This window comes from Juglans microcarpa x Juglans regia, chromosome 1D, assembly GCF_004785595.1.
Source record: "Juglans microcarpa x Juglans regia isolate MS1-56 chromosome 1D, Jm3101_v1.0, whole genome shotgun sequence".
NCBI lineage: Eukaryota > Viridiplantae > Streptophyta > Magnoliopsida > Fagales > Juglandaceae > Juglans > Juglans microcarpa x Juglans regia.
Window position 1 is genome coordinate 4,747,542 of NC_054594.1, and position 72,089 is coordinate 4,819,630.

The following is a 72,089-nucleotide window of genomic DNA, read 5'->3' on the forward strand; positions in this document are numbered from 1 at the left end:
CGGGTTATTACCAGGCCCGTTAAACTTAATCTATGAAGACTCCATTTATGTACTGGAACATCAGGGGACTTGGTACCTCGCGTAGGCGTCTAAAAACGTTGATTGGTAAGCGGAGTCCGAAAGTGCTGGCTATTGCTGAGCCCATGGTAAGTCAGTCCAAAATCTTATTGTGGCGATATAGATGTAGATTTGAGAATTGTTGTTCAAATGAAAATTTAGGTGGCAAGTTTTGGATTTTTTGGTCTGGGACACTGATGTTACAATTGAGGCTATGGGTTATCAGTTTGTGACTGTTCAGATAAAGGAAAATATGAAGGAATTTTGGGTTACTTTTGTTTATGCTAAATGCTATTATGTTGAGCGTCGTCAACTTTGGGAGTCTTTACTGGTTGGTTATACTCAGAATTTCCCCTAGTTAGTTAAGGTTGATTTCAATATAATTCGATCTGACTAGGGGTAGGCCGAGATCAGATATTGCTATAGAGGAATTTAACAGCTGGGTGGATGCTTGTGGCTTGTTTGACATGTAGGCGAGTGGAAAGATTTTATCACGGTGTAATGGTGTGGCATACCAGTTTTGATTTTAGGGTATATAAGTAATTTTCTTCCTAGTAAACTTTTATTTTAGAAATTATATTTTTATGATTATAGTTTTATCAGAATTTATATTTACTTTATCTTTATATTTTCTATTATAGTTGCTATTTATGATTTGTTAGAGTTTTGTTTTAATAAGGATTTCTAAAGTGTATCAGATTATGGTTACTACGGTTTTGTTTTGAAATTTAAAGTTTAATTTTTGTTCTAGTCACCGAACCTCATCACATTGTTAGCCTCTGTTTGAAAACTTCAAACCATCAAACCCGTATTTTTCTCAGTGATTTTCGCTAGCATCCTAGTGGAAAATCCAACTCTGTTGCCCAGTATCTTCTATACATGCACGTCTCCACTCTCTTGCACGTGCACGTCTATGCTCTTCTAAGGTTTCTCTAATTCTCTATCACCTACCATTATAAAACGTGCTTACCTGTACATGAGAAGACAAACTTGTGAGTCGCGAAAAAAACCCCTGTTGCTGAACCAGTGCCGTCGCCCCTTCTCCTCGGTGGCCACCTCAGGAGGCGCCGAACCTCTCCTCGATGACACAGAAGCCACCGACCCACAACCCCCGTCTAGCCACTCATTTCTCCGGTAAGGCCTCGGCCGCCACAGCTCTCTCTCTCTCTTGGTTTCGGTTTAGTAGTTCCTCTCTCTAAACTCTCTCTCTCTTTCTCTCACTAGGTGCCGCACCACCATAGGAACCCCCAGTCGCGCCGCCGGCCACTCCCAACCACCCAGGGCCGTCGCCGAGTCAGCCCCTCCCTCTTGGTGAGTTTCGGACCATCGCAGACCCTTTCTCTCTACTCTTTGTGTTATTTGGTTGCCGTGTACTCGGGTTCTTGAAGAACCCGTGGGTTTCTTTTTGATGGGCCTTGGGCCTTAGGCCCGTATGAGGTTGGGATGGGCTTATTTTTCCTGTTTGGGCTCTTGTAGTACAGTATTATATTTATGGGCCAGAGTTTTGAATTTTTGCAGATTATAATAATGTTTAATTGAATTTGATCTTATTTTATTTCAATAATTATTTTAGTGAATTTTATTGAGTTTAATATTACTAGTTGAGTTATTAAATAAATATAGTTAATTAAAGGTTCATTTTTAATAAAAATGTTTAAAAATTTAGAAATATGTTTTTAAAGAATAATGTTAAGTCTAATATTTGAGTTAAATTTCCTTTGTCAATTTAGTAAGATTTTAATAAAATTTCTATGTTAAGAATTTAGTGGAATTTGTTAAGTTTCTTATAAGATTTAATAATTATGTTGAGAAATGAAACTTAGTTTAAGAATTTAAGTTTTTGTGAATTATTTTAAAATAGCTCGAGTATTTCTACTAAATTATAAATTAGTATTTTAAGTAATTTAAATACTATGAATTATTGATTTTAGTGTTAAACAAATATTGGTTTGACTATATTTTAGAATTTCGAAATTAGTTAAGTAAGATATTAGCATTTATTTATTTCCAAACAATTTAGTGATAGTTATTTATTGAATATAGGTCTCAAGTTACGAAGTATTATTCAAGAAGACACGCAGCGAGGTAAGTAAATTTGATCATAAATTAGGTCATCACAGTTAGCTTATATGTAGGTATTATCCAAGCCAGTTCATTGATAGCCACTATTTATGAACCGCTCATGTCATATGCAAGCATGTCATCTAGCATAGCATACGACCATGTCATTCAGCATCATGTTTAAATTCAGAATTTATGATTATGTATGTAGTATGTCATGCATCTCATGTGTATAAGATACGTAAGCCATCTTAATTTCAAGTGTAAGATAAGTTCAGATCAGTTAATAAGATGGCCATTCAGATGCATGGTACCAATGCAGTTCAGTTTCAGGGTGGTGTGCAAGCCACGAACTCAGTCGTGGTCCACCATAGTATGTTAGAATACTATCAGCGGTTCCCCTTGCTGCAGTGGGATGTGGGGCCGGTGCACAACCTTGCACACAGGGTTAAGTGTGTTGGCCAGTCAGATAAATCAGTTAAATCAGTCAGATCAGTCAATTAATTCAGTTAAAACAGTCATACATAGCATATGCATCAGTATGAACAGTCATGAATTTTTTTAAGCTCAGCATGAAAGTTGTTATGAAAATCTTATGTTTATTACGTTTACGTTGTGATAGATTTCTTACTGAGTCATCGACTCATTTTAGTTTATTTTCATGTTTTTAACCACCCAGGTGAAGATGATGGTTACGAGCAGGCAGGCCAGGAGTAGAAGGAGCATTTATTTTTAGTTCAGACTTTCTAAAATAAACATGTTTTTATGACATGGATTTATTTCAGTTTATTTTATTTAATGTTTTGGAAGACAGTTTTATTAGACATTTTTCCGCATAATAAAAGTTCAGTTTTTTTTTTTATGAAATTATGGGATCTATTACCGGGTTTATTTTATGAAAAACACGTGACACACCTAACCTACGGGAAGGGGGTGTTACAAATGGGCATGCTGGCCGTGCTAGAAGCTAGGCACGTTTAGACCGATGTTTTCTTAATGTTGTTGCTCTTGATGTCTTTCCAGATGCTCATTTGATTTATCTACGGCGTACATCTTCAGATCACTCTCCAATGTAGGTTATGTTGGAAAAGGAGGTGGTTCTTTATAGGTACCCTTCTTTCAAATTTCAACAAATGTGGGTGTCCCATCCGACTTTCCTTGATTGTGTTTCACAAGCTTGCAATGGTGAGTTGTCGGGATCAAGGTTAAATAACCTTGTAGTGAAGCTTAAACGTTTAAAAGGGGCTCTTAGATTATGGAATAAAAAGTGTTTGGCTGGACTGAGACTAATATTGCTATGCTAGAAGATAGAATCAAAAGACTGGAGGAGAGTCTACAAGTTCAGTTCTCGGAGGAGGTGGAGTTGGATTTAACTACTTCTCAAATTGAACTTTCAATTTGGTAGGAAAGAGAAGAGCAACGTCTAGCACAACAGGCGAAACACAGATGGATTAAAGTAGGGGAAGGAAGTAGTGCATTTTTTCGTGAAGTGAGTCATCGAAATCAGAAAATTGTGAAGGAAATTATTCTAGATGACGGATCTAGACTCTCTACACCTAAGCAGATTCATGATGGGGCCATAAGTTTTTGTACTAATTTTTTGAAAGCTTTTGGCATGGCCGGTTTGGTTCAAGAGGTGATAATGTAAGAGGAGAATGAGTTGTTGAGTCGACGGCCAAGTTCGCAGGAAGTTTTCAAAGCATTTTGTTCCATTCCAATTGATAGTAGCCTGGGTCCTGACAATTTTGGTTTGGGATTCTATCGAGCCTGCTGGCAAATTGTGGGTGAAGAGGTTGTTGAAGCAGTGACATAATTTTTCATAGGTATGGAGCTTCCACGTTTTTTCAATGCTACTTTTTTGGTTCTTATTCCGAAAGTAGAGAATCCAACAAGTTTTGACAAATATCGACCTATAAGTTTATGTTCGGTGTTCTATAAGGTGTGTTCTAAAATTTTGGTTAATAGCTTTCTCCGTTGTTAACCAAAATAATATCTCCGGAACAAGGGGCATTTCTTCCAGGTAGAAGCATTTTGACATAAGCTTGACTCAAGAATTGATACATTCCATTAACAAGCCTTCGTTTGGGGTGAATGTGGTTATAAAGATTGATATAGCGAAGGCGTATGTTAGTGTTGATTGGGGTTTTCTCTTGGATATTTTGAGAGTGTTTGCTTTTTCCGAATTTTTTTGCTCTCTTATTAGGCAATGCATCTCCTCTTCATGGTTCTCTGTGGTTATGAATGAGATTCCTAAGGGTTTCTTTAAAGGCGGGAGAGGGTTGAGACATCTCCCTATACTTATTTATTCTAGTTGTTGGAATATAGAAAACCATATCAAGGAATTGGAAAGGAAATCCCGAGAAGCCAAACAAGGGACTTTATTAATTCCTAATCCAGTTTGACAGTTAAGTTAGTTAGCCTCACCCAATTTGACAATTAAGTTAGTTAGCCTCAGAATAACCTACTTGATTGTACCTCAAGTTGTATAAATAGGTTACTTTGTATAGTTTAAAATGATCAAGTCATTTTTTCATTCGTCTAATGAGAAGAAGCAAAGTTCTCTCTTCCATATCTTCTATTTTCCAATTCTTTTTCTATTTTTCAATTCACAATTCCTAGTAATTTTACATGGTATCATCGTGTATAAAGTTTCCGCTGCAACTTTGATTCATCTGTCTGCTTTTATGGCAGAATCTAATTCTAATTCTGATCCTCCTATCCAAAATTCTTCAAGTTCTTCTACTCCAAGAATTAATCGTTTTGATGATTCTTCAAGCTTTTATTTCTTGCATCCATCTGATAATCCAGGTGCTTTGTTGGTCTCTGAAATCTTCACTGGAGAGAATTATGTAGCATGGAGTCGCTCTGTTTCCATTGCACTTACAGGGAAGAACAAGATTGCATTTATTGATAGTAGCTTATCTCAACCATCTTCTGAGAATCAAACACTTCGAGTTGTTGGGCTTAGGGAAAACAACCTGGTTTTGTCCTAGCTAATGAATTCGATCTCTAAAGAAATTCGTGGAAGCCTTCTTTACTTCACAAGTGCCTTCGAGATTTGGGAGGAACTCAAGATTCGATATATTCGTAGTGATGGTCCTAGAGTTTTCACGTTGGAAAAATCACTTAGCTGTATTTTTCAAGCATCAAAGTCTATCATTGAATATTTCAGTGAGTTCAAAACCCTATAGGATGAATACATCAGCTACCGCCCAATTCCAGTTTGTCTTTGTGGAAATCTTGAAAGATGTTCATGTGAAATTTTGAAGAATCTATCCGAGCGCCAACAAGCTGATTATGTAATGAAATTCTTTGTTGGTCTGCATGATTCTTATTCAGCATTGCGAAGTCAACTGCTGCTTCAATCTCCATTACCTTCAATGAGCAATGTCTTTTCTCCGTTACTGCAAGAAGAAAGCCGAAGATCATTATCAAATACTGTTGCTATTTCTCTTGACTCACATGCCATGTTTGCTACACAACCTCAGAGGCAAAATTCAACAAATCTTACCAAGTTTTAGAAACCAAGAGGCAAAACAGATGCAATATGTTCCCACTACGGATATTCTAGTCACTTAGTAGATAAGTGCTTCCAACTCATTGGCTATCCCCCTGGCAGGAAGGGTCTTTGAGGCAAAAGATCCATTTCTGCTCAGTCTGGAAATGGAACTTCACGATTACCTATTGCAAACAATGTTTCATATTTGCTTGTCCAATTCAAACATCAACTCACTCCAGTTGCTAATATTGCAACAACTTCAGGTATTTATCCAATCTGTAATACAGCATCTAATTCAAAGAATGCCTTTACTTGGATTTTAGATACCGGGGCAACAGATCATATGATCTGCTGTCCTAATCTTTTTACCTCCATAAAAATGCCCACTGAACCTTACAAAGTCCACCTTCCAAATGACCAATCTGTTCTAGTTATTTTTACTGGAAATGTCATTTTTTCACCTGATATAACACTGTATAATGCACTTTATGTTCCTGCATTCAATATCAATCTTATTTCTTCTTCAAGATTGACAAAAGATAACCCACTTGGTTTGTTCTTCTTCGAATCCAAATGTGTTTTGCAGGATCTCAACAAATGGAAGAGATTGGGCTTGCTGAAGTCAAGTCAGGTTTCTACCACTTACAACACATACCTGTTGCTACAAAAATTGAGAAGTCTAATCCAATCAGTTTACCTTCTATTTCAAATTCTGCTAAAGCTTGTAATGCCATTTATGAGATATGGCATCTTAGGTTAGGACATCTTCCAAATTCTAGAATAAAAGTCATCAATTCATTTGATTCTTCTGTAACATCTTCAAAGAATCATATATGTGAAGTATGTCCATTAGCCAAGCAAAAGAAACTTCCCTTTTCTATATCAACTACTCAATCAAATAAAGCCTTTTAGTTGGTGCAGTTTGTCAATTGGGGCCCCCTTTTCCACAATATCTTATTCTGGATATTCTAATTTCCTTACTGTTGTGGATGATTATTCAAGATTTACTTGGTTATATCTTATGAAATCTAAATCAGATACTCGAGTTCTAATTAACAATTTCATTTCCTATGTTCAAAATCAATTTAATACACAAGGTCAAACCATTCGGACTGACAATGGTCAAGAGTTCAATATGCCAGATTTCTATTAAAAATATGGCATCATACACCAATCATTTTGTGTAGAAACTCCTCAACAAAATGGTAGAGTTGAAAGAAAGCATCAACATCTACTCAATGTTGCAAGAGCTCTCTTATTTTAGTCAAAATTACCCTTAACATACTGGTCTGACTGTGTGTTAACTACCACACATATAATCAATAGAACTCCTTCCTTGATTCTTAATAATCAAACACCATACTTTCTGCTATTTCAAAATTTACCAAACTACAATTACTTCAAAGTATTTGGTTGCTTATGCTTTGCAAATACTCTTACCAATCATTGAAGTAAATTCCATCCTAGAGCTGTCAAATGTGTTTTCCTAGGCTATCCACCTAACATTAAAGGATACAAAGTTCTAGACTTAAACACTCTAAAAACATTTGTATCCAGAAATGTTACTTTCTATGAATTAGTTTTTCCATCTATTCCTAATATTGATCATACACCTTATGTCTTTCCAAACTTTCCTCAAGTATATGATCATATAGTATCAAATAAAGCACCATATAATTCTTCTCACAATTTTGATGTCATAGATCCTGTCATAATTGATTCTTATACCTCACATACTGACTTTACAAATCTAAGAAGGTCTGAAAGGAATAGACATCCTCCCACTCATTTGCAGGATTACTATTGTGGCAACCTGACTCACAAACATTTAGCTGCACACTTATCTCCTAGTTGTTCTTCTAATAAGCCTTACTCAATCTTTTCATTTCTTTCTAATTCCAAATTGTCTCATAAACACAAAATCTTTGCATCTGCTGTTTCCACCATATCTGAACCCAAAACCTTTAAACAGGTCATCTCTAAACCTGAGTGAAAACATGCTATGGCAGAAGAAATAAAAGCCCTTGAAATTAACAAAACTTGGGATCTTGCTATCTTACCTCCAAACAAAATTGCCATTGGATGCAAATGGGTTTATTGTGTTAAGTTCAAAGCTGATGGTAGTGTTGAGAGATGCAAAGCTAGATTAGTAGCTAAGGGATATACTCAACAAGAGGGACTAGATTTTTTTGATACCTACTCTCCTGTAGCTAAAATGACAACAGTTAGAGTGTTGTTAGCTGTGGCAGCAATAAAATGTTGGTATTTACATCAACTTGATGTAAATAATGCCTTTTTGCATGAAGAATTAAATGAGGAAGTTTATATGTAGCTACCACCTGGTTTTGTTTCTCCTAATGATCCACGAGTTTGCAAACTTAAAAAGAGTTTGTATGGATTAAAACAGGCTTCAAGACAGTGGTTCTCAAAACTGTTAGCCTCATTAATACAGTTTGGTTTCATTCAAGGCAAATCAGACTCTCCACTCTTCACTAAGCAGAGTTCAAACAGTTTCATGGTTCTATTAATCTATATTGATGATGTGATCTTAGCATCCAATAACCTTGAGCATATTGCTATTGTCAAAAAGTATTTGCATGATTCATTCACAATTAAAGATTTGGGTGAATTAAAATATTTTTTGGGCATTGAGGTAGCAAGATCAAAGAAAGGTATTGCCTTATGTCAAAAGAAGTATGCTCTCGATATACTACAAGATAGTGGATTTTTTGCTTCCAAACTAGTGGCATTCCCCATGGAATCAAACCTCAAATTGAGTGCTCATTATTCCTCTCCCCTCTTAACTGATGTTGCTGCCTACAGGAGGCTTGTAGGTCGACTTCTATATCTAACTATTACCAGACCTGATCTGGCATACTCAGTCCAAGCTTTGAGTCAATTCATGGCTAATCCTAGTACTTTACATCTTCAAGCAGCGGGAAGAATACTTAGGTACATTAAAGCCACACCTAGACAGGGTATTTTCTTGGTTGCAGTAGCACTATTGCATTTGAAGGCATACTCAGACAGTGATTGGGGGGGGGGGGGTTGTCTCGACTCAAGAAGAAGTATCACAGGCTTTACAGTTTTTATTGGTGACTCACTCATCTCATGGAAATCAAAGAAACAACCTACAGTAAGTAGGTCCTCCGCTGAATCAGAATATAGAGCTTTAGCCTCTACTACATGTGAGCTCCAATGGTTGGTACACCTTCTAACTGATCTAAACATCTAGCACACTCAAGCTGCTTTGCTTTATACAGACAGTAAGCTAGCAGCTACAATTGCTTATAATCCTGTTCACCATGAAAGAATTAAACATATTCAACTTGATTGCCACTTGTTCGAGGGAAGTTACAAGAGTGTCTCATCAACATCATCCATATTCCTTCGAAGCATCAGATAGCAGATATCCTCACTAGGCCACTTGGATATCTGAATTTTCACTACCATATTCGCAAGATGGGAATGTTAAACATTCATTCTCATCTTGATGGGGGGTGTTGGAATATAGAAAACCATATCAAGGAATTAGAAAGGAAATCCCGAGAAGCCAAACAAGGGACTTTATTAATTCATAATCCAGTTTGACAATTAAGTTAGTTAGCCTCAGAATAACCTACTTGATTGTACCTCAAGTTGTATAAATAGGTTACTTTGTATAGTTTAAAATGATCAAGTTATTTTTTTCATTCGTCTAATGAGAAAAGGCAAAGTTCTCTCTTCCATATCTTCTGTTTTCCAATTCTTTTTCTGTTTTTCAATTCACAATTCCTAGCAATTTTACACTAGTTGAAGAAATATTTACTAGAATGATTAAAAAACAGGTGGAGTTGGGTATGATTGTGCCGTTTTACTATCCAAGAGGTACACCGATTGTTTCACACTTGCTTTTATGCGGATGATGTGGTGTTATTTTCCAATGGGGGAAAGAGATCCACACGTTCCATTATGAAGGTGCTAAAGGTATATGAAAGCTGGTCTGGCCAAGTGGTGAATAAAAGAAAGTCTTCCATTTTCTTTTCCAAACACATCTCAACTATTCGACGGCGGTTATTGCTTCGCAATACTGGTTTCTCGGAAGGGTCTTTTCCCTTTATATACTTGGGTGTGCCAATTGTTTCTGGCAGATTGTTGACATCTCATTTTGAAGCTTTGATAAATAAAATCCGTGTTCCTCTAGAAGGTTGGCAGGCTAGACTCCTTTCCAGTGGGGCTTGGTTATTGCTAATAAAGCATATCCTGCAAAGTATTCCATTGCATTCTTTGTCTATATTGAAGACTCCAAAGGCTGTTATTCAGAAAATTACAAGGCTTATGAGCACCTTTTTTGGGGGAGTAAAGGATGGTAAAACTAAGAAACAATGGTGTGCATGGTTAGAGCTTTGTAAACCAATTTTAGAAGGGGGTTTGGGGCTTCGTGATCTGCATGAAGTACAAAGTTCACTCCACATGAAATTGGCTTGGAATATATTAAATGGTTCCTCTCTATTGTCTAAATTTTTTCTTGCTAAATATGTTGGAAATAACCATATTACAGTGATCAATCCTCAAAAAGGCACAAATTTCTGGAAAATAATCCTGAAGCATATTCCTCAGGTGCATGAAAACTCAAAGCAGAAAGTAAGAGATGGTAAAGTCTATATTTGGCAAGATCGATGGTTTGGTGATGCGCCTCTTTGTGATAATCAACAGGTCACAGATTTGCCGAATCTTAAATTGGAGGAGTGCAAGTCTGGAAGGTCATGGAATGTGGAGCTATTCATTGAGCTTGTGGGGTATGAAAAAACAAAGGAATTGCTTGAGCAGTTGGGAAGCATAAAAAGTGGTACTGATTTGTTAATATGGTTGCCGAATTCAGATGGAAGATTTATGATTCGTAGTGCTTGGAATTATATACGCACAAAAGGCCTGAATTTTCCTTGGTCGAAATGGGTGTGGCATGCGGCTCTACTAAAGAAAATTTCAGTAACCATGTGGAAGGCAATGCATGCGTGCTTACCTCTGGATGATCGAATTCGACGGGTTGGTATACCTTTAGTGTCTCGGTGTGATTGCTGTCGATCTCGTGGCTATGAAGATCTTGATCAAGTCTTTGCGCGTGGTGAGTTTGTGGAGAAAATTTGGCGTATAGTCTCTCTATCCATTGGCATGCCGTGTATGGAGGGTAGAACCTGGAGAGAGGGTTGAAAGTTGGCATAGACGTCCTCGTAATTCATCCAAATTGGGCCAGCTGCTGGGCATTTTACCTTCCATTATATCATGGAGATGATGGAGCCGAAGGTGCAAAGCGAGAATGGAGGGTGTAGACGAGTCAGAACAGAAGGTCTGGTCTTCTATAAAATTTAGGGTGGCATGGGCTGCGCTAAAGTTGAAGGATGCTAGCTCTTTTAGTTTTAGTAGACAAGATGAGGCGATTTTACGTGGTTTGGAGCTGCGGTTGTGTCTGTTGGATGGCTGTTTCTCTAGCTCATGTTTACAAAGAGGTAAATGGAGTTGCAGATGGTCTGGCAAAACGGGGCGCTAAAGGATACTCGGGCTTTTGGTCCTCATTGTCTCCCTTACTTCGTTAGAGGGATCATTAGATTGCATAAGGGAGGTTATTTGTATATCAGGAAATGTAGGAGTACGTTTTTTTTTTCTCCTTCAGTGTTGGGTTGTTTTTGTTGGTTGGTTTATGTTCTTGTTCAAAGTTTTGGTCATTTTTCGAAAAATAAAAATAAAAAACTCGTGGTGGCAGTTTCTCTAATTTCTTGAAGGAATCGTAGTTGATACATGTGAGGACAACTCGTTACCATTGGTGTTATTAAATCCACTCTATTATCCCAACTATTTCGACTGATCTTTTCTTTACCATGAGCCCAAAAGGCTCATCTAACCCGAATGAGGCACAATAGACGAGTCCAGTCCTATAAAGTTTGATCCATTTTACATAAAATTAAACCTGTACATTACATAAAGTTTATTCCAAATTCCAACGCCTAGATTGTTATAACGACGTCCCAGCTGATTTTAGTTCCATGAAAACTGATTTCAAATTTTGCAGCATTTATACATAATCAAATCAAGATATTTTCATTACAGATATATAGATACCAAATGAAGACAAGATTAGAGATGCTCTTAAGAAAGAAGTAATTAATTAAATGTACGAAAGACATTGAAATTAGAATATAGCATGCTTTCCGATCAAGTTTTTGAAAAATTTTAAGTGCATGAAGTCTCCGCTATGTAATATATATTTAGCATTAATATTTCCTTTTGAGTAAAATCTTTAATCTTGAATTTGAAGGGAAGACACGTGTCGGATTTTGTAGAAATCCTGTCCACTTTCGCCAAGTCTATCTCTGAATGACATGGGCATGCCTATGATTTCTAATTTTTGCAGAGTAGTGACGAACTGAAGTCCTTCTGGAACGATCCTGAGATTGTCGCAACTTTCAATCTTCAAATGGCAGAGGCTGGGCAAGGATCCTTCCTCCACCAACCACTCCTCTAAGTTATCTAAATGAGAGAGAATGAGAGATTGAAGTATAGGAAATCCTCTTACAGAACAGATCATCTTCTTCCCTGTGCAGGCAAGAGACCTAAGGTGGAGAATCTTTAAGTTGGGTAACTTCTCCAAAGTCAGCATTGGGTCTTCCTCTAGACGAGTCTCAATTAACTTTAACTGGACAAGATGTGGAGAAATTTTGTCATGTTCTGGCAATTTCTCTATTTCCCCAAAGAGTCCTAACTTATATAAGTTAGGACAACTTGTTACTATTGGTATAATATCCACTCTCCTGTCATATGAAGATTGAATGAGAGTTCTACGTTGAACGATCTTAAGAACACTAAGAGAGTTGAATGTGAGATTTGAAGGCATTATGTTCTTTCCAAACTCGTCAAATCCAGCCGACGGATCTTTAACATCACATATGAAAACAGGAGTATTCACAAGTGTTTGCAGCTTACTAGCATTAGGTAGTTGCAACTTCCCACTGACTTTGGATAACCGAGGTAGATACAGATGCCGCAAGTGCTCCATATTTCTGAACACATCACTTGGCACATTAACTTCCTCATGTGTCGATCGCAAATCTAGTGTTTGCAAGCACTTCAAATTTCTTAGAGATGGGATACTTCTTACACCAGTATTCCTTATACATAAGAATCTCAACTGGATGAGACTATTGATCTCAAGGGGGTAATCCATCACCGCAGAGCCTTCGCGATTCATTAATAAATTAAAGACTCTTAAGATATTTGAAGTTCCTTAGCATAGACTTCTGATCTTTCAAAGGCACAGAGAATGTTAGAAGAGACCTTAGTTGAAAATATTTTTGGGATGTCGATTGAAGTATAAATCCAAGTCTCACGGGATCACTTGATCCACCAGTGATAGCAACTCTTCGAACTACACCAATGGGAGCTTCTATTTCTTCATTGGACTCATGATTAATATTGATGGCGTTGAGAAAGTTTTCCAATTTAGCTTTTTCCACACAAAAGCCTCGCACAAGATCATGGAGACAACAAGTTTTGATCCTTGCAACTGAACTCTTTTTTCCTACTTGTACCATACACCTTTGAACTAGCTCCTGTAAATATCGTTCTCCAACATCCTCCAGTGTTTCCTTTCCAGTGTGTTGCATTTGAAGTATAAGACCTTCGGCCATCCACATATGGATTAACTCCTTAGTCCGTATCTCAAAATCCTTTGGGAAATGGGCTAAATATAGGAAGCATAATTTTAAGTGTGAAGGCAAATCATCATAACTTAAAGCTAACACCATGCTTATTCCAAGATCTTTCTGTTGATGAAGGTATGATTTAAAATTTCTCTGCACTTGTTCCCACTCTTCTAATGTCTGTTTTGTTGCCAAAAGTCCTCCTAATACAATGACCGCCAATGGTAAACCCTTGCAATAGATAACCATCTCGTTTCCTAAAAATTTCATTTCTTCCTTGATTTCAGAATCTGCATAGCCAACAACAACATAAACAATATCATTCCATCTTGCATATTGAGCCAACATAAAAAAAGGAAAAAAAAAATAATGGCCCTAGTTTGAGGCTCGAAAGCTTTCAATGTCTAATTATAAAGTGACTAAACCATTGAAAAATATGGACTAAAAGCAGAGTATGCATAGTTATTGAAAGATTGTCCCTCCTGATCAATTAAATACTTGCGTTATTAAATGGTTTTCACTTTCAGCCAATGTAATATTGTCTTGTATTAAAAAAAAATCCCTTCAATTAAGAGAGATAGACATATGTAGTGAGCCCTTCAGTACTTATATAAATATTGTAGTTCCTCATTCATATGTCTATATCTCTTCCACTTACAAAGAGATGAGGTCTTATAAATACTTAACCTCATCACAAAAATCAACATGTATGTTCTAATACTTATAAATACATGCGTAATTTTAAAAAAACAAATGTGTCAATTTTTCATTCAGACTAATAACATAAACTCATCATTGGCCAACCTAATAGGTTTTTTCATTTTTCGTAGTGAAACCAACCAATTCTAGCCGCAAGACGGCAAAACTTCTCGATCATTAAGTTGCAAACTAATTATTGCCCAAAAGTAAAAATAGCCGAAAAGGCAACATGTTTCAAAACTATAATCCAAAACAGGATTATAGTCAAAAAGAATTTCTGCATAACTTAGCAAAATCAAAATGACTACTATATATGGATGGTCCGATACTAAATAAACTAGCTAGTATCTCCTCTAGATGGAAGAAAGATTTCCATTGGAAAGGTAGTTTTGTCCAATAGGCAAAAGCAATGATATCTTGTATTTCCATTGCATGCATAAATTATCATTTCAACAATCAACTTCTCCAGTAATGATAAATAAGCTACCTAGTATTGTCATAATATGGGCCGATTTCATTCTTTTAACAAACAAAGGTTAAAGCAAGTGTAAACCACCTTTTTTTCTGATCTCCCTCACAAGTCCTATTCAATATGTTAGTCAAATAACGGGGAAAAAAATAATACCGTGACTAAACCAGCAATCATTTCATATAAAAAATGCACTCTTAGAAAATCTAGCGAATGAGAATTAGATACTGTCTATATACCTTCTCTCCATGATATTGCTAAATTTTGAAGCAATTCCCGGCTGTTGTCATCGTTTAGAAACTTTAATCTGTTAAGGCGGCCCCTTGGATCTACTTGCAAAGCCAAGTCTTCATTACGAGAGGTAAGTAATATTCTGCTGTCCGTATTATTCATTGGGAAGGCAGCACGTAAACTGTTCCAATCCCCAACTTTCCAGATATCATCTAGAACCACCAAACATTTCTTTTGCTGCTGAGTTTCACAAAGTTTCTGAGCAAGCTCTGCATCGGTCATGCTTCGAATTTCATCTCTCTGCTCTTTAGATGGAGAGATCATAAGACCGGTCATAACTCCTTCCCAAACATCTCTTCTTTGACATCGTTGAGAGATACATACCCAAGCTCGGCATTCGAAGTGACTCTTGACTTGTGGATGATGATAAGCCTTCCTAGCAAGAGTAGTCTTTCCAAGACCACCCATACCACATATAGAAACGACTCTGTACTTGTATTTGACCTCTTCTGTCAAACATGCCACCACTTCCTTCAGGTTATCCTCCAATCCAACAACAACATGATCATGTTCAACATGCGCATAAGTTTGCCTTTGCTCTCTTATCCTCTCGCTCAAAGAACTCGGGCCTCCACTTTCCATCGAATCAAATTTTATGCCATAATTTTGTAAACGTGAGTTCAATGTAGAAATTCTCCTTGTCATGTTACGAATATCTGAGTTAGTTTGGAAAATAGCTTTTGCTTCTCCCAAGATGCAAGCAAACCTCTTGAGGACATTTTGTTTACCTCCTCCCTTTCTGGAGTCAACTTCGAGGGCATACCTCTCAATAATATCTTCGGCATCATAAGCAACATCTCTGATATCTGCAACCCACTGGCGTACACTATTATTTCTTTCATTTTGCCTCGCATCTGCAACTTTTAGGAGACTTTGGATCAGTTTGAGCTCATCCTGTAGCAGTTTAACTCGGTTACTCACCCCGTGCAAGGATATTGTTTTTTGTATGAGCAAATCATCAAGCCTTTCCACCACAATAGCAATAGAGACGATAGCCTCTGCCATTTCTCTTCTGCTCATCACAAAAAATAGGAATAATAGAAGAAGATATATTAGAGATTTGGATGAAACTCTCGGCTCAAGTTTTGCAAGAAAGTATAATGTTATTGATGTGCAACGCTTGGTATCACGACAAGAGAGGATTCAACCAAAACTGCGTGCAAACAGATCGTCCAGCAAGGAGGGTCCACGCGGTTTCAAAAATAAGAAAATCTCTTAAAGGTGGCCATTGGATACGTGCAATATTTGGCAATTCTAATGTCAAAACCAGTTTTATTGTAAAAAATAATTATTTTCTTTCCTTTTTTTTTTCTCAACCAATTTTCCATTGGAATCTATTGTACCAGACGCCACATCGCTCTTTGGAAAAATGATATTGTTCCATAATATAGGACCAGATCTTTGCGTGGATCCAATTTGATCATGCTGTATGACAGTTCAGTAACTGAATCACTAGTAAATTAAGAAGAGAAACGAACATGTTTGTGTTCATCATCTCATTAATCGGTACATACGAAATTGCAATGAAGAAAGAAGCCTGCAGGACAAATTCTTGCCGGTGGAGGCAAGGTCGCCTTGGGCAAAGATGGGAAAATCAAACCAGAAAACCAAGAAAACCCACGACAGTGAGAAAATCAAACGCACGACAGCTAACTCATAAATCAAACGCACGACTGTAACCCATACATCAAACCCTAAAATCTAAAAGAAAATGGCATGTGAGAGAATAAAAAATTTACCAACGACAGTGAGAAGATCTTCGCTGCAATCAGTGCTGCGTGCGAGGGAGGGGGTGGGGAAGGGAAAAGACGCTGCAATCGGTGAAGTTAGAGGGATGACGACTCGCTTGAAGATTTCGTGGGAGGCAGGGAGGGAGGGGATGGAAAAAGAGAAATTCTATTATTTTAAGAGAAAATATTGTATGTGCATGCACGTTATTATATAAGAGAAAATATTATTTTAAGAAGGATAATTTTGTAATTAAAATGAGAAGATAAATTTATAGAAAGCACTAACATTTTCCATAATTATTTAGAAATCTTGGAAACCGAATTCAAGTTAAGAGAAAGGGCTGTGCTACAGTCACTGCTGAGCATGCCCTTATGTCAAATTCTCTTTTTTAATTTTTATTATTATTTTTTTAATATTTTAAAATTTTTAAAATTTATTTAAAAATATTAATATATTAATAGTCACTTGCATAATCTGTATGTAAAAGAAAAAAATTAAAAAAAAATAAATATATAAACAATCAAAATGAGAGAATAAAATAAAAGGATAAAATAACATTATTCTTAATTAAAAAATAAAAACAGGAGCCATATTCCTGAAAATAGTTCACAGACGATAGATCCCGAAGGAAGAAGAAAACTTTTTCGTGAAGCATATATTCTACCAAGATCTCATCCTTTTTCTACGTCTTGCAAAGTTTATACCAAACACGGTTGATTTATCTATTTAGTACAGATTAATGAAACAAAACTCAAACTAAATAACTAATTTATTAGTATATAACAAGGATTGAAGACAAAAATTGCTACGAACTAATCGGAATCCAAGAAGAGGGCAAGAAAATAAATTGAAAAACAAAAGGTTTTCCATGGACGGAAAAGGGAGTTAAAGAAGCGCCAAATAGTAAGAAGCAAGTGAGCTTTTCGAAGATGAGAGTGAGATCTTTAGGAGCGAAAGCTCAGCTTGATGAATTGTTGTTGCTTTTTGCTACTCTTCTTCCTTGCACCTACAGTTCAAGTTCAACCCCCTAAACTCCACTAAAATTCTTTAAATGTCTCCGTATTGTAACGTAAATTTATTACAAGAAAAATGAGTATTTATGACGAATTATTTATGACAAAAATAATTATTTGTGATAAAAAATAAATTCATTTTAATAAGAAATAGTCATATTTGCAGAAAATAACTGTCTACAACTAAGTAGTTTTCTTATAATGAAAGACCTACCAATTCACTCAAATAATTAGTTAGTTGACATTCATGCAATAATATAATAAGAAAATGCTTAACAAAAAATAAATTAATTGCATAACACCAATATTAGAAACGAAATGAAACTTTTTAAAGAACTATTTAAAGGTAAAACATTACGAGACATCTAAATTCAGAAAAATCAATTTTATTATTTGAAAATCAATTACAAGTAAGTTTCAATTACAAAATATTTGTCAATTGACTCTCTTATTTGACACGACAAAACATTCGTTTGTCTCTACAACAGTAGTAGCCAGAACCTCAGACGATATTCACGTATTGACTTTTCTTCTGGAACTGATCCAATAGCTGAAACAAGATCACTCTATGTCCAACATGGAGCACAATCACACTTTATGAGAGAAACAACAGGAAAATTCTCAAGGGAATTTTCTCACCAAAATAAATACTGTAAAGTGCTCTAAAAAATCTCCATAACTAAATCTCTACAGATCCTAATTCATAGGGCAACTTAAATATCTTTTTGAAATAGTTTCCAAGTCACAAACAAACTCTACTGATAGTTTTGCTGACTCTTGAAACTTATCTTCTCAATAGTGGCAGTTTCACAATCGAATTCTTCTCTGGATAAGATCAATATCTTGGAACTCGAATGTTACTGTTTTGACTTATCTAAAATACTTCCTAACAACCTCTAGATAAATTCAAAACAAATTTTAGATAAACTCAAATTGTTTTACATTCATCCAAAATAAAAATTTCAACATAAGATGACGTTTATCATCTTAGTCACCTAGTTCTAGCCAAACTCTTGCACTTTGCATTTCCAATCTCTCCCTTTGGCGGATTGGTGACAAAATCAACATTTGATGAATGTAACATACACCTGTCAAAACACAACCAGCAAACCAAGAAACCGAGTAGAAATCTCAAGTAAACAATAAAAAATAAAAAAATATTAACATAGAGCAGTGACTAAGATTAGTGTCATCAACATCCACAAGTTTAAATATTTAGATTTAAGTATGTTATAGTTGACCATCAAAATAATGTCCAACAAAAATAAACTTAAATGAAATCACTACAGATTAAAAAGTTTCTAAAGTAATTTTTGCAAACTAGCTAAAAAATGAACTAAAAAATTTAGTTTGCCCCTCAATATAAAATTATCTTAAACAGAACAACAACCGAAAGATATTCAACTCCCCCTCAACAGAAAATTCATTCAACTCCTCCCGAGCAAATTCATTTATGACTACCCGTTTTTTTCACAAATCTGCCAAGGCTCAAACCTTCTTGTCATTAGAATTAGACTCGTGTTGACTACCGTGTGGGAATATGAGAGTAAAACTCTTGAGAAGACCTTCCCACAACCACGAAGAACCTTAATTCTACAATGCAATGGGAGTAAAATGATGAATGAGCATGAATGCATGTAAAGAAATTGACAAGATGCCTAAAACTTTTAGTTGAGACAAAAGATCATACACTTGGTGGGCAACCCATGAAAACCGAATTATATAATGCACTAACCCACAAAAATCCTTCCTAAATACATTAAGAATGTATGACCAAATCACAATAGGCACAAAACATAGCCCAAACACAAAAATCAAAGACCTTCCCACAACCACGAAGAACCTCAATTCCACAATGCAATGGGAGTAAAATAATGAATGAGCATGAATGCATGTAAAGAAATTGACAGCATGCCTAAAACTTTTAGTTGAGACAAAAGATCAAACATCTGGTGCGCAATCCATGAAAACCGAATTATATAATGCACTAACCCACAAAAATCCTTCCTAAATACATTAAGAATGTATGACCAAATTACAATAGGCATGAAACACAGCCCAGACACAAAACTCCAAGCTTCAAATCACACCAAAAGCTAACAATCCCAAATGGGTGTACGTCGTGGCTTAGAACTAGAAAGGAAGAGAAAATATAATACAATAGAGCACTTATCGTGACTAAGACTCAAGTAGAAGACGAGGTCTTCTCAATTTTGAACGCACAACCAACTCTAGAGCACAAGAGACATGCAATATAGTGTTTAGCTAGGGCACACAGAGATGTGAGGGGTGTGAAATGTGGGGGTAATGTCAAGTTGTGGGGGATATGGGTCTTAGGAAGTATCGGGCATGAGTGTTTTAAAGTGGCTGGTGGTCCCTCTTAAGTGACTATGCCATTTACCACAGTAAGACTTTGAGTCCCAATGGGACTTAGACTTCCAAATAATAATGAAAAAAATTCAGTGAAAGTTCCTAGACACCATATGCATGAGGGCCAAAAAAATATTTTATGCACATGTAGAAAATGCCCAGATGCTAAAAACATGAGAAGTAAAAAAAATCACAAAAATAAAAGATAAATAAAATAACATAAATGTTGACCCACACCCTTAAAAACAATTTTAAGAAACTTAACTCCCTTAAAGCCAAATCACTTGCCTAAATGCACCAAGTGTCCAAGCACAATGTACCAATCGCACAGCCAACCTTGAAAGATGTTCATACAGCAAAAAAGTAAGTGTGGACACATCACAATTCATCATGGCCAAAGTTTATGTGAGTGTGTGAGTGAGGAAACTTACTCCCAAATGAATTATCATTGACCTCAAAAGTCAAACTTTATGCTAGGGCCTAAATACTTGGAAATAGAATCTCCTTCGAAGATAAGATTGCTCAACTCTTTGTATGTCCATTTTATTGCTCACCTTTTTTTTACAATGAATAGAACAATATTTTTTTCTATAAGAACTTAAGGAATAAGATCCATGTAGATTGTTTGCCTGTTTCGACATTAAGAGACACCGAATCTCTCTATATTGATCAAACCTATATGTCTGGCAAGAAGAGACATCTTGACTTTTAGTATTAGGTTCAACTACTATTAGTCAATTTAAGGTGTAGACTCCCCCTTTAGATAGGGGTGCTACCTGCATGGTGCGGGGCGGGGGCACCCCATTCCAGCCCCCCGCCCCGCACCATGCGGGTTGGGGGTTTCATACCCCGCCCCCGGTCGCTACCAGGGGCGGGGTTGAAACCACACCCTGCCCCGCCCTCCACTCAACCCATTGTCTAAAAAACTTTAGTCTAAAAATATTTTTTAGACCCAAATTATAATATAATTTAAAGTATAAATTGAAATTTATACATTAAAAAAAATATATAAACTCATTAGAGTTATATTTTGGATTGCCTTGGCCTCCTAGGCTAACCATTATATAGGAGGCCAAGGCAATACAATAATGATAGTTAAGCAATGTGGGACTTAACCGTTAAGTCCCACATTGCTTAACTATCACTATTGTATTGCTTTGACCTCCTATATAATGGTTGACCTAGGAGGCCAAGGCAATCCATTAACTTGAAGTTGAATTCAAGTTTTTAACAAATTGTATACATCTATATACAATATATTTGTATAAATTATTTATATAAATATTAAAAATTAAAAATTTTTACATTAAAAATGGGAGGAGTGCCGGGCGGGGGGCGGGGCCCAGTTGTGGTCAATCCACCCCCACCCCCTGCCCCCACATGGGGTGTTCCATGCGGGGCGGGGGCCCCCGCCCATGCGAGGGCGAGGTAGCGGGGTCGGGGGGCGGGATCCCGCTACCCACCCCTACCTTTGGATAGCATTTATGAGACTTTATGGAACATACATTATGAATAGAATGTGGAAAAGAAGTTATTCAAAATATACTAGAATATAACTTTGCCAAAACGAGCCATGTGGTCTACACTTAGATTGTAGACTAAAAAGAATAGAGAGATGTTCCAACTCCAAGTATGGGAAGTGTAAGGGACCAAGTACTTTAGACTTGGCAAGACAAACATGATATATTCATTTTTCATCTTTTTGGTTATAAATCATTTTTATATTTCTTATTATCATCATTTTTTTTTTGGTTTAATAAATTGACTCAAGAGCTGAACAACATAACATATGTCGGGCCTAGTAATTGTTAAGTACAATAAACGCCCAATGAGTCGTCGGTAGGGACTTGGATCAGCTAGAGGAACACCAGTAGCTTTGATGACCTTAAAATTTTGGTCAAGGGGTATTTTGATAGGCTTGCTCCCAAGGGTACCCGAGTTGGCTAAGATAGATGCCTTTGGATGAACGGGCAACCTCCAAGCCAAGAAAATAATGCAAAGACCCAAGGTCTTTAATTTTGAAGTGAGTATTGAGGAATGCTTTGAGAGAAGCAATAGAGGAAGAGCAATTTCTAGCCACAATAATATCGTCAACAAATACAAGTAATGTAGTAAATGAATTGCCCTCCAATTTGGTGAAAAGACTATAATCAGCCTTAGATTGGTGAAACCCGAATGCAATAATAGAGGAAGAAAATTTTGAATACCATTGTCTTGAAGCTTGCTTGAGGCCATAGAGACTCTTACGCAATTTGCACACTTGGTGAGGTCTGCCTTTAGTGTATCTAGGAGGTTTATGCATATAAATCTCCTCTTCTAAATCACTGTGAAGAAATACGTTGTTGACATCAAATTGATGGATGAACCAACCTTTAATAGCTGATATTGAAAGCAAAACCCGAACAGTTACTAATTTAACCACGAGAGAAAAAGTCTCCATATAGTCAATACCCTTTTGTTGGGTTGAAGCCTTTGGCGACAAGCCTAGCTTTCAACCTCTCAACAGTCCGATCGTAATTGAATTTAGTCTTGTACACGTATTTACAATCATGCTTCTTTTCCTGGGGGAAGGTCAGTGATGAGCCAAGTATGATTTTGCTCTAAAGCTTGTAGTTCAGAATTCATAGCCTCACACTAGCCAGGGTCCTTAAGGGCTTGCTTGTATGTTTGTGGGTCAGAAATGGAGGAAATTGAAGTGGAAAAAGGAGCAAATAATGGAGAAAATTTCTGGTATGTAAGATAGTTTGAGAGGGAATAATTGTTACTTGAAATAGTGTCTTCCATCTTGGACAGCAATGGTTGGGAAGCTTCCTGATGCCTATTGACAGTGGAATTCTTGAAGATACTGAGGAGCTCTCCTTACTCTAGTTGTCCTCCGAAGGAGTGTTTTGGGGGGGGGGGGGGGGGGGGGCAAGGGGTAGTGGTATTTGTGGAAGAAGGGGAGGGAGAAGTGTGAGATGTTGGTGCTGTGTTTTCTGGAGGAGAAGTGGGCTGCCCAGAATTATTTTGTGATGGTGAGTAATGAGGATGTGGAACTGCTTTTGGGAAATCAAGTAGGTCTGGAAGTGGTTTGGTAAAAACAAAGTCATTATGTGAGGATGAGAAAATGTTGGAAGGAAGTGAGTGAAATGGAAATATTGTCTCATAGAAGACAACATCTCGAGAAATGAAAGTTGATTTGGTGTTAAGGTCAAGAATTTTATATCCTTTGATGCCAAAGGGATAGCCAAGAAGGATACACATGCGACCTTGGGGTTCAAACTTTTTCCTTCCATGAGGACGTGTGGTTGCAAAACAAAGGGAACCAAAAATTTTCATGTGTGCAAACACTAGTTTTGAATTAAACAAAAGTTCATAGGGGATTTTGTTTTGAAGAAGGGGAGTGGGGGTTCTATTAATTAAGTAAGCAGCTGTCAGAACACAATCATTCCAGTATTCAAGTGGAATACCAGCTTGTATTTTTAGTGCTCGAGCTACATTAAGTAAGTGTTGGTATTTTCTTTCCATAATACCATTTTGTTGTGGGGTGGCAACGCAACTTCGTTGATGTATGATGCCTTTATTGTTAAAAAAATCTGTCATTTGGAATTCAATTCCATTGTCACTTCGTAAAACTTTGATTTTGAGATTAAATTGATTTTCAACCAAGTTAGAAAAGGAAGTGATGTATTTTCTGGTTTCTAATTTATTGTGAAGAAGGTATAGCCAAGTATTTCTTGTGTAGTCATCAATTATGGTTAGAAAAAATTTGGAACCATTGTATGCAACAGTTGAGCAAGGCCCCCATAGGCCATAGTGTATTATTTCAAAGGGTCTAGAGGTCTTATGTTGGCTGTGAGGAAAGGGCAATCGATGAAGCTTAGCCAATGGACAAATGCAAAAATGTTTTGTATTAATAGATGAAACATCTTTCTTTACAATGGGATCTGAAATCAGATTGATACATAGAAAAGAAGGCTGACCTAGGCGATAAAGCCATAGGTCAGTAACATCTATATTGTGTAAAATAGACGCTGAACTAGTAAACGTAGCAGTGGAGAAGGTTGAAAGTTTATTGACTAAAGTGGAAGGAGAGACCTCAATTCTCAAGAAGTGATAGAGGCCACTTCTTACTTCACCCTTCCCAATCGTTGTCCGAGATAAAAGGTCCTGAATAAGGCAGCAATCAGACAAGAAAACTAGACAACAAGTGAGAGCAACGACCAATTTTTTGGCAGAAATTAAATTAAAATGGAAAGATGGTATGCACAAAACTTCATGTAGACAAATTGATGGAGTGAGTTGGATAGAGCCAACGTGAGTGACAGGGGCCTCAGTGCCATATGGCATTTTAACAGAATAATTAACATGGGCAGTGATGGTTGTAAGTAGTGAGCAGGCCGATGACTAGAATAACGGCAGGATTATCGCCATTATCTAGTCGGAAAGGGTTACTGGGATCGTTCAGGTTTAGGTATCGGGCCATATCGACGGCACGATGAGTGTTTGGGTTATGGTTAGAATGGCCAGAGGAGTGAATTGAAGAGGAATCAACAGAGCTTTCGAGTTAGTCTTCCATGGAGTTAGCGCTTAGGTTCTTGATACCATGTAAAGTTGCGGAAAGTAACAGAGGAAGGAGATGAAAACAGAGCAGAGGTCTGGAGGAATATTTCTCATATATCTCGCATGTTGCACAATACAAAATAATACCACTAATATAGGCACTGTATTCTAACAAACTAATAGAATCAATTGCCCAAAATATTACAATAAAATATATTTACCAAGAATGAACAAATATATGAAATGTAAATAATCAAAATAAAAACAATTAACTTATCCTTTATCCAAACGACGTGTAGCATCCTTGTTATTATGTAATAGTTTCTTTGGCCGTGATGGGAAGCTTCGTGGTGGGTGGCGTTCTTTTCTCTCGTCATGTCTAGGTGCTGCGACAGAGGAGTATGGTTCAACGGATGTGGGGCTGGCGGCTTGTTGCTGTGTGTTTGGGTGGCTGCAATTTGAGGAAGTGAAGATGGTGCTACTTCACTGCGGTGCACTTCAGTGGAAGACCATGAGTGGTGTACGTGGGGCTATGAGAACTTACGGAGAAATAGAGGAGCAAAGAGAGAGTTTGTGGGGCAGTGTGGCCCGGCAAAGTCAGAGGCAGTTGTGGAAATAAAAAAGAAAACTGAAATGAAGTGGCATGAATGTGGATGAGATGGTGAGAATAAAACTGACGGGAAGGAGGCAAACATGGGGAGGATAAAACAGAGAAACCGTTGGGGGTAAAAGGCAGGAGAAAAGAAAAGAAAAAATTCACACATCAAAACCATGTCGTTTTATAGGTGGTTTGGCTCCTTCACAAGTTTAGGTGTTACATAGGGAGTAATATGTGCCCTCCACAGAAGATAATTATATTTCGTAAGTTTAATGGACAAAAAATGGGAGAAAGAAGAAGGAATAAAGATAATTGGAGCATATGGTACGGAAGACATGGTGGTAGAGGAGCTAGACGATGGAGAGGAGATGCAAGTCTTTATCTTGCTCTTAATACCATTAAAGGTTTTTGAGTTTAGAAATTCTCCACATATCAATTAGTGAGGAGATACGTTTTGATTTATAGAATCACTTTACATAGCATTATTATCTTATTAGAATTACACATTAGTATCCTATTAAGATCACTATGATTAAAAAAAAAAGGGTATCGCACTATGATTAATAAAGACTTTGGCGTATTCTATTATAATTATCTAAATCTGTAGTAATCACAAGCCTTATCATGATTTTATCTTCCTGTGTTGAGAGTTTTGGTTCCACCTGAGTTCTCGTTCAAGGCAACCCCTTCTATACAAGTATTTGAGATATTTTCAAAATTTTAATTTGATTATATTCTTTAATTGGTCTTTAATTAGATTGTGTGAAGTTATTTAAATGTGATATTTTTTAGTTATACTTTTGAAATACCTATATATGAAAGAAGACAAAATACTTTAGACAAAAAAAAAAGTGAAATAATGATAATGAACAAATTAACAATAGGGAATCTGGCAGTACTACCACTGTAGTGTGCAAAACACCAGATGATTCGGTGGTTTTTGTTAAAACCAGATTTATCAATTCCAAGAATGCCAACCAAGGAGAAGCAACAGCTCTGTTAATAGGAATTGAAGAAGCTAGAGCACACCGGATAAAGAAATTAGCTATCGATGGTGATTCAGAAGTTGTTATTAAATTGATTGAAAATCTTGAGAAAGCTACTGATTGGATCATCGAACCTATAGTTAGAGACATAAGAATACTCCTGCGATCTTTTGAGAGTTGGTGTATTAAAAAACTTCATCGAGATCATAATCGATGTGCACATAATATAGCGTAATGGGCGGCTTCAAAATGTTTATTTAGAAGCATACTCATTATTAGTATACCCCCTGTCTTTTGGATTTTCATAGTGGAAAAGACCCACATGTTATATGTCTGTAACTAAGGTAGCTTTGTCTACCAAAAATTCTCTTTGTTTAGTTTAATAAAGACTTTAATCACAAATCATCAATGCAACACAAGATATTGAGATTTTGCAACAAGCTCATATAAGAAAAGTATCAAATTATATCAATAAGGATTCATTTACATTTCCCTTTAAATGAGGTACTTAAAAGCAAACGACCATTGCATCAACAAATCTTCAGGAAATGCAGACCCAAATCTCCATGAAAACTGATTTCAAATTTTGCAAGTATTTATATATAATCAAATCAAGATATTTTTATTACAGATATATAGAGCTGCAAAAGATACCAAATTAAGACAAGATTAGAGATGCTCTTAAGAAAGAAGTAATCAATTAAATGTACGAAAGACATTGAAATTAGAATATAGCATGCAGCAGCGCATTCCAATCAAGTTTTTGAAAAATTTAAGTACATGAACTCTCCGCTATATATAACATATATATATATATATATATATATATATATATGTACACTGCTATATAGATTACTTTTGTTTTAGTATTAATATTACCTTTGGGTAAAATCTGAAGGGAACACACGTGTCGGATTTTGTAGAAATCTTGTCCTCCTTCGCCAAGTCTATCTATGAATTACATTGGCATGCGTATGATTTCCAAATTTTGCAGGGTAGTGACAAACTGAAGTCCATCTGGAACCATCCTGAGATTGTCGCACCATTCAATCTTCAAATGGCTGAGGTTGGGCATGGATCGTTCCTCCACCTCCCACTCCTCTAAGTTATGTAAATAAGAAAGAATGAGAGATTGAAGTTGAGGAAATCCTCTTACAGAACAAATCATCTTCTTCCCTGTGTAGGCATTAATCCCGAGGTTGAGAATCTTTAAGTTGGGTAACTTCTCCAAAGCCAGCATTGGGTCTTCTTCGAGAAAAGTCCAATTTAACTTTAAATGGGCAAGAAGTGGAGAAATTTTGTCGTGTTCTGGCAATTTCTTTATCATCGCCCTAAGCCGTAGCTGATATATGTGAGGACAACTCATTACCATTGGTGTTGTATCCACTCTCTCATCCTCCCTCCTATGCAGAATGGTGATCTTAAGAACATGAAGACAATTGAACGTGAAATTTGAAGGCATTAAGTTCTTTCCAAACTCGACAAATCCAGACGTCGGATCTTTAACATCACATATGAAAACAGGAATATTCACAAGTGTTTGTAGCTTACTAGCATTAGGTAGTTGCAACTTACCACTCACTTTGAAAAACAGAGGTAGAAACAGATGCCGCAAGTGCTCCATATTTCTGAACACATCATTTGGCACATTAACTACTACGATATAATTTGTCGACCGCAAATCTAGTGTTTGCAAGCACTTCAAATTTCCTAGAGATGGGATACTTCTTACTGTTGAAATCCCTGCCCAAGCAAGCAGTCATTGTTGACTGCTTGCTCAACCTTCAGCGCTCAGCGCCCAGCGCCCAACAGCTACCTATTAAATGCAAATAAATGCATTCATACATGAGGCGAGGCGCCTATAAATTGAAGCTCCATGTGAGAGCTTCAGATACACCCAAGGAGAAAAGAAAAGAGAGAGAGTCAGGAGAGTTCTGAGAGAAAAGAAAAGAGTTGAGTTGAGTAGAGTGTGATCCTCCTCCTCTGTAATATTTTCTTGTGTTCTACTATTTATTAGTGAAGCTCTTTTCTGTGGATGTAGGTAGTTGCCGAACCACGTTAAATCCTTGGTGTCACTGAGTGCATGAGTTTGCTCTTTTATTACTGCTTTTAATCCTTCCGATGTGTTGATTTTCCCCAACACTTATACTAGTATACCTTAGAGATAAGAATCTCAAGTGGATGAGACTTTTGATCTCATGGTGGGGGGAATCCCTGATCTCCCTTATATAGCTGCGATCAGAAGCCATTACAAAATTCAATACTCTAAGATATTTGAAGTTCCTTAGCATAGACTTCTGATCTTTCAAAGGCCAAGAGAATGTTAGAAGAGACCTTCGGTGGAAATATTTTTGGGATCTTGATACTGTTACGAGATTTGATCCACCATTGATAGCAACTCTTCGAACTTCACCAATGTGTTATGATTCTCAATATTTGTAAATGATGAAAATGGAATGAGAGGTTGTAACAGTGTTTGTATGATGTAAGAACAGAATACTGGAATGGAAATGGACTGATTTCTTGTATTGCTACAGTATCTTCGAGGGTCCCTAACCTCCAAAATGGTAACAAACTAGTAAGTCTACAATAGCTTTCTCAAAGATGGAAATTGTATCAGCTCCCTTTCATCCTTATAGATGTGGATGTCAGAGAATACAAATGGAATCTTTAACTGTTTTTATTCTATTTTAGCTAAAAGACAAATAAGTGTGTAATGGATCAATCATCACAGCAACACTCTTTGATGATAAAACGACAACGTCTCATAGCTTCCTTTTAAACGCTACGCATCACTTGCCTCCTTTAGTAAATGAGGCCGTATTACTCAGGGTCATAACAACTCCTCCCCTTAAACAACCTTGTCCTTAAGATTTAGAGTATTGATAGACTCTTGAATCAGCTGGCATGGGAAGCTTTCCAAGGTCTTAAGAAACATGTCACCACCCAACCCACCAAAGAAGAGAACTGCCACTGAAATTAGAATTTGCACACCATCAAGCCAGTAATTAAATTCACCAAGAAATATGACTAAGTTTGCATCGGATAACTTAGGCATCCCTTCTACAGATTGCTCACCAACATGAGCTCCAAGAGTATTTCTAACAGCTCAACAAGGTCAACATGAAGGCTCTGATTCATGAAGCTACACTGTTGAATAAACAAATGGATGCTCTCATTGCATTGCAGATCAAGGTGCAGAACCCTCATCTTAATTGCTCTAATTTAAAGAGACGTAGTCGTTCCAATGCTGCTTTGAGGATGCCCCCAACTAACATCACTTCAAGGGGGATAACAGATCAGGAAAGGAGCATATGGGTTTGACTCCATTGGTTGTAGTACTGACCATGGAGAGCAGAGGTGTTTTCAAAGATTCCAAAGAACAGGACTTGAGTTTTAATACGGAGGAACAAGGAAACGTTGAAGAATAACTGAGACATGTGTTCATTGAATTCGACAACAAGCTGCCAGGCCATTGAGTCATCCCCAATTTTAACATGTATTCCACCAACAATCTTACATGTATTCCACCATCCCCAATTTTCCTCTATCAAAGGGCCAAAAAACAACCTTAAGGGGCAAGTTTAAATTCTCCCTGTTGCATGGTTCTACATGAATAGTATAATCTGGGCCAACATATTCATAATATTCATTGTAAGGCAATTTATTATCAGGCTCCCCTCCAACTGCCACCTCTGTCTCGTAGCACTAGCAACGGGCAATATTGCTCTCATTGCATTGCGGCCCTTCACAGACTATTAAAGGCACATAGAAAGATCTAAGAAAACGGAGGCAATCTGCATGACCCTTCACAGACAAGTTGAAGCACCCCAATCTGTGATCAGATAGTGAATCCGCTCCCCATTGAAGAACCACCGCATCTGGCTGATAGACCTCCATGACTTTGTGAATAATGGGCCTAAACAAACCATGGAAACTCTCAACATCCAATCCATCATTTAATGGGAAATTTAGGGCATCATTCTTCCCAGGCCCCCACCCTGTATCCTTATCTAATAAAACATGCAACCCCATAGAAATTTCCCATTGCCCTTCACCAAATATTACAACAAAAGTGTAAAGGGGTTCGAGTTTATTAAAAATACCTTCAACTATATACTTGGCACTTGAATCTCAATAAAAACTAGAATTGGGGATAAGGGAAATGTGCTTACCACCTGCTATTATTAAATCTTGAGGTGCTTGATTCCCATCCATATCAAAGGGAGCATAGCCTTTCAAATCCAACACGACCACCAATCCTCTCCCGTGATTCCAACAGGACAACCTCAGTTCCTCATATGCTACTTTCCCACCTTTATTATTGTCTAATAATGCCAACATATTCTTGATTAGTCCTACCTCTTCAACAGACAGGTGTTTTGTAATTACTCGAGGGGCTTTCTTTTTTAATTTGGAATAAAGAGTGTAAAATTTATGGCAAATTTCACCTCCTTCCAAAGCAAACTGCACTTGGGTTTCGTGGGTTATGATAGCCACTAGTACCTTCCCACCACTGTCCCTTGAACTGGCATCTCGAGCATGTCTAGGAGATGAATCCACAAATAAGCCCATTAGAGCCTTGAGCAACTCTGTTGAACATGATTTCAGGGCCCTGATTTTTCTGGTTGCTATTTTCTCTGAATAAATGGGTATCTTCCCGAACTCCACAACAAAGTCTTTTACTGTAAACAAATTTGATTGATCGGCATCTCCTTTAGGGCTCAGAACAATTTTGTTTTGAGACACAAGAATCTCAAAAGTTTGAAGATCTTTGGAAGTCTGAAGTATTCCCGTGAGGTAAGAGACGGGACCACCCCGCATCGGCTGAGCAAAGAGAAGGAAAATCTCCACCAGCGGCTGCAGCTGCGGGTTCACCGTCATGAGAACCCCGTCAACGGCGCCAAATCCTTCAGCGGCTATTGCCCTATGGATCTCTTGCTACGCCCATGAGTCTTCGAAGGGTATAAAAATCAAATGAAACTTCACTGTTAATGATTCTCCCTTGGAGACGAACATGAAGTTATCAGGTGGAAGGAGCATGACGTACGGGCTCGATATTAATATTGAGTCTTCGGCCCGAATACTCTTGCTGTGAATCTTAGTTGTTTGCCTAATTTCTTGTTGTAGAAGAGAAATGTCGTCTTTGGTAGGTGGAGGCGGCTCTGGAGGGATATTGATGGTGAGGGTTTCTTCTTTCACAGTCCGTGTATAGATATTGTTAGGGACAACCCCGGAAAAAGAAGGGAAGAGGAAATGATTTCTGATATGAGATGAAGGAACCAAAAGTAAAACTCGGAGGGGGCCATCTGAAAATTTAGATCTTAATTTTGGATTTGTGTTTCTAAGAACAGAGGAAAGAGGAATTTCCTTAGGGACATATATTGTGAGCACTGTCTTCTCTTATCTTTCTTCCACGATTTCATCTACATTCGTCGTTCTATTTTTTTCTGCACTATCCATTTTTGTGAATCTTCGATTGAAGCCGTAGCTCCCTTTTCTACTCCCTCCTCCGTAACTTGGTCTTCCTAGACTAAGAAGGATTCCTCGACTTGTTTCTTGTAAACCTTGTAATTTGCATGCATTCGATCAAGTAGTTCTGTGATGTGCAACATTTTTTCAAGAGTTTTATCCATCAGTGGCAACAAATTTACTGGCTGGTTGTTGAAGGTTATTCCGTCTATAGAAGAATCGGTGACTCTAGATACCAATTGTTATGATTCTCAATATTTGTAAATGATGAAAATGGAATAAGAGGTTGTAATGGTGTTTGTACGATGTAAGAACAAAATACTAGAATGCAAATGGACTGATTTCTTGTATTGCTACGGGATCTTCGAGGGTCCCTAACCTCCAAAATAGTAACAAACTAGTAAGTCTACAATAGCTTTCTCAAAGATGGAAATTGTATCAGCTCCCTTTCATCCTTATAGCTGTGGATGTCAGAGAATACAAATGGAATCTTTAACTGTTTTTATTCTATTTTAGCTAAAAGACAAATAAGTGTGTGTAACGGATCAATCATCACAACAACACTCTTTGATTACAAAACGACAACGTTTCGCAGCTTCCTTTTAAACGCTGCGCATCACTTGCCTCCTTTAGTAAATGATGCCGTATTACTCAGGGTCATAACACAATGGGAGCTTCTATTTCTTCTTTAATATTGATGACACGGAGAAAGTTTTCCAATTTTGCTTTTTCCACACAAAATTCTCGCATAAGATCATGGAGACGACAAGTTTTGATCCCTGCAACTGAACTCTTTTGTCCTACTTGTACCATGCACCTTTGAACTAGCTCTTGTAAATGTCGTTCTCCAACATCCTCCTGCGTTTCCTTATGACTTCCAGTGTGTTGCATTTGAAGTATAAGACCTTCAGCCATCCACATTTGAATTAACTCCTTAGTCCGTATCTCAAAGTCCTCAGGAAAATGGCTTAAATATAGGAAGCACAATTTCAAGTGTGAAGGCAAATCATCATAACTTAAAGCTAACACCGTCCTTATTCCAAGATCTTTCTGTTGATGAATGTATGATTTAACATTTCTATGCACGTGTTTCCACTCTTCTAACGTCTGCTTTGTTGCCAAAAGTCGTCCTAAGACAATGTCGGCCAATGGTAAACCCTTACAATATGTAACCATCTCTTTTCCTAAACAGCTCATATCTTCCTTGATTTTAGAATATGCATAGCCAACAACAATGTAAACAATATCATTCCGTCTTGCATTGAAAGCTTTCAATATCTAATTATAAAGTGACTAAACCATTGAAAAATATGGACTAAAAACAGAGTATGCATTGTTATTGAAAGATTGTCCCTCTTGATCCATTCAATACTTGCGTTGTTATATGGTTTTTACTTTCAGCCAATTTAATCTTGTCTTATATTAAAAGCACTATCCCTTAAGTTTTTATATAAATATTGTAGGACCTAATTCATATTTCTATCTCTTCCACTTGAGGTCCTCAAAATCTTGACAAGAACTTGATTCATGGGATATTCTTGAATCCTCTCATAAAAAAAATCAATACTTATAATAAATACATGCATAATTTTGAAAAAAAAAATATGTCAAGTTTTCATTCAATCTAACAATATCTTTCATCTTTTGGTCATTTTTTTAGAGGATTTAAGGTTCCGTAGTGAAATCAACCAATTCTAGCGGCAAGACTGCAAAACTTCTCGATCATTAAGTAACAAACTAATTTCATTCTTTTAAGAGAGGCTAAAGTTGTAAACGAATATTTTTCCTCTCTTAATTCATGTTCAAAACGTTAAGTTAAATAACGGGGGAAAAAATATTACCTCGCCTACTAAAGCAGCAATCTTTTCATATCAAACACTTTTAAAAAATCTAGCGGATGAGAATTAGATATTGTTTATATACCTTCTGATGTCCATGATATTGCTAAATTTTGAAGCAATTCCCAGCTGTTTTCATCATTTAGAAATGGTAATTTGTGAAGGGGGCCCCTTGGATCTACTTGCAAAGCCAAGTCTTCATTACGAGAGGTAGCAATATTCTGCTGTTTGTATTATTCATTGGGAAGGCAGCCCGTAAACTGTTCCAATCCTCAACTTTCCAGATATCATCTAGAACCACCAAACATTTATTTTGGCGCTGAACTCCACAAAGTTTCTCAGCAAGCTCTGCATCTCTCATGCTTCGAATTCCATCTCTCTGCTCTTTAGATGGAGAGATCATAAGACCGATCATAACTCCTTCCCAAACATCTATTCTTTGACATTGTTGAGAGATACATGCCCAGGCACGACAATTGAAGTGACTCATGACTTCTTGGTGATGGTAAACCTTTCTAGCAAGAGTAGTCTTTCCAAGACCGCCCATACCACATATGGAAACGACTCTGTAATTGTATTTGACCTCTTCTGTCAAACATGCCACCACTTCCTTCAGGTTATCCTCCAATCCAACAACAACATGATCATGTTCAACATGCGCATAAGTTTGCCTTTGCTCTCTTATCTTCTCGCTCAAAGAACTCAGGCCTCCACCTTCCATCGAATCAAATTTTATGCCATAATTTTCTAAACTTTACTTCAATGTAGAAATTCTCTTCGTTATTTTGCCAATCTTCGAGCTAGTTGGAGAAATAGCTTTTGCTTCTCCCGAGATACAGACAAACCTCTTGAGGACATTTTGTATGCCTCCTCCCTTTCTAGAGCCAACTTTGAGGGCATACCTCTCAATAATATCTTCGGCATCATGAGCAACATCTCTGATATCTGCAACCCACTGGTGTACACTATCTCTTTCATTTTGCCTTGCATCTGCATCTCTTAGGAGACTTCGGATCTGTTTGAGCTCATCTTGTAGCAGTTCAACTTGGTTACTCACCCCGTGCAAGGATATTGCTTTTTGTATGAGCAAAACACCAAGCCTTTCCACCACAATAGAGACGTGCGTACGATAGCCTCTGCCATGTTTCGTCACGTAAAAGAGGGGATGGATGGGATCGAACTTTGATTGTAACTTGGCTCAGATTTTGGAAGAAAGTATTGTGTTATGTGATGTTGCTGGTTTAATATGAAAAGAAGCATGAAAAGAGTAGGATCGTCACCAAACCCGCGAGAAACACATAGTACCCTTTATACATCTTCTCTAACTTTTATTGGCCCATGCTCGAAGCAATTCAGAAGAAAAAGGGAGGGTATGGGTCACTCCAAAATATGCAAAGGCAAAGGTTGAAGAAATGAAGCATTATATACGAGGAAAGGAATCCCAAACGAAGGAGGCTCATTCTCTCTCCTATCCTTTTTTCTCTTACGACTAGAGCTACTAGGGGTCCCAATTAATCACCACTATTTGTACTTGGAATATTATAACAAAATTATATATCTATAAATGAAAAAATGTATCCTAACAGACGAATAAAGTTGGTGAGAGATTCTGTTTCATGTTGATCTTGAAGGAAATTAAGTTAGTGATCTTGTAAATTATGACGTATGGTTTTGGTGATTCCTCAAGGATTTCTTGTTAAATTTCCAAAGCATAAAAGCATAAGACCAATGTAACATCTTTAAGTAAACTTGTCATCTTTTTCTCTCTCCACAAGATTTGTAAGATCTCAACACTAACAAGAAAACAAAAACAAAGAAAGCTTGGAGATAAGCTAGGACACGAAAGGTCATGCCATCATAGACTTAGCTCTTGATCAGATACCAAAAATTTATATATCACTAAACTACAAAAATTTATATTGGCTCTTGAGAAATAACCAAAAATTCTCTATATCACTGTAGAAATTTATGAAGAAAAATGGTTCTATTCTAGGTTAAATATTTAATGAAGATTGATTGGGATCACTAAACAACAGATTAAACTAATTTCTATGTCCATGAGAAATCATTTTTTTATTTTTTATTTTTATTTTTTTTATAGTTGTCCACGTTTGTACCCCGATTTCTCTGAATCAGGTTCTACGTTTTAAAGTAATCTTTCATCAGTTTTATTCACAAAAATTTTCTTTTAGTGTAAGAAAATTACTAGGCATCTTTTTAAATTAATTATTCCCACCTTGTAACTTTTGAGAATTTTCTTTCTTTACCCTATATCGTTGGAATGGAAAATTGTTCTCCAACCCCCTTTCTGAGAACACGCCAAGAGTAGGATAAGATAGCAAAGGCAACCATGCATTCTAACAATATTTAAGGAGGCAAAGAACCCTGACGTAGATAGCAAGTTTAGAAGAGATAGTAAAAAAATGATTATAACCGTTAACGTCGTGCTTTGTATACCTTTGGGCCGGATTTTACAAATTCAGGTTTGAATCTTTGTACCTACACACTCAAGAAAACAAAGGAAGGGGGGCTCTGTGGTAGTTGAGGAGTCTCCGATGTTTAAGTCAGTAAATCTCTTTCGTAGTTTGTACTAGAGTGCAAGAGCCTAGATAGACTTCTTCGTACTTGGAAGTCAGCTTTTATACGAGGTTTCTAGGGGGGACATCTTGTACCTTGCCTCAGGGGGCTCATCTCACTTCGAGTGTTGTCTGGTCAGAATCCTTCAATGCGGCATGGCTCCTGGGGTGGCGCCATTAATGTGGTGTGGAGTTCGTCGAGTGGCGCCATTAATGAAGCATGGCTCCCCGGGTGGGGCTTTAGCCTGTGGTGATCATCGCCAAGTCTCTCCATACCTCCTATTAGGAGATCGAGGGTCCTTCGCATCTCTCGCCCGCCAGTCTGTACAGGTTCTCTAGTGCTAAGTGTCATTGGGGGGTGTCAGGGCAGTGAGTCCCATCTATTCTTGTCATTCCTTTTTCTCGCATGGAGGTTGTTTCCCAGGTTGGTTTTAGCTTATGGGCCAGGTACTCCGAACGGATGTAGCGACTCCTCTAGAGAAGGGTCGTTGGGCCGAGTTGGGCTCATCGGGGTCCGTCATGGGCTTGTCACATGGGCCTAGAGGAAGAAAAACCCCCTTCTAGTTATCCTGCCAATTCCTATCGGACTAGTATATTGGGGATTTATTCATGCCCTTATCTTCTTGTTCTTAGCTTTATGTGGTTGTGTCTTTTGAACTCCAAGGCCTTCGAAATGGGCGGTTATTACTCTTCTCGGCTTTTGTGGCACATCCTAGACTGTTTATACTTGATTGCCTCCGTCCAGATTCTCTATCATTAATGGTGTTAGGTGACTGTTCCTCTCTCGATTTTAGTGGTGTGTTCTGTGACAACTACATTTGGCACTTGATTGCGTCCGCTCGGCTTCCTTGGCGTTGATGGTGTCAAGCAGTTCTCCCACTCCCACGTGGCATAGTACACTACATGTCGCGGGATCCCAACCGTCACGAGGCCTATTCAAACCCCAACCCCATCATCATTTGGAGCTTACTTGCTTTCTTTGTCATCGTCTTCCTTCTTCGACTCCCTTGTGCTTCTGTTGTAACACCTAGGCCCAATGTCGAGCTCAGGCCAAGCCCGCATATTATAATTGTTTTTCTTATTGGGAGCCCAAATTAGATTAGTCGGTTAAGTTTTGGAAAGATCCTGGACGCATAAATTATTATGATAAATTATAAGAGTTTTATTGGGCTTAATATTTGGACAAAAATCCATTTAATACTTAGGAACTATTTATGAACTAACTAAGCCCTAAACAATTAACAATTGACCAAAGAAATTCTTCGAAAAGCTTGGAGATATTATTGGACGATGGATTTATTTTGGACATGAGGATTAAGACTCGGTTTATTTGTGAAATCCAAGCTCATAATCGTCTCCAATTTCAACCACTAGTCTTATAGTTTTTGAGTCCCCTCCGCATTAAAATTCCTTAACCCTGTGCCTTCTATATATTTTAAACCCATGCAAGTATTTTCCTTTCCTCATCAAATCTAGGGTTTTCAGTTTCATAGTAGCCCCACGTCACACGTCCTCCCCCATGGGCAAACCATGTTATATTGCACTGCAAACTTCCCTCCACGCCAACCCAAACCGCAGGCCACCAACAACCACCATCATCAAAGCCCTGAACAACTGTGTAGGATGTGATACCCCATAATATATGGATAAGGGTAGGTGGTGTATGAGATCCCACATTACTTGGGAAGGAGAAATTCTTGCTCTTTATAAGGTTCCAATGGGGCTCCAAATGTATCATTGACTAATCATTTTGGAGTATAGGCCATGTGGTTTGGGTCTTCCATTGGGCTGTTACAAATGGTATCAGAGACTATCCCATCCAGAAATGTGGGACTTAAGCCATGTCACCTACAATGGACAGGCTCGACGAGGACGTCGGGAATTTAAGGGAGGTAGATTGTGATACCCCATAATATATGGATAAGGGTAGGTGGTGTATGGGATCCCACATTGCTTGGGAATAAGAAATTCTTGCTCTTTATAAGGTTCCAATGGGACTCCAAATGTATCAACTCCAACAATACTAATGTACTTCCAAATCCAAGAATAAATACTTCCAAAACTTCAAATCAAACGTACATACTTCAAATTAATAAATCATTCATTCTATCAAATCCTCAATCCAACAACCCAAATAAATATCAACTTTTCTCCGTGTCTCAAATAACAAACTAGAATAAAATAAAATTGGCAAAAGTCTCCATAAACCGTCTAAATCCATTGAAATCAACTTAATAAATAAATAACATCCAACAGCAGTACTAATACCACGAGATACCCAAAACTATCCACAGCTAATCTTGTCCACAAACTCTAATACTGATCCTCAGCTGAGCCATTAATGTCATCTGAAAATATTATGAAGATTAAGGGGTGAGTTATCAACAACTCAGCAAGCAGAGAACATCTACTAGCATGTAAACATGAGCATTTATAACGTTCAACATGCAGAACAAAACATTTTCTTTCAGAATACAGAAACAACATATTTACTTTCAAAATGTATAAACAAAACTTTTTACAAAACATCAGAGCGAAATTTTTAGAAAATAAACTTGTTCCCAAAAAGAAAATTCTTTGGCATATCCAAACTGAAACATTATATTCATATCATCTCATAGCATCACATTGGGACAAATACCATGTTTAACCCCGTGGTAAGGTTATAAACCACCATCGGAATCAGATCACATTCATATACAGAATCATAACTTCATGCCAAGGTTTTCAGATGACACATCATATCAAAACAAAATACTGAATAGCTTCAGATCATTTCACATGTTCGAAATAAACAGAATCCAAAACATCTTCATTTATTCATGGCAAAATTTTTAGATTTTCATATTCGCTCTTTTTATATAGTTCAGAAACAGAATGCATAAAATTAGCTCATGTCTACACCAATCATGACAGAAAAATACTTTCTCTTATATAGAATTTATGCACATGCAAAACAAATATCTGAGGTCGTTTTCAGATTTCTTTTTAAAACAAATATGCATATTTTCAAAGTCAACCTCATTTCATTTCTTTTATGCAAATCTAGTATATGAACCCCGCTTACCTGACTTCCGTGTACAAGATATGCCTTGGATCTGTCCTCTAACAGTATCACAACCTAAAACAATAAACATATACCACATAATTAATAATCCAAATAGGTATACCACTAAGCTCAATTAATAAAACTTAAACCAGCCCCTTTTTAATGTAAAATTCTCCATAAGATAAAATCTGGACAGCCCACTTCAAACCGTCAATCTTTTCACTCTAGCACCACCAAGTAATTTCCACCCAACATCCACTTAACCAAACCCAAACAGCCTAATAAGAACCCAAGAATTAACACCAAGCAGTCCCAATTACTAGCCCAAAACAGTCTCACAAAACCATCCAAATAATCATACTTCTCAACTTCAAGACTTCAAACATAGGCAACCACAACCCAATAGATAAAACACCTATACACCATAAATTACATAGGTAATAAATTGCCAAAAGCTTACTGCAGTACTGCAATCTTGACCAACGCTACAACCATATCAATAACATTTTACCACATTCCACAATCCAACCATATAATATCCAAATACTAGCAAAAGTTTTGGAAGAGACTTACCTAGAAGAGTCACCAAAGTTTCAAACCTCCTCGAATTCAAGCAAACCTCTGAAGTCTACACCCAAAAATGTCACAGAATTCTCTAATGAAAAAGCTAGTGGTCTGCGCAAAGAAGGATTAAGGTCTGAGTGCGTGCACGGCAAGCCAAGATTGAGTGGTGTGTGCGATTGACAAACCGAAGGAAAAATAAAATAAAAGAGGATCTGCGAAATGTGTAATAGCAGGGTATAGGAACAAAAATTAAGAGTAAGATCAGTGGGTGGGTGGGATAGTTATCGAGAATAAATTAAAAAACACTCTAGAGAAAGAATTCCAACGACGGCACCAAGGTTATCGAGACCCACGAATACGCTGCACAGTGTCAAACGCAAAGAAAAAAAATTCACGAAACTGTCGGTGAGGCCAAGAAAAACAGAGAATGAGAGAGAGAGAACGATGGCTCACCTTCGAGGAACCAAGATTTCGAGGCTCACGGAACAAGCAGCGCCAGCCAAGGGTGAACCAAAAATCTGCGTAAGAGAGAGTCTGAGTAGTTCAAATGCAATGAGGGAAGTTTTCAAGTGAGAAGCCGAGAATAAACTGTAGGAACGTGGGAAGAGGCACACGGAATGGAGAGATTTTCAAGAAGAACAGGACAGCTGGGAAAAGAAAGAAAACAGAAGAAGAAAAGAAAAAAAAACTGATAGGAAGGAGAAAACAAAAAGGGAAAAAAAAATAAAACTCACCAACGACACCGTTTACTGGAGTCCTTCGAGCTGGGCTTCATCTGAACCTGGGCCTTAGGCCCGGGTGTTACATCCTCCCCTCTTATAAAAATTCCGTCCTTGAAATTTGTCACAAGTTATCAAGAGCACTAACGAACAACTATGGGTACTTGACTTGCATTTCCTCTTCTAATTCCCAAGAGGCTTCACTGATAGCATGATTATTCCATACCACTTTAACCAATGGAATGGTCCAATTCCATAGCAATTGGTCTTTTCTCTCAACAATCTGCACCGGCTCTTCTGTATAAGACAGATTTTCTGAAGTTGAAGAGGTTCGTAATCGATAACGTGGGTAGGGTCAGGTATATACTTCCTCAGCATAGATACATAAAATACGTCATGAACCCCTGAGAGTGCTGGTGGTAGGGCTACTCTGTAAGACACTGGTCCAATCCGATCAAGAATCTCAAAGGGCCTGACATATCTAGGGCTCAACTTGCCCTTCTTTCCAAACCTCATGACCCCTTTCATTGGCGCAATCCTCAAGAATACTTTATTCTTGACCTCAAACTCTAATTGGAGACAACGGTTATCTGCATAGCTCTTCTGACGACTCTGAGCTGCTCTCATTCTGACTCGAATGGTCTCTATCTTCTTTGTTGTCTTCTGTATGATTTATGGACCCAAAATCTATCTTTCCCCCACCTCGTCCCAATATAAAGGAGATCTACACTTTCTACTGTAAAGTGCTTCATAAGGTGCCATCTCAATGCTAGCCTGGTAACTGTTATTATAAGCAAACTCAACCAAAGGCAAGTGTCGAATCTAGGTTCCCTTTAAATCCAGCATACACGCTCTCAACATGTCTTCCAAAATTTGAATGGTCCTTTCCGACTGACCATCTGTCTGCGGGTGAAAAGCAGTGCTGAAATTTAACTTAGTGTCCATAGCTTCCTGTAAGCTTTGCCAAAACTTCGAAGTGAAACGAGGATCCCTATCTGACACAATGGACACGGGTACCCCATGCAATCTCACTATTTCCTGTATATACAGCTCGACTAGTTTCTCCAGTTTATAAGAAACTTTGATAGGCACAAAGTGAGCAGTCTTCGTCAAACGGTCCACTATCACCCATATTGCATCCTGACTAGTCAGTGTCCATGGAAGGCCTGTAACAAAGTCCATAGAAATATGCTCCCATTTCCATTCTGGAATCTGAAGTGGTCGCAATAACCCTGCTGGTCTCTGATGTTCTACTTTCACCTGTTGACAGGTTAGACACTGTGCCACAAACTTGGCAATCTCTCTCTTCATGCCATTCCACCAGAAAGACCCCTTCAAATCCCGATATATTTTTGTGCTACCTGGGTGAACTGTGAAAGGGGAGCGGTGCGCTTCTTCGAGGATAAGTCTTTTTATATCATCATTGTCCGGCACACATAACCTATCTCTGAACCTTAACACTCCATCTTTAGAAACACTGAACTCAGATTTATTTCCTTTTTCTACTTCTTCTATCAATCTTGCTACCTCAGAATCTTCTTTTTGAGCAAGCTTAATTCTGTCTATTAAATCTGGTTGAACTATTAAACTGGCTATCAATGCCTGCTGATCACTAGTAATAACTTCAATAGCAGCTCTTTCTAAGTCCATTATTAAGTAGGGCTGAGTGGTAAGAGTAGCAACTACTGGTCCCATAGGCTTCCTGCTAAGTGCATCAGCTATAACATTAGCTTTGCCTGGATGGTAGTTAATGTTGCAGTCGTAATCCTTGACTAGTTCAAGCCATCTCCTCTGTCTCATATTCAATTCCTTCTGAGTGAAAAAGTACTTCAAACTCTTGTGATCAGTGTAGATTTCGCACCTTTCACCATATAAATAATGCCTCCAGATTTTAAGTGCGAAGACAACAGCGACTAACTCCAAATCATGTGTGGGGTAATTTTGCTCATATGTTTTCAATTGCCGAGAAGCGTATGCTATTACTTTCCCGTGATGCATCAATACACACCCCAATCTCGAACGTGAAGCGTCACTGAAACCACAAAACCTCCTCTTTCGCTAGGGACTGTCAAAACTAGAGCTGTCACCAATCTCTTCTTCAATTCCTGGAAGCTTTCCTCACATTTCTCAGTCCATTCATACTTATTGTTCTTCCTGGTAAGGGCGGTAAGGGGAACCACTATTTTTGAGAAATTGTCTATAAATCGACGGTAATAATAGCCAAACCCAAGAAACTCCTAACTTCATGCACATTGGTTGGTTAAGTCTAGTTAACTATTGCTTCAATTTTCCCGGGGTTTACTGAAATACCATTCTTTGAGACTACATGTCCCAAAAATGCAATAGACTCAAGCCAAAACTCACACTTCTTGAACTTAGCAAATAATTTCTTATCCCTGAGTGTTCCAAGTACTTGTCTCAGATGCTCTTCATGTTTAGCTTTGTTCTTGGAGTAGATTAATATGTCGTCAATAAACACCACTACAAATTTATCTAAGAATTCATGAAATACCCAATTCATCAAATCCATAAATACCGTTGGGGCATTAGTTAGGCCAAAAGGCATGGCCAAGAATTCATAATGGTCGTACCTGGTCCTGAAAGTTGTCTTAGGCACATCCTCCGCCTTGATCTTTAATTGATGGTAACCCGATCTAAGATCAATCTTGGAGAAAACCTGAGCACCTCGCAACTGATCAAATAAATCATTGATGCAGGGCAGCGGATATTTATTCTTTATGGTCACTCGGTTCAATTCTCTGTAGTCTATACATATACTCATTGTCACATCCTTCTTCTTCACAAACAAATCTGGAGCTCCCCAAGGTAACACACTAGGCCTGATGAAACCTTTATCTAATAAATCTTGCAACTGTTCTTTGAGCTCAGCTAACTCTGATGGTGCCATTCGATAAGGGGCTTTAGAAAGAGGTGCCGTGCATGGGGCTAATTCAACAGCAAACTCTACCTCCTGCTCAGGTGGTAATTTGGACAAATCTTCAGAAAAAACTTCCGGATATTCTCTCACATAGGAATCTCTTCTAGTTCCAATTCTTCCTTTGGTTCATCCACCACGAAAGCCTAGTACCCCTGACACCCATTACGTAATAACTTGCCAACCTGAAAAGCAGAAATAACTGATGGAAGGGTACGCACTCTGGAACCCATAAACCGAAGTTCCTCTTCTTCTTGAAACTTGAACACCACTTCCCTTTTAAAACAATCAATACTAGCATAACTGGAAGCTAACCAATCCATTCCCAAAATCACATCAAACCCAAACATAGGAAAGACTATCAGGTTAACTGGCATTTCCCTCCCGCTAATAGTTATTGGACACTTAAGTATAATCTTATTGCAGGTCATTATATCACCTGCTGGGGTTGAGACCCTCAAATTGTAATCCATTTCATTAGCATCGACGGGGCAGAACTTAATGTAATCCATTGAAATAAAAGAGTGGGTAGCTCCCAAGTCAAATAAAACAGCAGCCTTATTGAGAAACAAGGGAATAATTTCTGTGATTACGTCATATAATCCATAAAGATAACAAGATAAGTAATCCTTAATTCTCAACATAAAAAGCTAAAAAGGAAGGTCATAAAGATTATACCTGTGATTACATCATTCTTGTCCTCAGCTTCTCCCGGTGTCAAAGCAAACACCCGTACCGGCATAGTCCTCCGCTGATTATTGCCTTGGTTATTCAGCCTAAAGTTTTGAGGTCGGTTGGGCCTTCAGTTGTTTTCTGCAAGCAATGGACATTCTCTAATGAAGTGCCCATCCTTACCGCATTTGAAACATGATCCCACTTCCTTTCTGCACTCCCCAACATGTATGCGGTTACAAAATTTATAGGGGTTAGTTGTATGATTTCCCTAAATCTGTCTCTGACTTGAACTGCTCCCCTCATTTCTCCTCTTCCATTGCCCTTGATCCGAACTAGGGAATCCTTGTGGAGCAGCTCTCTTCCTCTGTTCTTGCAATTCAACACCCCTCTTGAGATTCTGCTCAACTAGCATCGCCTTGTGCACTAATTCTGAAAAATTCTGAATCTGTAAGACTATCACTCGTTCATAAATCCTGTAGTTCAAGCCTTCCTCAAACTTCCTGGCCTTTTTCTCCTCATCAGGAATCAAGTATGCAGCGAAGCGTGATAATTCCGCAAACTTTACAGCATACTGGCGCACAATCATGGTCCCTTGTACTAAATTGGTGAACTCCCAAACTCTCGCTTCCCTATCCGCTCTAGGGAAAAATCAGTCAAAGAAATTCTGCTTGAATTGAGTCCAAACAATCACTCCAGTCCCCTCAGCCTCCCTGATGACTTTTTCAGAATTCGACCACCTCTTTTCTTCTCCAGTTAGTTTAAAAGCTGTGAATTGAACTTTCTGCTGATTAGTACACTCCAAAACATCGAAGATCTCTTCAATATCTTGAATCCAGTCCTCTGCTGCGTTCGTATCGCCTCTTCCATCAAAGGTGGGAGGATGCGTCCGATTAAACTGTTCAAACGTGCAACCCCCATCATTGTTGTTTTCATTCAAATCTTCAAGGCTTTTCATTCAAATCTTCAAGGCTTCGAACTCGACGATGGGCCGCCATCCCGAAAGCTTAAACTTGTGAAACGTTCTAAAATAAATAAGAGCGAAAATATTAGCTGAATAGAATAAATCAATAAAATAAATATAATATACGCATAAACACCAATATATATATATATATCAGATAACTATTAAAGCCTGACATCACTTAATACTCACATACATCATTAGAATCTAAAACCTCAAAGTCACGAATTCAATTCCTAACATCTGCCAAATCTGAAACCTCAAATCCTATCAACATCATTCATAAGATTTTTAGAAGCTCAAACTTAAATGTCCACATGATCATCCTTATATTCCTCAAGTTCCTATACTGAAATTTTACATCCTATGAACCCACAGATATCTAAACCTCTAAGGTTTATAGTATGTAGAATTCAAACCTGGCTCTGATACCAACTGTAACGCCCCGAACCCGAGGGTCCAGAGTGTTAACTCATATAACCTGATAATCAACTCCAACAATACTAATGTACTTCCAAATCCAAGAATAAATACTTCCAAAACTTCAAATCAAACGTACATACTTCAAATTAATAAATCATTCATTCTATCAAATCCTCAATCCAACAACCCAAATAAATATCAACTTTTCTCCATGTCTCAAATAACATACTAGAATAAAATAAAATTGACATAAGTCTCCATAAACCGTCTAAATCTATTGAAATCAACTTAATAAATAAATAACATCCAACATCAGCACTAATACCACGAGATACCCAAAACTATCCACAAACTCTAATACTGATCCTCAGCTAAACCATCAATGTCATCTGAAAATATTATGAAGATTAAGGGGTGAGTTATCAACAACTCATCAAGCAGAGAGTATATACTAGCATGTAAACATGAGCATTTATAACGTTCAACATGTAGAACAAAATATTTTCTTTCAGAATACAGAAGCAACATATTTACTTTCAGAATGTATAAACAAAACTTGTTACAAAACATCAAAGCAAAATTTTTAGAAAAATAAACTTGTTCCCAAAAAGAAAATCCTTTGGCATATCCAAACTGAAACATTATATTCATATCATCTCATAGCATCACATTGGGACAAATACCATGTTTAACCCCGTGGTAGGGTTATAAACTACCATTATATCCGTGGCTGGGCCGTATACCATGTTTCACCCCCGTGGTAGGGTTATGAACCACTATTATACCCGTGGCTGGGCTGTATACCATGTTTCACCCTCGTGGTAGGGTTATAAACCATCATTATACCCTTGGCTAGGTCATGTTTCACCCTCGTAGTAGGATTATAAACCACCATTATACCCGTGGCTGGGCCGTATACCATGTTTCACTCCCGTGGTAGGGTTATAAACCACCATTATACCCGTGGCTGGGCATTAACAGAAACAAAACATAACATCATCAGAATCAGATCACATTCATATACAGAATCAGAACTTCATGCCAAGGTTTCCAGATGACCAACCATATAATATCCAAATACTTTACCACGTTCCACAATCCAACCATATAATATCCAAATACTACCAAAAGCTTCGGAAGAGACTTAGCTAGAAGAGTCACCAAAGTTTCAAACCTCCTCGAATTCAAGCAAACCTCTGAAGTCTACACCCAAAAATGTCACAGAATTCTCTAATGAAAAAGCTAGTGGTCTGCACAAAGAATGATTAAGGTCTGAGTGCGTGCACAGCAAGCCAAGACAGAGTGGTGTGTGCGATTGACAAACCGAAGGAAAAATAAAATAAAAGAGGATCTGCGAAATGTGTAACAGTAGGGTATAGGAACAAAAATTAAGAGTAAGATCAGTGAATGGGTGGGATAGTTACCGAAAAGAAATTAAAAACACTCCAGAGAAAAAATTCCAACGACGGCACCAAGGTTATCAAGACCCACGAATATGCTGCACAGTGTCAAACCCAAAGAAAAAAAATTCACGAAACTGTCGGTGAGGCCAGGAAAAATAGAGAACGAGAGAGAGAGAACGATGACTCACCTTCGAGGAACCAAGATTTCGAGGCTCACGGAACAAGCAGCGCCAGCCAAGGGTGAACCAAAAATCTGCGTAAGAGAGAGTCTGAGTAGTTCAAAATGCAATGAGGGAAGTTTTCAAGTGAGAAGCCTAGAATAAATTGTAGGAACGTGGGAAGAGGCACACAGAATCCTCTGACGGGAAGGAGAAAACAAAGAGGAAAAAAAAAATAAAACTCACCAACGCCGCCGTTTACTGGAGTCCTCTGAGCTGGGCTTCATCTGAACTTGCACCTTGGGCCTGGGTGTTACATAGGACCTCATCGACGAGCCTTCCAAGGGACCCCACCATGCACGGCAGTTCCTCCCAAGCTGTTCAGCCTTCACACTTTATTTCCCCTGCAACACCCACACGATCACAAACCACTAAACCCACGTTCAATCCATGCACACAACCAGCCGTCCCCCATATTTATTCGTTCACTGAACCAATGCAATGGCCGTCAAGCCAACTACTCCTCACGGAGGTGAAGACCCACACCATTACCATCTAGCCGCGAACCACCAAGCATTGGGATGCTGCTTTATAAAGCCACCGTAGGCCAGCCCCTTATGTTGAAAACCACCGCATGTGAATCCCTTCAAGCACGACAACTCCAACCACCTCGCAAGGCGCTACCTCACGTCGGAAACACCATAAAAACAGCCCAGTGACTGCGTCCCAACCACCCTGCAAACCTTCACGTTGCCATAAGTCCTCTGTCTTACAATGCCAAAACAGAGCAATTTTTGTGCTCTCAGTCCCAGATGTTACCTCGCACGACCACCCTCACGCACCTTCATAGGCAACAATAGACACCGAAGATGAAGACTCCACGGTCAGACCTGCAGCCCCCACCGTTCGGTCATCGTGCTCCCCCTCTTCTCCCATAGATGTGGAACGTGAAATGGACAGCACCCACCTCTCGGGCTCTCTCCCTCTATCCACATTATCTCTATGTCTCTCTCTCTCTCTCTCTCTCTCTCTCTCTCTCTCATTTTCATGCCTAATCTCCCTGAACAGCCACCGCCACTCACCCATGCCGGAGGTTCACGGTCAAACCCATAGCTCACGCTGCATGCAAACTCTGCTCGTAAGCCTCTCTAGTCTCTCCTCCACTTCACTTGTTAAATTGTTAGGCCGCTTAGATAGTAAATTACATATGTGACCCAATGTTTATTGATAATGATGATATTATTGTGATAGTACTAAGAGAAACGAGATGTGTGGCCATTGGAGATATTTTACAGTTTAATCTCATGATCATTTGGAGAGATTATGTGGAAATCAAAATATTTTGGGAAGAGTCGATATTTTAGGGTTTCAGGATTGTTATATATTAAGGAAAATATAGAATTTTATATCTCAAGTTTTAATTATGAAGTATGTATTCAATCGAAAATTTAAGCAGGTTACGTGATTATTTTATAGGTGACGATTAATATTTGCTCAGCACTATAGTGAGAAAATTTTGAAAAGATAAAACGTCCATGTAAGTGGGGTTCTTGTACTATACTTTGCATAAAATATAAAGGACTGGGGCTGATTTTATGATAATGTGGATGATATGTTTTGACAAGAAATTTGCAACAACCTGAGTTATTTGTTTTGCATTACTCATGAAATCTGTATGAAAGAGAAAAATATTGTTGTCATGACTGGTGTATACATGAGTAAATTTTTTGCATTCTGTTTCTGAACTATGCAAAAAGGAAACATATGAAATGTGAGTTTAAGTGACAGGAAGTAACTCTCCGACCCCATCCGGGATTGAGGCGTTATATCTGTGCTCTCATTTCTTCCCCACTTCTTCTTGTTTCTTGCCTTCTCTTCCTCTATTCTCATATTGCCATGGCTCCCAAGAATTTCTCTCGTGCTGCTCCCAAGAGCTCCAACTATGTCAATCCTTTTGGTTCCTCACGTGCTCCCGAGGTTTTAGACCCTCTTAGGTCTGTACTGAGTCCCAATGGTTCGACGGATTTTCCTGACGGTCAGTGGTGACTCCAAGTGAGTTGGAGTCTCTAAAATGTACCTTCAAGTACTCAACATCGTGGAGTTCGTGGTGCCAGCACCCCAAGAAGGAGTAGTGGACTTTGAAGGCTATGCCTCGAAGGTAACCTTGTACTCAAGCATGTCCTCTAGTGGCCTTTGGCTGCCCTTCTGCCGTCCAGTTCATGACGTGCTAGACTACCTACATTTGGAACCAACACAACTCCATCTAAACGCGTGGAGGATTTTAGTGTCTTGCTATGTCATCTGGCGGTGGGAGTTGGAGAAGGTAGGTTTGGATCACCCTGACCTCACCGCTCGCGGGTTCCTTCTCACCCACAACCTCTTGAAGTAAAATGGCAACTCATGTAGCTTCTGGTCGATTCATGCATTGGCCCACCTGGAGCCATAGTATAATCGGGTGAAGGGGTGGAACCAATGCTTCTTTCTCATGTCAGGCAAAGGATGAGAGTTTCCAGTCATCTAAGTCAATCGGCTCGACTACCCTGTTCGCACCATTAGGGGAGTTGCCAGCGAGGACAAAAGCTTTTGACCGTCTGCAACTTCTGAAGAGGTGAGTCGAATATAGACCGTTAGGGCCTGGGTAAAGCTGCACCCGGACGATGTTTACTCCAAGGCCTTGTTGGATGAGAGCAGCCTCCATAAGTATCTGGCTCCCCTAGCCAACATGTGTTTCGCCGATCGTTGTATACCCATGCAGTCGGTTGTTCCCGTTCCCCAGTTCGTAGGCGTTCCCCTAGCCCGTCGATGGTCGAAAAAATAAGAAGCCCAGGAGGGACGTTCTCGCCCTTAGTAGCTTTGACTTGGCATCAATGCCTCCCTCGGGGCAATCTTCTATTCCTGTGGTTGTCCGGCGACCAAAGCATTCATCGAAAAGGGGTAGGAAATCTTCTCCGAATCCTAAAGTTGCGTCTTCCTTTTCTTCGCCATGTAAGGCGGGTGGGGCTGAGGCTCCTTAAAATGTTCGGGCCAACCCTTTGATGGCTAATGTTCCTCAACCCAAGGGGTCCCTTCCAGTTCTTTCGGAGGTTCCCTCTCCCACCCGGTCGGGCAACGCGAGGGGCGTTGAGACCTTTCCCCTTGGGGAGGAGTTGCTCTCTTTATGATTTTATTGAGTCCTTTGGACCCTCGTACCCGAGAGTCCTAGACAGTGGTCCCGTCTCCTTAAATAAACATGGAGATGATTCCCTCGCTAGCAACCGAGGAACGCCCTACTTGGGGTTAGGACTCTTTTGACTGAGTTTCCATCCCAGAGTCTCCCATTGCCTATTCTACTGAAGTTGAGGTTGTCTCGACCTAAGCCACTTCTGAAAGGGGTAAAGACGATGAATGTCTGGGATGAAAATGGCGAGAGTAGTGTCATGGGCTATCGAGATTCTGGTTCATGTGTCCGAAATGGATGTTGCAGTCGGGCTAGTTGAGGTTAATAAAGCTTCGGTTATTCTCACTGACATTAGGGCTCCATTGCCCTTCACTGGCACCATCCCGGCCTTAGCATCGATTCAAGCCAGGGCCGAAGTCGCGGTGGCATCAGTGGGAGCCAATGAAGTTTCATTGTCCTTCACTAACACCATCCCGACCTTAGCATCGACGGGTGCTAGTGCCGAGGTGGTGATGGAAGGGGCGAGGGAGATTAAGGCAACTCTCCTAGGGCATGATACTGGCGCATTGGAGGCGGGGGTTGGTGAGACTTCAGCGGTTCCAACTGAACTGGGGGCTTTCGCCGTCCTTCTCGACTTGGAAGGGGCGAGGGAGATGGAGGCAACTCTCCCAGGGCATGATATTGGCGCATTGGAGGCGGGGGTTGGTGAGACTTCAGCGGTTCCAACTAAACTGGGGGCTTTCGCCGTCCTTCTCGACTTCAATGTTGGCACTCAAGAGGTCGGAGAAGATCTTGAGGGCGCCACCGAAGGTAAAGGTGAAAGTCGAGGAGGTCCATCCTTGACGGAGCTCGCGAGAGGTGTTGACGCACCAGGTGGTAATGACACCTTGGTCGGGACCCCTATGAGGGAAGGAATCACACTATTCCGGGGTCAGCGGTGGACAGATCCTGCCCTGAATCTGTCCAAGAGATGGTCGAGAAGCTAAGGGAGTTCTTTTCCAGGGTTTGCTCTTAACTTGTCATCTTCCTCTTTTAGTCTTCTTGGTATATTTTCTTTCACGCTAACTTGGAAACCTTTATGGTAGGGAGTTGAGCAACTGACGACCTTCCTTGTGGGCGATCGGCAGGCCCTAGAAAGAGAGAACCAAGCTTTCTGATGCTTGGCGTGATTGACCTTGCACCACGTCGATCGAGAGAGAGAGAGAGAGAGAGAGAAAGGAAAGATGAGCTGGAGGAAGCTTTTGTCAAGGCGCAGCTCAGCCGTGAGTGGAGGAAGAAAAGGATACTTCAGTTGCGTCAATGAAAGGCCTAACTCAAGTATGACCTGGTGAGGTCTCTGGAGGAAGCCGGTTCCCATTGCCTTGAAGCAACGCTCAGCAAGGAAGCGAGGGACAACCTTCAAAACTCCCTCGACTGCTAGCTAGAGGAGCTGGACAGGCTCCGAGCAAAGAATTCAAGGTTGGGGAAATAGCATGACTCTGATGCTCGGTCATACAAATGGCTGGAGGGGAGATACGAGGAGCTTGCCAAGTCCTCAAAGAATAAGTTGGACTCTCTCAAGGCCAAATCCTAGAGGGTGAAGGACTTGATGGTCAAGAATGCCTTGGCCTGTGATGGGGAATCCAATGAGAAGAGCCAGGCTGATAACTTGGAGACCAGGGTGGCCGAGGCCGATTGCGTGATAGCCGCTCATGAGGCAACTATCTGGGACCTACGCTCTCTCCTGGATCGTGTTGAAGTCGTCGTCCCTTAGCTGCGTGAGGAGTTGTCTCACGTCTGCTTGGTTTGTGATGATGCTTGGTTTGTGAGGATGCTTGATCTTACGGATATTTGGAAAGCTTGGAAAGAATGTGGGAGCATGTGCTCGTTAAGCCTTAGAGCAACTTGAGGTCCCCGAAAATGCAAGACCTTCCTCCAGGCCAGACAGAACTGAAGCAAGGTCCCTCAATAGGAAAGAAACTGATCCCGAGTATCCTCTCAAACGAACCCACAAATCAAACTCCAATTGCCTTTCATCCTTTCTTTTTGTATCTTTGTGCTTTTCTTTTCTCATTTCTATGAAAAATTTGCAATAATGTTAATGAATTCATGAGCATTAGTTTACCTTCTTGTGCTCTTTTTTCTTTCTTAGCATTTTCTTTTTTGTACTCGGAGAGTGTAACGAGTGAAAGGAGTCGAGAGAACCCGACGAGTAGAGGTGAGTACAGGTGAGTGACTTTATCACAATGATCAACCGTAAGTGAACTTAATTTTATTTGTAATTATAATCACTAATTTGGATCATCTTGACCAAATGCGACGATGGTTCAAGGTGTTTGTTTAGTTGTCGTTTCTTTGTTGAGGGAGGTGGCGGCCCAAGAGTTAAAGTCAGGTAGTCGAGATACTGGACCTGCTCTCCACTGAGGGAGGTTAGGATACCTTAGGCTAAACTCACCTTTTTTGTTCTCATGGGGAGGTAAGTTTCCAGACAGCTGAGGAGCTGGTCCACTCTTCTACGTGACGGGGGTCGGGGTAAGTTGTTCTCCTCCGTGAGGGGTAGAAGTCACTCTCAGTTGGACTCTCCCTTTAGTTCCTCACGGGGAGGTAAGCTGGGCAGTTCGAGACTAGACCCGCACCCACTCATTGACATCACAGGGAAGTTAAGTGTCAGGTAGGCTGGTGCTGATCTCGCTCTTCGCTGTGGCTGAGATTTGGGTAAGTGGCTGGGCAGCCGAGAGGTTGAACTCCCTCTCCACTGCAGGAGGGATAAAGCAGTCTTAAGGCATAACACATCCCTTTGGATCCCGCAAGAAGGTAAGTTGTCAGACAGTTTGAGACTGGACCTGCTCCTGCCTATTGACCCCCACAGGATAGGTAAGTGTCGGGCAGCCAAAGGCTGGACTCGCTTTCCACCGCGGCAGGGATAAAGTAGCCTTAAGGTGTAACCCATCATTTTGGGGTCCTGCAAGGAAGTAAGTTATCAGATAGCTAAGGAGTTGGGTCCGTTCTTTGCCATGATGGGGTCGGGATAAGTTTTCGGGTAGCAGAAAGGTTGAACCCGTTCTCCTACATGAGGAAGGTCAGTTTTTTGGAGGGGTTGGACCCTCCTCTTGACTTTCATAGGGAGTTAAGTTGCCGGGCAGTTTGGGACTGGTCCCGTTCCCACCCATTGATATCACAGGGAAGGTAAATTGGTGACGATGGAGATTACTTTCCTGGATAAGGGAGTCAATATATAGTTGGGGAGAGGGCGAGACACAATTCATTCCTCAAAAACCATATTTTCATTAATAACTTTTCAACCATGACAATACAACTTACACATTTTACAATCTCCTCCTTTTTTCTTTAACAATAAAACTTCTGCAAATGCTCAGCTTCCCATGGGTGGGACAGCTCTTTTTCTTGGGAGTTTTAGAGCTAGTAAGAGCCTAGGCGGTTGTTGGTGGTAACCACATAGGGGCCCTCTCATCGGGGGCCCAACTTTCCCTCTTCTTGGGTGGTCGTCCCTGCTTATTTTAACACCATGTCGCCTATCTTGAATTCCCTTGGTCATACCCGTTTGTTGAAACATTATTCGACCCTCCTTTTATTGACCATTGTCCTCACTTCTACTCCAAGTCTTACTTCCTCCAGCAAGTCGAGCTATTCTTCTAGTCGCTCATTGTTGGAATTTTGCTCGAAGTGTTGTACCCTATAGGTAGGAATTCCAACCTCGACTGGCAGCATCACTTCTTGTCCATAGGTGAGGGTGAAAGGAGTTTCTCCCATGGGGGTCCTTATTGTGATTCGGTACACCCATAATACATCGGGGAGTTCCTCTGCCCAAGCACCCTTCCTGTCGTGGAGTTTCTTCTTGAGAATCCTCATCAATGTCTTGTTGCTTGCTTAGACTTGCTCGTTGGACTATGGGTATCTCGAAGACGAGTATCAAAATTTGATTCACAGGTTCTAGAAACAGTCCCAGTAGTGGTCGGAGTCAAACTGTCTCCCGCATTCCAATACGATGATGCAAGGGATGCCGGATTTGTAGATGACGGTCTTCCACAAGAAGTGAGTGATATTACTTGTCGTGATTGTTTTTAACGCTTCAGCCTCTACCCATTCGGTGAAATAGTCCGCAGCCACCACCATGAACTTTACTCCCCCTTTGCCCAGGGGGAGGGTGCCCACCAAGTCAACTCCCTATTGTGCGAATGACCATGGTGAGGTGATTGACGTCAATTCCTTGGGCGGGCAATGGTGTAGTGGGGAGTATTCTTGACACTTTCTACACTTTCGAACATATTCCTCTGCGTCCTGTTGGACACGAGGCCAGTAGTACCCCACCCTCAACACTTTGCTTGCCAACACATTTCCTTCAGAGTGGGTCGCCACAGATTCCCCCATGCACCTCTGCCAACACGTGCTGGGCTTATACGAATGAGACACACCTTTAAAGAGGCATGGAGTAACCTCGCTTGTACAAAACCTCATCAAGTAAGGGTCAGGGAGGGCTGGTGAGGTATTTTTTTAGAGGCTTGAATGTTCGGTCACATTCACCGTCCTATACTTGTACCTTTCGCAATACTTTGAAAAATGGTAGACACTTGTTAGTGGATCTGGATATGAATCTGTTAAGGGTCGCCATTCAGCTGGCAAGTTACTGCACTTCGCTGATGTTTCAAGGTGGGGCCAAGTTGAGTATAGCCTCTACTTTCTCTAGGTTATCATTTATTCTCCGTTTCAAAACCATGAAGCCTAAAAACGTCTTGGAACTCATGCCAAAAGCAAACTTTGGTAGGTTGAGCTTCATTTGATACTAACATAGTACCGCAAAGGCTTTGTGGAGGTCAGAGAGGTGTTGCTCTGGAGCTCCACTCTTGACCAGCAAATTATCCATGTAGACTTATATATTTTTCCCTATCTAACTCTTAAACATGCTATTGACCAGCCTATCCTATTATAATTGTTGTAGTAGTCATGCACAAGCCTTATCTTGATTTTATTTTCTTGTGTTAAGAGTTTCGGTTCTACCTGAGTTCTCGTTCAATGCAACCTCCTCTACACGAATATCTGGGATATTTTTAAAATCTTAATTTGATTATATTCTTTATTTTGGTTTTAATTAGATTGTGTGAAGTTTTTTAAATGTGATATGTTTTATTACTACTTTTGAAATACCTGTAAATGAAAGAAGATAAAATACTTTAGACAAAAAAAAAAAAAAAAGATGAAATAATGATAATGAACAAAACAATAACTCACAGAAAGTACTAATCGCCGCCTCTAGGAGTTTGCTTCGTTCGCTGGGGGGAGGAGGGTTGAAGCTTTGGCTTCAACCACCTCCCTCGTCAGCCTTAGTCTCGGTTTAGGTCTTTCTTTTCCTGGTTTTTTTGTTAGCTTTTCTCCAGTTGCATTGAATATAGGCGATCTGCTACTTTCCGGTGAGCAAAGTCCGACACGCGCCCCACCATCAGCCTCCCCAGGCGCCGATCTTCAAGACGACAGAAGAGATCTGCCCATTTGAGTGGCGCGTAAGCCTCACGCGCGGTCTATACCGTGCGCGAGTTTCACACGCTGCCATGCCTGCAGAAGCTTTCTGCCGCCATGCGCGGTACCGTCGGGATCAGTGGCGTCGGATCTTTCTATTCTATCCTTTCAACCCTCTCCAGGTGTGGCGCGTGTATTGCACGTGCTGCCACAGCCAGTAGTGGCCCCTCGCCAGCGATTCGTCTCAGTTTTTGGTTGCTACACTATGTTCCCGCTTTCCCTAACCGAAGATCAAGTGAAAGTGGATGTGAAGGTTCTTGCCAGCCTATCCAGACCAACACGTTGCAGCACACCCCTTTGTACTGTGGCTTTTAGCTGCAGGTTAATAGTCTGTTTATCAGACTATTCAAAAATTGTCTTCAAGCGGTCTCTCATTGTGGGAATTGGGTAGGAGTCAAAATTTTGGCTCCGATCACCCCTTTTATTTTCTTACTTTTGTTTTGTAATGCGTGTTGGTTTTAAGAAGACTGTAGAAAACTTCCATCCTACTGAACTTATATCTTGTATCTATTAATTTATCTATAAAATAATTCCTTGTCGAGGAAAAAAAAAAAAAACTCACAGAAAGTACAAGGGACGTAAACGAAGTGATAATAAAAGGTACAAGTAATAATCAGACTTAGATAATGGAAATGTAAAAAGTAATCTCGTGCCAATCACATGTGAGTTGACGCATTGCATAATTTTTTATTTTTTAATTTCTCTTTCTTTACTATTTTTTCAGTATTATTTCTCTCTTTTAGTCTTTTTACTTCTTTCTTCCTTCATCATTTATCTCTCTTCATCTTTTCATTTCTCTTCTTCTAAAAATAAAGAAGAAATTTGGGTAAACGGTCGGATTGTGATATTTTAAGATAATTAGTTAAAATAGAAAAAAAGGGTTAGATATTTAAGCTATTGAGAATGCTCATAGACATTCATATTCCAATTTTCCACCAGTCAAGCTATTAATAATTGATACAATAAATAAAAGTTGCCGAGAGAAAATGAAACTATAAATAGGAAAAAGAGGGGACAAAAATGGAACGAGTGGAGTGTGATTGTGACGTAAATTATAGCCAAAACACTGAGGGAAAAGGAGAAAAATAATTGTTACTAAGGTCTGCATTATTTACTGTAGGGATATATTATCAAAAGCCCAAAAGGATCATAGAACCCAGACGAGGCACAACATACTTGAGTGAAACAAGTCTGGTTTCATCCATCTGACATAAAATTAATCCTCCAGGCCCGGAAAACAATGTTTTCTGATCCGCAGCAAAACAGGATATTCAATGTTTTCGACTTTTCCCAAACAGTTGGTGGGCAAATTCCATTATGAATAATGAACAGGGTAGTGACCATGATCATGAATCTCTCGCCTCACTCTGTCCCCATCAAACAGACCAATAATCAAACATTCCCCATCTCCTTCTCATCTTGTTCTACATATGTTAATCAGAACATAAAATAAGAGATTTCTTCTTCGGTTTAGGGCATGCGAAGAAATGGGACGCGAAGAAGATTTCAAAAGATGAGAAGAAGGTGTAAACCAATAGATGAGAAGAACCTGTCTTTACATTTCGTTTTCGTGGTCGTCTATGGGGAAGCTTGCTCCAGAATGCCAAATCTATTCCATGGGCTTCAGATGAGAAGAAGATGCAAAAAAAAAAAAAAAATGAAGATGAGAAGAAGAAGATGAGAGGTACCTGATCTTCGTGGTTCTCTATGGGGTACAAGAAGAAGAAGATGGAAGAAGAAGATGAGAAGAAGATGAAATCAATCTCCATGAGTTCTCGAAGCTTGCTGCGTTTCAACCTAGATGAATTCAACGAAACGATGTGTTTCATTTTTACACGTGGATGGACGTGTACGCGAGGGTTCCCAACCCCTGGGTGCGAGTAGAGTTTTTCTTATCCTATGTTGTGGCATTAGATGATAGATTCATAGGTAAAATATAATAAATAGTTTCCAATCATCTAAAACATCTATTCATTATAATTTTTCTCATCATCCTCTCATCGTCTCATGATGTGGTTAGATGAAATGTTCATAAGTGAAATATAATAAATAGTCTCTAATCATCTAATGTCATATCTTGAAATGATGGAATGATGATAAGAATTGAAATGATGAGTAGTATTACTCGATGTCCTATCTTTGAAAGAAAAAAAACTTTTATTTTTCTAGTTTAAAAAATGTTTGAATTGAAATTAAAAATAATGAAAAGAAATCATAGAACCTTTTAAAAAAATTAAGGAAATCAGTCAGTCAAAAGTTTGTAATACTCTATATATAGTAAAACTTCGACTAAAAGGTTATCTTATTCCCCATTTACGTACGAATAATAAAACCTCATGATTCCAAAGCCATAATTTGAAATAAATTCAGTGCCCAACTCCAAGGGAACATATATAGTTTCTTGTAGTAGAAATTAATATTCACAGTCTTAAAATATATAAGTTCCATCCATTACTTTTAAAAAAATAGATAAATACGTAAAAAATGTTATTTTTTTTAATGGTGAACACATATTTCAAATGAAGTGCACACAATTTGTACATCTTAAAATTTTATTCATGATTCACTTTTAATCTCAACTAATTTCATGTCAACTTACTGTCCAAATGACACCTAACTCTAACATCATATATAGAAGGAACGTTAAAAATTTTCAACAAACTCATGGATAAGTATCAAATTATATCAATAAGGTTTCTTTAATTTCCTTTAATGAGGCACTTCGAAGTCAAACGAGGGGACCTTAATTTACTAAAGGTTATTTATGCCTTAAATATGCCACAAATTAATTTGGTAACATTGAATTTTCCATTGAAACAAATCGTGATCAGGACAGACCGAAAATAGATTTTAAAACCTTCCTATTACGATCATGAAGATAAACCCAAAAATTTCTAAGTTATATAAATAAGCAAAGATGAGATATAGAAGTTGAGGAAATCCTCTTACAGAACAAATCATCTTCAACCCTGTGTAGGCATGAGACCTAATGTGGAGAATCTTTCAAGTTGGGAAACTTCTCCAAAATCAGCATTGGGTCTTCTTCAAGACGAGTCTGATTTAACTTTAACTGGATAAGATGTAGAGAAATTTTGTCGTATTTGGCAATTTTTCTATTTTCTTGAGGAGTCGTAGTTGATACATGTGAGGACAACTCGTTACAATTGGTGTTATTAAATCCACTCTGATCTTAACCCAACTATTTTGACTGATCTTTTCTTTTCCATGAGCCCAAAAGGCTCATCGAACCCGAATGAGGCACAATAGACAAGTCTAGTCCGATAAAGTTTGGTCCATCTTACATAAAATTAAACCTCGAGATACTGAAAGTATTGTAGAAGGGATCGGGGTTACCTGCTCCAAAAGTTAAATCAATATTTACTAAAACTGTCGTCGATGGGTTCTTCAAAATGAAACCCATATGCAAACGAAAGATGAAATTTGTTTGGATAAATAAAAAACAAACGAAAAAAAAAAAGAGTAGGCGAATAATGACTAGGCCTTTCAATTCCTAGTATAAACCCAACCACGGCCAGATGCCAATCTCAATTGAAAGAAAATATATTTTTATTTTTCTAGTTTAAAAAATGTTAAAAAAAAAAATAGAGTAAAAATTCGACTAAAACAATAAAACCTTTACAATTCCAACATCAGAATTTAAAATAAATGTAAGTTTCATTAAGCACCCACATGACATGATATCATGATCATGTTAGAGCGCTACAAACCTCTTATTTAGATAGAATATATAATAATACAAGTTTATTGAAGAAACAAGTCAGCCCAACAAAGTTATAAATTCCAGAGATCAAGACCTCCAAACTCGAGCATTTTTCATCTCATCGATCACCTGCAAATCTCAACAACATGAATACACTTCATGAAGACGTGAAAGGACAAAAATAAAAGAGTTAGCTACAACACATTCAATAAGTAGCAAAATTGAATTTAATTATCACAAATCATCAATGCAACATCACGACCATTGGATAACCTGGATACTCATATATCAATAACCTGGATTCATTTAATTTTCCCTGTAAATGAGGTACTTAAAACCAAACGACTATTGGATCAACAACTCATCAGGACATGCAGACCCAAAATAGATTTTAAAACCTTTCTGTTACGACCATAATCCATAACTTTTTTTTATTAGAATAATGATATATATATTTTTATATACACCTCAACCAACTAATGTGATAAAGAGTACTTGTAAAAAAAATTTTTGAAGTTCTTTTTTCTCAATATATATCTGAATTTAAACTCATGATGAAACGACGATGTCCCAGCTGATTTTAGTTCCATGAAAACTGATTTCAAATTTTGCAAGCATTTATACATAATCAAATCAAGATATTTTCATTACAGATATATAGAGCTGCAAAAGATACCAAATTAAGACAAGATTAGAGATGCTCTTAAGAAAGAAGTAACTAATTAAATGTACGAAAGTCATTGAAATTAGAATATAGCATGCGTGCAGTAGCGCATTCATTCCAATCAAGTTTTTAAAAAATTTAAGTACATGAAGTCTCCGCTATATATATAATATATATGTACACTGCTATATAGATTACTTTTGTTTTAGCATTAATATTACCTTTGAGTAAAATCTTTAATCTTCAAATTTGAAGGGAAGACACGTGTCGGATTTTGTAGAAATCCTGTCCTCCTTCGCGAAGTCTATCTCTGAATGGCATGGGCATGTTTATGATTTCCAATTTTTGCAGGGTAGTGACAAACTGAAGTCCATCTGGAACCATCCTGAGATTGTCGCAAGTTTCAATCTTCAAATGGCTAAGGTTGGGCAAGGATCCTTCCTCCACCTCCCACTCCTCTAAGTTATTTAAATCATCAATGATGAGGGATTGAAGTTGAGGAAATCCTCTTAGAGAACAAATCATCTTCTTCCCTGTGTAGGCATGAAAAGTAAGGTGGAGAATCTTTAAGTTTGGTAACTTCTCCAAAGTCAGCATTGGGTCTTCCTCAAGACCAGTCCGAATTAACATTAACTGGACAAGATGTGGAGAAATTTTGTCATGTTCTGGCAATTTCTCTATTTTCCCCCAAAGTCGTAGTTGATATATTTGAGGACAACTCGTTACCATTGGTGTTATATCCACTCTCATATCCCAACTATATATGTGGCTAATCTTAAGAACATGAAGACAATTGAATGTGAAATTTGAAGGCATTAAGTTCTTTCCAAACTCATCAAATCCAACTGTCGGATCTTTAGCATTACATACGAAAACAGGAATATTCACAAGTGTTTGCAGCTTACTAGCATTAGGTAGTTGCAACTTTCCACTCACTTTTGAGCGCCGAGGTAGAAACAGATGTCGCAAGTGCTCCATATTTCTGAACACATCATTTGGCACATTAACTACTTGGTGACAATATTTCGACCGCAAATCTAGTGTTTGCAAGCACCTCAAATTTCCTAGATTTGGGATACTTGTTACTCTAGTATACCTTAAAGATAAGAATCTCAAGTGAATGAAACTATTGATCTCGGGGGGGAAATCCAATACTTGATAGCGATCGAAATCCACCATCGCAGAGTCTTTGCGATTCATTACAAAATTCAAGACTCTAAGATATTTGAAGTTCCTTAGCATAGACTTCTGATCTTTCAAAGGCCCAGAGAATGTTCTAAGACATTTGAAGTTCCTTACCATAGATGTCTCTACCAAAGGCCCAGAGAATGTTAGAAGAGACCTTAGGTGAAAATATTTTTGAGATCTTGATATCGTAACGAGATTTGATCCACCATTGATAGCAACTCTTCGAACTTTACCAATGGGAGCTTCTATTTCTTCATTGGACTCATCATTAATATTGATGACATTGAGAAAGTTTTCCAATTTAGCTTTTTCCACACAAAAGTCTCGCATAAGATCATGGAGACGACAAGTTTTGATCCCTGCAACTAAACTCTTTTGTCCTACTTGTACCATACACCTTTGAACTAGCTCCTCTAAATATTGTTCTCCAACATCCTCCAGTGTTTCATTGTTACTTCCAGTTTGAAGTATAAGACCTTCGGCCATCCACATTTGAATTAACTCCTTAGTCCGTATCTCAAAATCCTCTGGGAAATGGCCTAAATATAGGAAGCACAATTTCAAGTCTAAACGCAAATCATCATAACTTAAAGCTAACACTGCGCTTATTCCAAGATCTCTCTGTTGATGAAGGTATGATTTAACATTTCGAAGCACTTTTTCCCAGTCTTCTATCGTTTGCTTTGTTGCCAAAAGTCGTCCTAATACAATGACGGCCAATGGTAAACCCTTACAATATCTAACCATCTCTTTTCCTAAATCGCTCATACGTTTCTTGATTTTAGAATCTGCAACGCCAATAGCAATGTAAACAATATCATTCCGTCTTGCATATTGAGCCAACATATTAAACATAAAATAAAAAGAAGAAATCGAACCTATTTTGAGACTCAAAAGCTTTCAATGTGTTATTATAAAGTGACTAAACTATTGAAAAATATAGACTAAAAGCAAAGTATGCATTGTTATTGAGAGATTGTCCCTCCTGATCAATTCAATACTTGTGTTATTATATGGTTTTCACTATCAACCAATGCAATGCTATCTTATATTATGAAAAAAAATATCCCTTTAAAAAAAAAAAAATGTGTCAATTTTTCATTGAGACTTACCATGATAAACTCATCATGGACCACCCTAATAAGTTTTTTCATTTTTTGGTCAATTTTTTAGAGGATTTAAGGTTTCATAGTGATCGAGAAGTTTCGACTGCAAAACTTCTCGATCATCAAGTAGCAAACTAATTAATACTGCCCTAAAGTAAAAATAGCCGAGAAGGCAACATGTTTAATTCAAAACTATAATGCCCGTCAAAGTATGAACCATAATGGGTTGGATTATAAAGAAAATCCAAAACAGGATTTCATAAGCTTTACGGCACAAAATTGAATATAATTCTGAAATAACTATATATTAATAAACTAAGTTCATCATGATTTGCCGTATCTCCCATTTGAGCAATTGTCATCATCTTTTGATTTAATTTTCGAGTGATAATAGCTATTGAGATCGGCTAAAACAAGACCATAGTCAAAAAGAATTTCTGCATAACTTAGCAAAATCAAAATGACTGCCATATATGGATGGTCCGATACTAGATGGACTAAAGATTCCATTGGAAAAGTAGTTTTGTCCAATCGGCAAAAGCTTGAAGAACTCCTAAATTACTAGGAAAACACTACTCCTACCTATAAAATTCAATGACAAAACCAACAGGTTGAGTTTTATTTATTTATTATTATTATTATTTACTTAAGGTTTAAGGAATTGTTTTTTAATGACTTTGTGATTATTATTTTTTTAATGTTTAAGAGGTTTAAAAAAATGTTTGAAAAAAAACCAAAAAACAATAATTTGGCTGTGCGGTGAGGACGGCGAGAATCTCTTGTCGGTGTAGCATCACCCTAATTACTAATATGCCAATTGTGATTCCCAGTCAAAATAGGGAAAAGCCCCCATATAATTCCTTAGACCCGTTCACATATACTACTCCATAAAAAGAAATGATATCTCGCATTTCCGTTCCGATAAATTATCATTTCAGCAATCAACTTCTCCCTGAGCCAATTTCATTCTTTTAACAAACAGAGGTTGAAGAAAGTGTAAACCACTCTCTCTCTCTCTCTCTCTCTCTCTCTCTCTCTCAAGTCATGTTCAATATGTTAGTCAAATTATAACGGGGAAAAACATAATACCGTGACTAAACCAGCAATCATTTCATATAAAAAATGCACTCTTAGAAAATCTAGCGAATGAGAATTAATTAGATACTGTCTATATACCTTCTCTCCATGATATTGCTAAATTTTGAAGCAATTCCCGGCTGTTGTCATCGTTTAGAAACTTTAATCGGTGAAGGCGACCCCTTGGATCTACTTGCAAAGCCAAGTCTTCATTACGAGTGGTAATTAATATTCTGTGTTTGTATCATTCATTGGGAAGGCAGCCTTTAAGATCTTCCAATCCTCAACTTTCCAGATATCATCTAGAACCACCAAACATTTATTTTGGCGTAGAGTTTCAAAAAGTTTCTGAGAAAGCTCTTCATCTCTCAAGTTTCGAATTGTATCTCTCTCCTCTTTAGATGGAGAGATAAGACCGATCAAAACTCCTTCCCAAACATCTCTTCTTTGACATTGTTGAGAGATACATGCCCAGGCACGACAATTGAAGTGACTCTTGACGTCTTGTGATGGTAAACCTTTCTAGCAAGAGTAGTCTTTCCAAGACCGCCCATACCACATATGGAAACGACTCTGTACTTGTATTTGACCTCTTCTGTCAAATATGCCACCACTTCCTTCAAGTTATCCTCCAATCCAACAACAACATGATCATTTTCAACATGCGCATAAGTTTGCCTTTGCTCTCTTATCTTCTCGCTCAAAGAACTCGGGCCTCCACCTTCCATCGAATCAAATTTTATGCCATAATTTTGTAAACGTGAGTTTAATGTAGAAATTCTCTTTGTTATTTTACCAATCTCTGAGCTAGTTTGGAAAATAGTTTTTGCTTCTCCCAAGATGAAAGCAAACCTCTTGAGGACATTTTGGATGCCTCCTTCCTTTCTGGAGCCAACTTTGAGGGCATACCTCTCAATAATATCTTCGGCGTCATAAGCAACATCTCTGATATCTGCAACCCACTGGCGTACACTATCTCTTTCATTTTGCCTCGCATCTGCTTCTTTTAGGAGACTTTGGATCTGTTTGAGCTCATCCTTTAGCAGTTCAACTTGGTTACTCACCTCGTGCAAGGATATTGCTTTTTGTATGAGCAAATCACCAAGCCTTTCCACCACAATAGAGACGATAGCCTCTGCCATTTCTCTTCTGCTCGTCACAAAAAACAGGAATAATAGAAGAAGATATATTAGAGATTTGGATGTAACTCTCAGCTCAAGTTTTGGCAAGAAAGTATCATGTTATTGATGTGCAAAGCTTGGTATCATGTTATTGACGTGTAACGCTCGGTCCACGCGGTTTCAAAAATAAGAAAATATCTTATATTTTATATCGAGGTCTTGATCCATCAAATAATGAAAGGGCGGGCCATCCCACCTAATCCATCCACTCGGACTTTATTTTTTGAGCGGTGCTACTCCCAACGCTTGGGCTCCCGCTTGAACTCTCTTTAGTGGTTTTGAGATAATTTTTATTTTTTTATTTTTTTATATGTATTTTTTTAACACATTTAAATATATTTTAAAAAATAAAAAAATTTATAATATTATTAAAAAACATTTACTTAATCATTAAGTAAAAAAATAATAATAAAAAAATAAAAACTCATAACGGTAAAAATTAACGATAGAAACTAACTATAAAAATAGTATTTTTCTTATTATTTTATTATCATAAAGCTCGGAGCGTTGGTGCATTATAATTATTGGTGGTCCTACATCGTCAATAATAAATAGTCTTCAATAATGATTTGAAAACCGAGAAAGGGCGGTGCTATAGTTATTGAGAAACTGTACCGTAAGCTATCTTTACGCTAAGAAAATAAAGTTTGAGCAGATGGGTTAGGTGAGATGGCTCTTTCATTATTTGCTGGATCAATGCCTCGATTTGAACCAAAAAAATAAAAATATAAACCTCGATATGAAAGTCGTATCTAACGGCCATTCGCATTGGTTTTATTAAAATTATTTTTAAAATTTAGTTAAAAATACATATTTTTGTATAAAATCAAAACCATTCAAAATATAATCTCATATTAGATTAATCAAAATAATAATATAATATTATTTTTTTAATGATAATATATATTTTTTTTATATTTTACAACTACATTAACTATATATTAATTAATAATTTAATAATTTAATAATCCAATATTTTATCCAACATCCCAATATAAAAAGCCCAACTGAGTAGCAAGAAAATTATGAGTAATATCCCAATGTCCAGTTGTTATATATTTTTAGAATAAAATAATTCATTTTGAAAATGAATAATACATCTTTAAATTTGAAAGAAACTTTGGTGATACTATAGCTCATATATAGAGCTTTCTCATTTTGACTATTTAGCCCAACTTTAGAGATACACTGACATTTAGCTAAGCCAATAACAGTGTTCTTAGAGATTCTTTCATATGTACCCTGCACAATGCATTATATATCCAAGGACTAATTTAAAATTGCCTTTATGGTTGTTCAATAACAAGAAAACAAATTTGAATCTTGTTAAGACATCAATATAAATAATAATTTCTATTTCTTCTCATCTTAAATTTTTAGGATAAATGATAATTTTAAATGGATCATAATAGATATTTTGAATTCGAACTCTAACCCTACACTCTATTATATTTAATTAAATATTTCATATATTCAATCTCTCACACGAGGGGGAAATGATTTCAAATTTTAGCATGCATGTGATCTTAACAGCTCTGTACCATGACAGAGGGAAAGTAGTTCAATGAAACTCCCATTCGTCATTAATTATTCTTTATCCATGTGATGTAAATTTTTTTTATTATTTTCTTTGAAAAAGAATTAATTAGCTAGTAGAATTCAGATGTTATTATTCCTACATGATGCATATATTTCTACGTTTTGAAGTAATCGTTAATGAGTTTTGTTCACAAAAGCTTTCTATTAATGTAAGAGGCAAAGAACCTTGGCATGTGGATAGCAAGTTTAGAAGGGATCGGATGGTAATTAAAATATTACAAAACATAGTTAAAAGAGACTTGAGAATTAAGTTCGGTTAAAAGCTATGAATAATAATAGTCCATCATGATCATAACCAAAGAACTTGTCTCAACAGGTCATGAACATTTAGGGGATATTTAATAATATTTTTCATCTCATCTTATCTCATCTCAAACATCGCTCAAACACAAGCACTTTCAAACTAATTATTACAATTTTTTTAAACTAATCATTACAACTTTCTTAAACTTCCAAACAAAATAACAAAAACAATTCAACTTTTTTAAATTCTAAAACAAATATACTATTAAAAAATTATATCTAACAATATATTAATTTTATAATATTTTTATTAAAATTTTCCTCTCTCTTTTCCAAAACCTCACAAAACATCATAACTCAAACTATTTTACTACTAGTAAAAAATTATTTCACTACTATTTATAAAATTATCGTCTCATCTCATTCCTCAAGCATCCTACAAAATTATTCAATCTACATGATAATAAAGAATTGATATATTCATCTAATGATTCCTAGAGCAGATGTTACCTCCCCTATTGGGTTAGGCCTAATTGAGAGGGATATTTATGCCCCTCCCGAGCTAGGCAAAGTTTATCCTGGGGGCCCCCAATGACCCATAGCACAATTGACCCACGAGCTGAGTAAATAGAGGCCTAAGGCCCAGTTAAGGGGGAAGTATATGTGATGTGACACGGCGATGACATTTCTAATACCGTCCTACACACACGTAATGATAGGGCCATGTCACCCTTATGTACTGGCACAGACGCAGATAGGGGTCACGGCAAAGTGCCCTATCCCTAACAATGCTTACGACACTACCTTTGTCCTTGGCAAAGCACGTGGAAGGTTGCCGTACTTATTGACGTGCCACAAGGATGTGACTCGAGAAGGCCAAACCACAACAACGACAACGGTGTGGAGGCCTACATGAAAGGCAGTTGTCTCTAACGCGAGGAATAGAAGGCCCCTTAACAGGCAGTATAAATATCGAGCACTTGGTTAGAATTAAGGTTCATGCCCTTTTACTTACTAAAATTTCAACCTAAAGAATCAGGAACTGACTTTGGCATTGAATGTGTCCCTTCCACCTCGAGCCCATCACCTTTTCTATGTTGCAGTTGACTGATCCCAGTACCCGACTTATGAAAAACATTGTTAATAGTTGTGTCATATGTGGGATTTTTATAAAAATAGTATTTCCTTCATATGCCGGGTACAACTTTCTCTCAGAAAACTCGCAAATGGAGATGTACGACAGGTCCAAAGATCCCCTTGAGCACTTGGAGACCTTCAAGGCTCATATGGCCTTACATCGGTAACTTGGGGAGATAGCTTGCAAGCTTTCCCACTGACCCAAAAGGGGGCCTCGCAGCTCGTCTCGATTGACAGTTTCAGTGAGTTTGCTCGAGTATTCTTGATGCAATTTATGACGAGTTGAAGGAGAAGAGATCCGACTGCCTACCTCCTGACCATTAAGCAGCGAGTGGATGAGAGTCAAAATGCATACTTGGTCAGGTTCAACGAAGAGTGCATGAAGATAGACGATCAATATGAGAAGATCACCCTGGTGGTGCTCCTAGTAGGTGTGTGACCTTGAAACCCGTTCATAACAGAGCTAGCAAGGAAAACTTGACCACATTGTAGGAGTTCATGGATAAGGCAAACAATTTAATCAATGTTGAGGATACATTCCAGGCTTTGATTGCCTCGAGGAAGATCGAGTTGGAGCAGGCCAACAAGAAGTCCAACGCTTGGGGCCAGGCAAAGTTTCCAAAAAAAGTAAAAAGGGGGCAACCAGACAAAAGTTGGGATGACGCTGCCTCCTCGTGGTTCAAGGTACCAGATATGCGAGGCATAGCTAGAGTGTGCAGGAAGAAGGCAAGCTAAATGCCCGAGAAACTAGCAGTCGTGACCGGTCCAGCCGTTGTATTTGAATCTATCATCGAAACGGAACCCCAATACTGAGGACTTTTACACCTTCAGGAGAAAGAGTGAGGAGTTAGAGCGTCTCACCATCCAATACCCGACAGACTAGAGAAGGGAGTCGGAGTAGTGTCATGGAAGACCCCAGCCAAGGTGGAGTGAAAGGCCTAAAAGACAATGGTAGGAGCAAGAACTAGTGGCAGAGCTCTCTCTGGCAAACCCTTGCTCATGGAAACAACCTCTCGGGTGAGATTCAAGCCATATCCAGAGGGTATGCCAGGGCAGTCCCACCTCCTCCAACCGAAAATCATATGTCTGAAGGCACACTACAAAGAAGTGAACTCAGCATGTAACAGTTCGTCAGAAACTATGGGTGAAAACCGACGCCAACCGATGCTTCATTTTTGGGGGAGGAAACCGGCCTAAACCGGTCGATGGGGAGGAGAAACACCGGCCGTCTCGACACCGGCAATTCTCTGGTTGTTCACGGTTGGTTCATTGGCCAGTTTCGTCTAAGAGAGTTGAGAAAGAGTGTGTTGCAGAGGAGAGAGAGAGAGGATGAGAAATCAGATCACGACACTGGCAAGAAGATGCCTGAGGAAGAAGATAACCTAATTTCGAAACGACGCCGTTTGAAACGGTGTCATTCTACTTATTGTTTTTTAATAATGAATAAAATGACCCCGTTTGGATTTTCAGTTGTATTTAAAACACAACTACAGGCTTAAAACTACACCGTTCCACTTAAACTTAAGTGGAACGACGTCGTTTTGAGTACATAATATATATAAAAAAATAACATTTCTTTAATCGGTTTGAACAAGGTTTGAACCGACGCTGAACTAGCTAATATCGATTTACATTATTTTCTGCCGCACTCTGACTGGTTCTCCACCGGTTTCGGCCAATTCTGAGCTCCAGCTGCCGGTCTCAGTTGGTCTAGGTCGGTTTCTCGATTTCTTGTACAGCCTTATCAGAAAACTCAACAAAGGAAATTTTTTTACGCTTTAGGAACCTTCACAAATCGACCCATCGCATAGGTTCTAGTCTATGAGCATGGTTAGTGTTACCACTCACTATGGTGCCAGAAATGAAATATTATTTATTTGAGGCACTTATAAGTGTTAGAATGAGAAACAGTTTGCGCCATTAGACTGAGAGGGATATTTAGGATTTTATGGCATAATAAAACAATTTTTAATTTTTGAATAACGCTTGTTCGAAAACGCGTTTTAATTATTTTGAGGCACTTCGGAGTCGAATTTTGATAAATAATTTGCACTTTAAGCTTAGTATGATTATTTAGGATTTTACAGTGCAAAGTTTATTTTTCACTTTTTCGGAGTGGATAATAGTCTCGGTGTTAGCACCTAAGATAAGTATTTTCAAAATTACAATGTGGAATATCCAAATTAGATTAGAAAAGTTTTATTTGAACACTTGGCAATATCGTAGCCACACTTGGTGAATGGTATTGAACATTTGATACCAATAGGAACCATGAGATGGAAAATGTGAAGGAAATCAAGTTTTGTGATCATGTCACCTAAGCAAAACCATATTCCATCCAACCATTCAATTTATGCCAAATCAAAGAGGGTTTCAACCCTAGAGAAACCCTAAACACTTAGAATCCAATTGAAACCCCGAAAGCTTGGTGAAACTAAAACCCCAAATGGTTTCCCCAAATCCTAAAGTGTGCCTCAAAATCCTAATTGGACCAGGCTTCAGCGTAGTATTTAATCATTTGATTAAATCACTTCCACATACTATAAACCACTCAAATTTATGTTATTACATCCTTATTTTTTCTTTTAAACCTTGGTAATTTTATTAGGCCAAGAAAAATTAGATTTGAGATTAATAGCAACCCAAAACCCCTATTGAAATCCTAAATGGAAGCTCATTTAGTTAAGACACACGAAATTGAGCCACCAAAGCAAGGCTTATTGAGGAAGTTTCCCCCTAATATGGCAGTCCTATCACTGCCCGAATCAGCCCCAAACAGTGCTTAATGGGATGACAAAGAGCCACCTCATCACCACCCTTCACAACGAAGCTTCCTTGCCTAAAAACCTTTCACTATTGCCCACTTTTTTTACCCACCCCATCATCCAAAGTATCTTTCATACACCTCCTATAACCCCTCCAGATGTTTAAGTGGCTTCCCTATCCATTAACTTTTGCACTTGGTCACTTTCCAACCATTTTCTTAGAGAGAAAATCAGATAAGCTCTCTAACAGATTTTTTGACTTACTTTGGTAGACTTTTTTGAACATGTTGTAAGCATTTTCTCACTTAGTACCCTTCAGAAAAGTTTATCCTATTTGAGTTTAGTTCATATTGGTGTTTCATGTTGATTTTCTTGATCATTTGACAGGTCAAAAGTTGGTGTAAGCTTGAAGAGGTCATTCTGGGTGATAATCTGGACAGTGTGTGATATTTGATATTTTGACTAAGTTATTGACAAGATCTTGGTCTGATTTCTTTTATGAAGTATAGCTAACATGCTAATATATAAGTTTAATGAAGATTAGTTGCATGCTATAAGCTTTTGATGAGAGTTTTACTTAGATAAAAGAAGTTGAGAATTGGAAGGTTGAAAACAGATTATGTTTTGACTTAGTTTGAATCTTTTGTTGTGAAAGCAAGCTCCAATGGCCTTAATATTTATATATGATGAGGCTAAGACTTTGATTTACTTGTTAGAATGTTAGTGTAAGGATTCATGGTGTTGGTTTTAAAGATATGATTCTTTATACATGAAAAGATTTGGATAGGTCATGTATTTTAGGCTTTCGGGTATATTGATATTTTGATACAAATTTGGCCATGTGATCTTGAGTTTGATGCTTGGATCTATTATAGCCTTGATTTTAACCACATGATGTTGTTGATTGGTGATTTAATTCATGAAATATTTTAGATCAAATGGTTTGATCGAAACCAAACATATAGGAATCGGTTTTGGTGAAAGTGTTAAGGCTGAATGCTTTAAGATAGATGATGCCTAACCTCCTGGTTCAACCTCTTATCAAACCCAAGAGTTGGACCAATGCAGAATCGCTCTGCAGCGTTGGAATCACACCTACAAAATTTCAAAAACCTCGAATGGGCAACAACAACAACTGCCTTCATTATTTTCATTCTTTCCTTAAGTATCAAATCAACATTACAATCTCCAACTCCAACTAGGAAAGCAAAAAAAAAAAAAAAAAAAAGAAAAAAAAAACTAGGAAAAGTAAACTAGGAAAGCAGTAAACTCAGAAGAAATAAACAGAATTGATCCAAAACAGAATCCAAATAATTAGACTTCTAAAAAACATAGACTTCTAAAACTCCTTTGCATATCCGAACATCTACATCAGCTCCATTGATTACGGATTTAAATTATCCCCTTCCAGATTTGCCTCTGCATAAATATCCGCATCAATATTCCCCTCCTGATTTGCATCGATTGCCGGCTCTCCTGAAGAACTTGACTTCGGCAAGTTTTGCTGAATGTAAGCAGCAAATAGATGTGGATGTAAACGCTTGAGTTCCGAAGTTTGCAACCAAACAGAGTCCGAATTCGGACGATTCTTCCACTGGACTAAAAACTTGTAGTATCCTCCCCGATGAGTTGAAACAAATTGATGGTCAAGAATGGCAGCAATCTCATCTCGTGGCACTGTATTTTCTAGTACTCATAGAACTGGTGTTACCTCTGGAACTGGTAGTGCAGAAAATTCATTAACATCAGCTTTGAATGCAGTAAGGTCTTCTGTGTTAAACACGGGGCTAATACCAAAATCAGAGGGTAAATCAATAACATATGCATTAGTTCCCAATTTCTTGGTTACTTCGAAAGGACCTGCTCGGCAAGCATGAAGCTTGGTAAAACTCCCCGGAGGAAAACGCTCCGGCCTTAAACGAACAAGAACCATATCACCTTCGTTAAATTGCCGATCTTTACGTTTTGAGTTTGCTAA

The 72,089-nt window shown here is 38.3% G+C and overlaps 1 protein-coding gene, 1 long non-coding RNA gene and 3 pseudogenes across 2 annotated transcripts; all 5 read right to left on the reverse strand.

Moving 5' to 3' along the window:
• Positions 1 to 11,755: 11,755 nt before the first annotated feature.
• Positions 11,756 to 16,015, reverse strand: LOC121265213 (annotated as a pseudogene).
• A 1,848-nt stretch (positions 16,016 to 17,863) lies between these two features.
• LOC121265219 lies at positions 17,864 to 20,200 on the reverse strand. The gene is made up of 2 exons (XR_005940637.1): positions 19,337 to 20,200; positions 17,864 to 19,079 (listed from the first exon to the last, which is right to left on the reverse strand). It is a non-coding gene; the product is annotated as an uncharacterized LOC121265219 (long non-coding RNA).
• A 6,657-nt stretch (positions 20,201 to 26,857) lies between these two features.
• Positions 26,858 to 36,937, reverse strand: LOC121254619 (annotated as a pseudogene).
• Positions 36,938 to 40,390: 3,453 nt separating this feature from the next.
• On the reverse strand, positions 40,391 to 40,834 carry LOC121254709. The gene has a single exon (XM_041154882.1). It carries the CDS (start codon positions 40,832 to 40,834, stop codon positions 40,391 to 40,393), a length of 444 nt encoding a protein of 147 aa, XP_041010816.1.
• Positions 40,835 to 59,995: 19,161 nt separating this feature from the next.
• Positions 59,996 to 64,442, reverse strand: LOC121254948 (annotated as a pseudogene).
• Between the last annotated feature and the right edge of the window lie 7,647 nt (positions 64,443 to 72,089).

Coding starts and splice junctions, on each gene's coding strand:
- LOC121254709 (XM_041154882.1), bottom strand. CDS start 40,834: ATGAGAGCAGCTCAGAGTCGTCAGAAGAGCTATGCAGATAACCGTTGT.